We start from the raw sequence: 72089 nt of genomic DNA on the forward strand, positions 1-72089 counted from the left end.
TCAGCTTCCGTTTTTCGCCTCCAAATCCCAGATGCTGCCCAGTCAAGAAGCATTACAGCACGTGACAGTCGTGACAGTAGAGTTCCAGTAAACACCAAGAAGCCATTAAATACTGATATGGGATGCCGGGATGAGGTGCGAGGTTAAGGAAAGGTGAAATGTCACAACTGGCTGTTTGAAAATAACACACTGATAACACTGATGTAAACTATTTAGAAAACAAGTTGTCTTCATAGTGATGTACCATGTGAGAAATTGCATTGGTAATGATGACTATTCCAAGAAATATATGGTTTTTGTCGTCATCTGTGACAGCCGTAGGAAATGAGGCGTTAACATTGACCATATTGAGGTGGCGGCTATGTGGCGTAGTGGGCAAGGCGCTCGCCACGAATGACGGAGACGCTGGGCTTGCCTGTTCGAGCCCAGCGCTCCACATTGCTTTCAGTTTAGCTGGCCGTCCATACTAATACACATTGGCCGTATTAGGGGGTGGGAAACTGATGGGTGGGGATCGGGCGTTGTGGACAGCGACTCCTACAGGTCGGTTGGTGCGCCTGCGCAGTAGAATCAGGAAGTGTCGGGGGTAGCGTGAGCCTCCCACGCGTTACTCCTCGCCACTGAGAGATCGAGCTGCGCAGGTGAAAAGATGCGACTGCTGTTACCTCAAGTACCGGAGGGGACTTGTGCTATGTATGACTTAGTCCACATTGCAGCCGGCTTGTGGGAGGCAAGAAACAGCGTTCGTGACAGCCAGGGAGGGTTGAATTGGACGATACGAAATTGGGATGGGAGAAAATATAGAAAATGGGAGAAAAAGTGGATCAAAAAAAAAACATTGACCATATTGACATTAATATTTTCCTCTTATGTTGGGGTCAGCCCAAAAAATTAGGCCCTCCTATGGTCCCACAGCCCTATGTTCCCGGACGAACCCTCTACTACCAGAGGACAATTGGATAATATGTTGGGTGAAATTGGCTACCAAATTAAGAGAGAGGGGGATAAAATGAGATACAAATTTATGAAAAAAGGAAATGTGGTAACATAGGGCTGTGGGAACATAGGCACGCTCCCCTTATGTCATGCTCAAGTTGGGTGGAAATGAATCACAACCTGAGCATGACATGAGAGCAAAACGGCCACCGTGTGAATATGGTCAATGGATAACTAGAGGTGTAGTAGGGGGGTACTGATCCACTATAATTTGATGCTAGGGAGGTGGTTTTCAAACTTCGCTCCCCAGTAAGGGGGTGTATGTCATGAGACGAGGACAAAGAGTTTACCTTAGCACAATATGTTATTGAAAATAATATAGCATTACTTGTACAGTATATTCTGTTTACAACATGCTTGGATAAGGATGTTAGGCTACTTAGAACTGCTCTCATCCTATGACCCACCAACCCAGTCAAACAGCAACCTCTAGGCTAATGATGAAAACCAAAGCCCTATTTTCTGAAAATCCGCCTAAAATACATAGTCAAAAGTCAAAGATTTTATTTGCCATGTATGGACGAATCCACATTGGAATACAGGTACAGAGCAAACACTGTGTGTCTACGACTAATCCAATACAGGAGCAGAGTAGAGACAGTACAGGAAAAATATGTAAAAACACAGACAAAAGGACAAATGCTAAAATTGATATCAACATCCCCTAAAAGTGCATATCATAGTTAAGTGCATAGTGCATAGAGGCACAAATTTCAGTAAAAGTGCATATAGGTAATCAAAGTGTATGATGCACAGACACACAAAAACAGCACATTCCACAAACCTGCCTAATAACACTAATAAACACACAGAAACAAAATAGGATAAAATACAAAACTAGCCTTTGGAGTCATTCAGGCTGCGCACAGCACTGGGGAAGAGGCTCTTAGTAAACCGAGAGGTAGAGCATGTGATGGAGCGGTAACGTCTGCCCGAGGGGAGGGGGACAAAGAGGCCTGCGGCTGGGTGACCAGAGGGGTCATTGATAATGCCACGTTGCATTGCTGGCCACACGTGAGGCTCCACAGAGAGGTCTGGAGAAATTCACAGTAAAATAATAATACCCAAGTAAATGGAAGATTACTCCACGTCTACAAGGACCATTTGCATGTTCTTGGTATCTAGGGACATCTATGGATCTCAGGGAATGTATTCCCAGTGTCAGAAATATTGTGTCCGTTACTAGGCTTGAGTAAATTGTGATGAACCAAAGGAGAATATCAATTTTCTTTTTTCCATCTTTGACGGTGAATAACACCATGCTAAAAATGACCAGACATGAAGAATTGCCACTGAGCTCATTCAGCACCTTCTTGAGATTGCGTGTACAAAAGAATCTAAGCAAATAAATAAAGGGAAGATGATTAAACAGGAGATTTTGTAGAGACTGTACTGAATTCTGCCATCCGGACACATGCAATTTGAAATATGATTATAGAATATAGAATCAGGCCTATAAATTACCTTATTATGGTCAAGTCGCACATCTATGGATCGGGCCAAATCTCCCCTTTCCAATGGCAGAATTCAATCTGGATCTAGTATCACCAGGTGTAATTCACAAACCGTGAATGAAATCTACTGTAAGTACAGTTACTATTTTATAAAGTACATTTCTCCGCCATTCTTCATCAGATTGCAACGCTGTTTTCTGCTAGACGTTCACAGAAAGGTAGAGAAACTAACTGCATTGTTTTATGGCAATAACGTTCAGGTTTGTGAGATAATCCCAAAAAATAAGAATTTAAAAAGTAAATCCAGAAGTCAGATGATTGACGGGGGCTGGCATGAGCTAGGAAGTGTCTTTTTTTTTTATTCGAAAGTCCTGAGTCTCCTCTCCTCATAGGAGGGGGGAACGTATGTCATGAGACGAGGACAGAGTTCACCTTAGCACAACATTGTTATTGAAAATAATATAGCATTACTTGTACAGTATATTCTGTTTAAAACATGCTTGGATAAGGATGTTAGGCTACTTAGAACTGCTCTCATCCCATGACCCACCAACCCAGTCAAACAGCAACCTCTAGGCTAAAGATGACAACACGGTACTGCAATTTGTTGACAGTTTTCATTTTTGTGGATTGGATTTCAGTGGGTGTACTATGGAGGGGTCGCACGTTGCATTGCTGGCCACACGTGAGGCTCCACAGAGAGGTCTGGAGAAATTCACAGTAAAATAAGTTACTAAACTTCAACCCACACATCAGACCAAAACAAAAGGAAACAAATTGCAATACCAAGGCTTTTACCTAGAGGTCACCGTTTGACGGCATTACAGATTATACTCTAAACCTCTTAAACCCAAGCCCTATTTTCTGAAAATCCGCCTAAAAATACATACCCAAGTAAATAGAAGATTACTCCACATCTACAAGGACCATTTGCATGTTCTTGGTATCTAGGGGCATCTATGGATCTCAGTGAATGTATTCCCAGTGTCAGAAATATTGTGTCTGTTACTAGGCTTGAGTAAACTGTGATAAACCAAAGGAGAATATCAATTAACTTTTTTCCATCTTTGACGGTGAATAACACCATGCTAAAAATTACCACAGGAAGAATTGCCACTGAGCTCATGCAGCACCTTCTTGAGATCACGTGTACAAAAAAAATCTAAGCAAATGAATGAAGGGAAGATGATTAAACAGGAGATTTTGTAGAGACTACTGAATTCTGCCATCCGGACACATGCAATTTGAAATATTATTATAGAATATCAGGCCTATAAATTACCTTATTATGGTCAAGTCGCACATCTATGGATCGGGCCAAATCTCCCCTTTCCAATGGCAGAATTCAATCTGGATCTAGTATCACCAGGTGTAATTCACAAACAGTGAATGAAATCTACTGTAAGTAGTAAGTACAGTTACTATTTTATAAAGTACATTTCTCCGCCATTTTTCATCAGATTGCTACGCCGTTTTCTGCTAGACGTTCACAGAAAGGTAGAGAAACTAACGGCATTGTTTTATGGCAATAACGTTCAGGTTTGTAAGAGATAATCCCAAAAAATAAGAATTAAAAGTAAATCCAGAAGTCAGATGATTGACGGGGGCTGGCATGAGCTAGGAAGTGTCGTTTCTTTTTTTATTATTTCGAAAGCCCATCGAAAGTCCTGAGTCTCCTCTCCTCATAGGAGGGGGGAACATATGTCATGAGACGAGGACAACAAATTCACCTTAGCACAACATTGTTATTGAAAATAATATAGCATTACTTGTACAGTATATTCTGTTTACAACATGTTTGGATAAGGATGTTAGGCTACTTAGAACTGCTCTCATCCCATGACCCACCAACCCAGTCAAACAGCAACCTCTAGGCTAAAGATGACAACACTGTACTGCAATTTGTTGACAGTTTTCATTTTTGTGGATTGGATTTCAGTGGGTGTACTATGGAGGGGTCGCACGTTGCATTGCTGGCCAAACGTGAGGCTCCACTAAGAGGTCTGGAGAAATTCACACTTCACAGTATAATAAGTTACTAAACTCCAACCCACACATCAGACCAAAACAAAAAAAAGGAAACAAATTGCAATTCCAAGGCTTTTACCTAGAGGTCACCGTTTGACGGCATTACAATTATACTCTTAAGGCTAGTTGCAAGGATTCAGTCAACTAAATTGTAGTCAAAATGATAAATGCATCTTCCGAATCACACGTTTACAAATATGCTTTGATCTTTAATAATCATTCGATTTCAAGTGGTCCCTTTGGGCTACATTCAATTTCAAGAGTAGTTTTAAGATTTTTTGTTGAAGACGGCCTTCGTAAAGTGTAATATTTAGCATTTATTGAACAAATAAATAAATTCTACACATCAACTATGGTGTTTACAAATCATTGCTTAAATAAATAAAGTTGAACACAATTTCTTTTGTTTTGTTTATTTGGCCACCAAGTTTTCACTTTTCCACATCAAACTCAATGATGGAATGCTTTGTTTAAAGTTTCCCCCACCCCTGTACAGCTGTCAAAACCCCATCACCCTGCCCAAAATCCAACACAGAAAACACCACCACATTACATTCATAACCCTGTCCCTGGACTAGAAAAAAAACAAAGAACATCTAGGTAACCGTCATTCCAATCTTGCTCACATAGTTACGATCACACAACGGTCATTCACCACACACACACACAGTAGGTCACACACACACTCATCTCGCACACCTCCATGGGTTTAGGAGCGTTGGGTAGAGCCATGACGATGGGGTTTGTACAGTACCGGTGAGGGGCAAGGGCTGTTCCACTTGTTCCTTCCACTCTTCAGATGAATCTCTCAAACCCCGCCCTCCTTTCTTGATCCTCCAATAACAACTGCTGCTTCCCTTTTTATCCTGAGGGGAAGCAACCATTGTGATTGGAGGATCAAGAAAATAGGGCAGGGTTTGAGATAGGTAAATTTGGACACCCCTCTCTCAGACCCCTGTCCACAAAAAAAATAAAAATTATAAAAAAAAATTAAAAAACAGTTCCCTTTTAAGTAAGAACCTCTGCCTCCCTTCAGTAACCAAGCTGAATCTCTGACTGGCATGATCACAGTGCAACTTAAACAGACCTGTTCCAGTCTCCGGGTCTGAGAGAGATTGTCCAAAAGGCCAACACTGCCCCCAGCTAGGCCTGCTGACTTCCAGCTGGGCATACAGGTACATAACAATGACAGATGTGAAATAAAAACCCTTTATAGTGAACATAATACAATTAAATACAGTAAGTCCCCCCCATATCCCCCAAAATAGTTTGCCTTTTTCTCCTCTTTAAAAAGAAGTCAGTAGCCGTGCTCAAATGAGGGTTAACTTGGATCTGGGAAAGGAATGAAGGCAGAACGACGAAAAAACAAAGTCAACCCAGAAGAGGATCGGCCTCGGGCTACAGATGCATAATATTGCTTCCGGGGGGCTCGTTGTGCTACACGGAACACAACCAAGTTTGATTTATTTGAAGTGAACTCTTCATAAAAAACAACAACTATAGGATGGCCTCAAGTCCCCTGAGAGATCAAGCCGTACGAACCGCCATCCAAAGCCCTAGTCCTCAGAATGTCTACCCCCTTACCGGCAAATACAGGCCACACCGCCAAGTTACCTCGTACCCACACTAAGAATGGCATGGTTTTGTTTTTCTTTGTTTGGGGGGGGGGGGGGGGGGGGGGGTTATAGAAAATTACATAACAAAATAATTTTGCAAACTTAACTGTCAAGTATCTCAATGCCATTTTTTTTTTTTTTTTTTTTTTTTAACATTTGGTTCAAAATATACAAGGCAAATTCTTGATGTGGAACTTGATTGAGAAGGCATGGAGGCGTCACATAGCGGTGGTATGCTGCTGTTCCACTGAGTTCCCAGTTTTTTTTTTGTGGCGACAAGTTAAGTCCATCCTGGCCAGAAGATGTGAGGCTGGAGAGGTGGCTGGCCAAATGTCCTGCTGATGGACAGACTGAGGAGCGATATTAGAGGGGAGGCATTAGTGTCCACAAGGAGGTGAGGATGGTGATTGGTCGGAGGGTTTTGGGGGCGGGGCTCGTCTCTCCTTTGCAAGGTCTTATAACTCGTCATGTCCCTCCTCGCCGTCAGAGTCTTCATCATCCTGGTCCTCCATGTCTTCCATATCCTGGAGGGAAGATGGGAAAAGCACTTTAACACAAGGTCTTTAAAAAAGAAGTAACTTATACGTCAGGAGTTCTCAAACTATTCCAAAAAGGCCAGAACCCATGAGGTGAGGTGTTTAGAAGAAAGAATCCCAGTCAAGGAAGTGAACCCCAACACACAGGCAAGTCACAGGGTGGAAAGGAATCCCAACCTGAGCATGACTTAAGAGCAAAATGGGCACAGTGTGAATATGGTCAATGCCAGGATGAGGGATAGTGTGTATAAAAGGGAGGATGAGGGATAGTGTGTGTATAAAAGGGAGGATGAGGGATAGTGTGTATTTTTATTAACCTTTATTTACCCAGCGAGTAGTCAATGCCATTAACAAATTAACAGCAGTGAAATCCTTTTAGTTTGATTCTGTCTACCAAAGCAATCAAGAATAATTCATCCACAGTGGCTCTCTAGGGAGCAGCGGATTTCTTTTTTACATTTGCACGTAAAAAGGCAGCATCGTCATGGAAACCATCTCCCACAACTCAAGTGTCATACCAACCTGAGCATGACATATGGTCAATGAGCACTTGTTTTATCCCTTTAATGACGTTCTAATTAGAGAAGAGGCGGGAAAGGACAGGCCTCATGTTCCTCTCGCACCATCCACAAAACTCAGACCAAATTATTATAGCATAAGCTGGTCATTTGCACTGAAATTATTTTCCGACAGCCCTTGTATTTAAAAGGGAGGATGAGGGATAGTGTAAGGGAGGCTGAGGGATAGTGTGTGTATAGAAGGGAGGATGAGGTATAGTGTGTATAGAAGGGAGGATGAGGGATAGTGTGTATAGAAGGGAGGATGAGGGATAGTGTGTGTATAGAAGAGAGGATGAGAGATAGTGTGTGTATAAAAGAGAGGATGAGGGATAGTGTGTGTATAAAAGGGAGGATGAGGGATAGTGTGTAGGGATGTCCCGATCAATTTTTTTTTGCTCCCGATCCGATCCCGATCATGTGATTTTTTTTATTTTAAGATTTTTTTTTGCGTTTTATCGCTTTATTTCTACTGGGCAGGCCAGTAGGGAGAGACAGATGAGGAATGGGAGACAGAGTGGGGGGAAGACATTCGGCAAATAACGACGGGTTCGGGAGTCGAACCCGGGTCGGCCGTGCCGCGGCTGAGCGTGCTATGTGGTTCGCCACTGGGGTGCCACCGATCATGTGATTTTGAGTATATACCGATCTTTCCCGATCCGATACAATTATAAATTTTTTTTTCTCCCATCCCAATTTCTCACATTACATTCACCCTAAATGTTGACGTTATCCAGGTGAAAAGTTAACTTCATTCAAGCGAGGCATTGCAACCGGAGTAATCTAAAAACTCCGCCTCCAACCTGCTGCTTCATGAGAGCAATGGCGCCATCGTCTGTAAAAATCAGGTGACTGCAAGTTCTGCAACTAGTGGATGTATGGAAGCAAATGAGTGACAGAAGTATTTGAATTTGATCAGACACCGAATTTATAGCATTGAAAATAATTACTTTGAAAATCATGTATCTGAATTTGGTACATACGGTGGGGAGGAGACTGTACATTAGGAGGGGGTGGGTGGGTGGTAGAGAAATACACATATAATGTACAGTCTCCTCCCCACCGTATGTATATATTCTCTCCCAACCATATGTATATTTCTCTCCCACCCACCCCCTCCTAATGTACAGTCTCCTCCCCACCGTATGTATATTTCTCTCCCACCCACCCCCTCCTAATGTACAGTCTCCTCCCCACCGTATGTATATATTCTCTCCCCACCGTATGTATATATACCGCCATCTTTCTCCCGGGTTGGTGTGATCACATGACTGACAAAGCCGTGCAGTGATAGGCCAGAAGTCAGTTCGATTGCATCCAGGCCCGGATGATGGTTTTTTACATCGAATTCTATACACCGCAATTATGCATCGAATTTTTTACATTGAATTTTATACACCGCAATTATGCATCGAATTTTTTACATTGAATTTTATTATGCATTCGAATTTTTTACATTGCATTTTAAACACTGAATTTTTATTTCACATAGGAAATTCGGAAAAAAAAAATATTCAGATACATGATTTTCAAAGTAATTATTTTCAATGCTATAAATTTGGTGTCTGAAAAAATTCAGATACATCTGTCACTCATTTGCTTCCATATGGATGTCCCTCATCCTTGACATAAATCATTTGATGTATAATTAAATCAAAGGAAATGCGTTTGTTTTGGCAAAATTCTTCTGCTCTGTGTGACAAATAAATGAATGAATGATGATATGCAATTTAAAACCAAAACTAAGGTCTCAGTATGAGTTTAAGACGTGAACATGGTCATGTTTGTTGAATAAAAAAATTTATTTAAAAAGAAAAATCCTGTTATTTTTTTTTGATCCCGATCTTCTGAAAATCACGTGATCGGCCCCCGATCCCGACCACGTGATCGGATCGGGACATCCCTAATAGTGTGTATAAGGGGGACAATGAGGGATAGTGGTGGGCGTCTTGACAGGAGGGGAGCGGATGCTGCAACAAAATGCTGCACGTGCCACAGGCAGGCATCAACGTTTATCCGATCTTGGGTCTCCAGCGAGTGGCCGGTAACCGGCAAAGACAGCTGCAACAGGCATTAGTGGGCAGCAGTTGGCGAGTTCTGCAATTAGACTTCTGAGAACTGGGCATGGCAGTGGTAGTGATGGCAACAAGTAAAGGGATCACAGAGAGGCTCGTCTTGGATGCAGACCATGGTCTTGGGTGCCAGCAAGCTACACCAGATAATGTGTCAGACCACAGCATTTCTCCTCTACATCCAAAACACATGGGCCTTTGACAAGCAACCTTACATTCATTAGGCCGTTAACATGACTTAGTTTTGTGAAGTGAAGGAGTAGATAACTGCATTGCAGATTGAGATCTTGGAGAATGTCTTCATGGGCTACTGTGTGTGGAGAGACACAGAAGCGGGGCTGAGCTCAGCAGGGAAAAGAGTTAACCAGCTACACCAATTGAGTGAGTCAATGATTATTTCATATTTCCAATCAATATCCTAACAATGATGCCATCTCCTGGTTTTTTTTTAAATACATTTTCAAAGCTTGGTTGTACAATTGGTTGGACAATAGTTTTAAATTGTGGATATGGAGGCTTATTATACATTATGTGAAAAAGATTATGGCATATATATAATGTGCTGCCTCTGGTACACTGAAGCCCAACCCATATTCATTTGAAAGCTATTTAAATGCCGTTTTCAAAGCATCTCTATGTCGTTTTAACTAGGTTGTTGCACGTGGAGAGGGGGGGTGGAAGAGCCAATAAAGAGCCACTTCTCGTCAGCTGGCAGTCAGCTAGTTGGTTGGTGAGACAAGTGGCTCTCAATGTTAAGAGAGTTAACGAGGCATTGGCCACACCTGCTGCTTTCATGACCGGTGTAGCTGCCTTCATGACCGGTGTAGTTGCCTTCATGACCGGTGTAGCTGCCTTCATGACCGCTGTAGCTGCCTTCATGACCGCTGTAGCTGCCTTCATGACCGCTGTAGCTGCCTTCATGACCGCTGTAGCTGCCTTCATGACCGGTGTAGCTGCCTTCATGACCGGTGTAGTTGCCTTCATGACCGCTGTAGCTGCTTTCATTGGCGGTAATGGAAGCATTCTATAACTGCAGTCCCCAAGTAACATGCCGCAAGTAACATAAGGCTGCAGCTATTAGGTTGCGATTGCAGTGCAGTGCTTCCTATAAAGATGCAGAACCATGTCCCTCAAAAAGGTGAAGGTGACTTACGTCGAGTTCCTCATCCTCTTCCTCTCCTGCTGGAGCTCCGCCCTCCTTGCCGCCGCTCTCCAGGAACTTTGTGAAGCCTTCCAGTGTTCTCTCCCCGTTGTAGTCAATCACCTGGGTAAGATACATATTATTAACAAGGTGCTTCATGCAAAACCAAATTCACATGTCATACAAATAGATAACCACTCAAAAGTGTTTTATTTATCAAAACTATATATATAAAAAAGATCAGTTGGGGGCGTCTGGGTAGTGTAGAGGTCTAAGCACTGGCCTGCCATCGCTGAGACCCGGGTTTGATTCCCGACAGCGGTACCCCCCCCGGCTTGGTCAGTCATCCCTACGAACACAATTGGAAGTGTTTATGGGTTGGAAGCCGGTCAGGTATGAATCCTTGTTGTTGCAACAGCGACTCATACTGGTCGGTCGGGACGCTCGTTCAGCGGGGAGGGGGGATCTGGGGGAGATAGCTTGAACCTCCACACGCGTTACTCTCTCCAAGTGAAACTCCTACTAGCCACCAGGTGAAAAGAAGCGGCTGGCGACTTCACATGTATCGGAGGAGGCACGTGGTGGTAGTCTACACCCTCCCCAGACAGGTAGGGAAACGACCAGGAGGGAATTGGCATAATGACGAAATTAGGGGATTGGAGAAAAGATGAAAAGAGTAAAGAATAAATAAATAAATAAAATAAAATAAGGCTCTGGAGCTTTTGAATAGTCAATAACCTACCAGCAGTGGGATAGAAACAAGGCCCATGTGGCCATTTATGGGCCATGCTTATTAAAATGCTCCCGAGTTAAAAACAGGGTTGCCTTTGAGACGGTTGAAGGACACAGATCTGGCCTCCAGACTGGACTTGTTCAATCTTAGTAAGTCAACAAGCCACAACAAGCCGTCACAGCATCCCATGCACCGCATGCGGCACTGAAATCAAGAGTCATGGGCTCTATGACTTTTAGTTGGGACCAGTTCCAATACACAAGTCATAAAATAATTTACGACTTTCTATCACAGTAAATCAACTCACCAAGCAGGCACAATTTGCCTGGTGATTGATAAACGGCAACAAAGATTAAGTAACTTATTAGGCCAAAGGGCTCTGGTTTCGGTATATACCTACCGCTGCCAAATGTACTGCCCATAATGATACTATGCATTAAAACGGTGTGAAATGAATAGGAAGAGAAAGCGGATATCCAGGGGGCAGGGAGAGACTGATCGGACGCGTTGACGGACAGGTCATAGGCAATGCATGTGAAGATGTTTACCAGAAAAAGCCAAGGCCATCAGAATGCTAAATGACAATAACACTATGTAACAACCATCAAATGCACTCACAGCACACGCATCCACAAGCACACTCACTTTAAACAAACAACTCACTGCAGCGCCCACTTCTTTACCCACTTTAGAACACCTTATATTTATTGGTAAAGAATTTGCACTACAACCCATACCTCATTACACCTTACTGTAAATTGTATCTAAATTGTACCTCATCCCATTTCTGCTTTGTACTGTATAGTAGTATATTGTAACTCAGTTACTTCTACTCTGCATTGTATATACTGAACACTTTGTCTACGTACTTTACTTCCATTTTATTTTATACTTACTATAATTATTTTATACTCATCTATTTTTATCTAGCACAATCTCTGGAGCAAAACGGAAAGAAGCATTTTATATAAAAGTATTCTGTACTTCTGTATGACAACTAATAAAGAAACTTGAACCTCGATATAAGGGGTGATAATAACCCATGTGCTAAGGATTACAGCTCAACTCTCATTAAGGCTTGGCTTTCAAATAAAAAGGTAATGCTTAGATGCCGGGGCAACCTATAGCTATCGAAATGCTCCAGTATGTTCAAAATTCAGCTGCCAGGTTTCTAACCCGCACCTATGGAAGCAAATGAGTGACAGAAGTATTTGAATTTTATCAGACACCGAATTTATAGCATTGAAAATAATTACTTTGAAAACATGTATCTGAATTTTTTCAGACACCGAATTTATAGCATTGAAAATAATTACTTTGAAAATCATGTATCTGAATTTTTTTGCTCCGAATTGACCTATGTGAAATAAAAATAGTTTAAAATTCAATGTAAACAATTCGAATGCATAATAAAACTCAATGTAAAAAATTCGATTCATAATTGCGGTGGATAAAATTCAATGTAAAAAAATTCGATGCATAATTGCGGTGTATAGAATTCGATGTAAAAAACCATCATCCGGGCTACCCAGACAGGATAAGCAATCGAGCCTGGATGCAATCGAACTGACTTCTGGCCTATCACTGCACGGCTTTGTCAGTCATGTGATCACACCAACACGGGAGAAAGATGGCGGTATATATACATACGGTGGGGAGAGAATATATGCATACAGTGGGGAGGAGACTGTACATTAGGAGGGGGTGGGAGAGAAATAGACAGTCTCCTCCCCACCGTATGTATATATTCTCTCCCCACCATATGTATATTTCTCTCCCACCCACCCACCCCCTCCTAATGTACAGTCTCCTCCCCACCGTATGTATATATTCTCTCCCCACCATATGTATATTTCTCTCCCACCCACCCCCTCCTAATGTACAGTCTCCTCCCCACTGTATGCATATATTCTCTCCCCACCGTATGTATATATACCGCCATCTCTCAGTTCGATTGCATCCAGGCTCGATTGCTTATCCTGTCTGGGTAGCCCGGATGATGGTTTTTTTTTTACATAGAATTCTATACACCGCAATTATGCATCAATTTTTTTACATTGAAATTTATTATGCATTCGAATTTTTTTACATTGAATTTTAAACACTGAATTTGTATTTCACATAGGTAAATTTGGAGCAAAAAAATTCAGATACATGTTTTCAAAGTAATTATTTTCAATGCTATAAATTCGGTGTCTGATAAAATTCAAATACTTCTGTCACTCATTTGCTTCCATACCGCACCAAACCCTGGCAGCACATTACCCCCACCCTCATCCACCTCCACTGGCTCCCCATCAAATCCTGCATCACCTACAAAACCCTCCTGCTCACCTACAAATCCCTTCACGCTCTGGCACCTCAGTACCTCACTGACCTCCTCCACCCCTACACTCAGTCACGGTCCCTACGATCCACGGACACTGGTCAGCTCTCCATCCCCCGAACCAGACTGCGGACCTTCGGGGACAGAGCTTTCAGTGTGGCAGCTCCCACCCTCTGGAACTCCCTCCCGCAGAACTCTGCACCGCCCCAACTCTGGACTCATTCAAAAAATTGCTCAAAACCCACCTCTTCAACTTGGCCTTTAACCCCTAATCTCTCACTTTATGTATATGTTGTGTGTGTCCACTGTCTGTTACTTTGTTATCCCCCCCCCCCTATGTAAAGCGACCTTGGGTCCCTTGAAAGGCGCTATATAAAATGAAGTTATTATTATTATTATCAATGTGTCATTGTGAGAATATGCAGCCATCGTTTCCAAGGGAGGGAATCAGAACTATAGCAGATAATTATATAAGTCTATCATTTTAGATTTCTATTCCAGAAAATGTTTTCCAATAACTGGAATTTGTTTAAAAAAGGGGCCCTTCACCCAAAAAAACAATGCCGATTTATTTTGCACATAATCTCTTGCAAACACAGTTTTGCACACATCCCTTTAGTTTGACAAATGGGTTTGAATATGGCGGCCACTAGTGATGTCACCGGGGATGTTGAATCCTTGTGTTGTGTACATAATTTCATGGAACTGTAATTAACAAAAAGATTCAAAAGGCCCCCCCGATGACATCACTGGTTGCGATTTACTCTCAATAACTGTCAAAGTAAATTAATGTGTGTAAAAGTGTTTTGAGTTCTTAGATGCATGTAAGATTATGTGCAGCCCTCGTTTCCAAGGGGGAATCAGAACTCTAGAAACGAGGCGGGCAGACGGTAGCTCTACACTGGGGCGCTCACCTTGCGCTCATCTCCTGCTGGGAAGAACTTGAGCGTGGGGAAGCTGTGCACTTTGACCGTCTCTATCTCATTGGCTGTGGAGTCCATCATGGCCACCATGATGTCGGCACTGTCCATGTATTTCTCTCCCAGCTTGTCCCAGATGGGCGCCAGCTGCTTACAGTGTCCGCACCAGGGTGCATCTGGAGGGAGGCACAACAGAGTAAAGGATACGTGAGCAAAACAAAATAGTGGCTAGGGACCTATGCATTTACAAACATCTGCCAATACAATACATGGAGATACAGGGGTTACAATTCAATACAACGAGAAACTATAAAACACTGCAATATATTCTTTGCAATATACAATGGGGGAAATAAGTATTTAACATCAAAAAAAATTATTTTATCCACTTTCATTATTTTTTTTTCTATTTTTCTCCCATCCCAATTTCACCTCGCCAATTATCCCCTCCCCTGTCTCGAACGTTGCTAGACTATGCCTCCCACTGGTCGGCTGCATTGAGGACCAAGCCTTGCATCACGTGTCCCCTCCGGTACACGAGGAGGCAGCTGTCGCATCTTTCACCTGAACAGCGCGATCTCAGTGGCGAGGAGTAACACGTGGGAGGCTCACGCTGCCCCCGATACTTCCTGATTCTGCTGTACAGGCGCACCAACCGACCTGTAGGAGTCGCTGTCCACAACGTCCAATCCCCACCCACCGACTTTCAGACCCCTAACACTGCCAATTGTGTTAGTATGAACGACCAGCCAAGCCGGTAGCAACGCCGAGAGCTGGGCTCGAACCCAGCATCTCCTGTGTTAGTGGCGAGCGCCTTGCCCACTGCGCCACTTAGCCGCCCCAACACATCAACATTTTGTTCAGTAAATGTATTTCCAATGAGCGTATTCAAGCGAAATTTGCACCAGACGTTTGTATTAACTCAAGAAATCCAGGCAAGAAATCTAAACATTAAAGTCCATATGTAAATTAAAGTTATGTGTAATAAAGTGGAATGAAACAGGAAAAAAGTATTGGACACACTAAGAAAAAGCAGTACACCACAGCAAGGAAAGGCAAGGAACTAGCTGAAAACCAAAACTAATGAGGCAACTCTACCTCCTATCTGTGCTAATAATGTCAACTGGGTTAGAATATATTGATGGGCTATATAAAAAAAAAAAAAAAAAAAAAAAAAAAATTGTACATCAAATGATGGGTAAAAGCAAAGAAATCTATTTTCATGATTAGCAACAGATTGTTGCTAATCATGAAAATAGAATTGGCTAAAGACGTATTTCACAACTTCAGAATCTTCCAGTAAGCACTAAAGCACCATTGGGGGCATTATCCATAAGCGGAAGCAACATCACTACTCATCATCAACCGGCCATGCACAGGTGCTCCTCGCAACATTTCAGATCAGGGAGTCGGAAGGATACTTAGAAGAGTAGCCAGAGAGCCATGGACCACTAGGAAAGATCTCCAGAAAGACTTGGGAGGCAGCAGGTACAACTGTGACAGAAAGGACCATAGGCAATGCACTCAACCGCCATGGCCTCTATGCGCGCTCAGCCCGCAAGACTCCACTACTGAAAAAAGACATGTTGAAGCTTGTTTAAAGTTTGGACAAGCCAGTGAATTACTGGGAGCATGTACTCTGGTGAGATGAGACCAAAATGTTACTTTCTGGCTGTCACACAACACACCATGTTTGGAGGAGAAATGGCAGTGCACATTACCCGAATAACACTACCAACAGTGAAGTTTGGAGGTGGAAGTATCATGGTGTGGGGCTGCTTCTCCTCTCCTGGTACTGGCAGACTTCATATCATTGAAGGAACAATGAATGGAGCCATGTACAGAGAGATTCTTGAGATGAACCTGCTGCCATCCACCAGGATGCTGAGGATGACACGTGGGTGGACCTTCCACCATGACAACAATCCAAAGCATACAGCAAAGGAAACTTTCAGTTGATTTCAGAGAAAGAAAATCAACTTGTTTGGAATGGCCCAGTCAATCACCCGACTTAAACCCAATTGAACATTTTTGGAAGCATCTGAAGATCCAGATTCACAAGAGGCCCCTCCGCAATCTTCAAGATTTAAAGACAATCTGTGTAGAGGAATGGGCCAAAATCACACCTGAATACTGCGGGTGATTAGTTACATCATACAGAAAGCATCCTTGGAGCTGTCATTACAACCAAAGGCTTCTCCACTAAGTATTGAATTAATTTCAGTTAGTGTGTTCAATACTTTTTTCCTATGTCATTGCACTTTATTACACATAACTTTATTTATGTATGGACTTTAATGTTTAAATTTTTTGTCTGGATTCCCTGAGTTAATACCAAAGTCTGGTGAAAATTTCACTTGAATGGCGACATTGGAAATATTTATTACGGGGCAAAATGCTGATGTGTTCAATACTTATTTCCCCCATTGTATAACGCTAATATACTATTTTACTCAATTACTAGTTACTTTTTTCATGCTAACTGAATAGGGAGTAGACTCTCGAATGGTCTCTACGATGCCTTTTTAAGATGTAGATGGATTTTTTGTTATAGTGACGTATAGTGACCGCATTCAGAATGGGGAAAGTGGCACAACGACTAAATTGGGACGGGGAGAAAACAGAGAAAAATCTGAGAAATAAAAAAGGGGCACTTTACCAAAAAAAATTAAAATGCATAAATGTTGCACATAATCTCACACACGTATCCAAAACCTTTGTTTTGCTCACATTCATTTAGCTTGAGCAAATTAGTTTGAATATGGCCACCAGTGATGGCCAGCGTAAACGCAGACATTGAATCCTTGTGTCGTGTTAATTACAGCTCCATGAAATGATAGATGAAAGGATCGCAATACCTCGTCTCATAGGGAGACTGCTACCTTTTCATTTCATCGAGCTGTAAATCAACAACACAAGGATTCAACGTCCCCGATGACATCACCGGTGGCCAGAGTTGTTGGATGCGTGTGAGATCATGTGCAAAATAAATCTGCATTGTTTTTTCGCGAAGTGCCCCTTTATAATGCATTGCCCACACATACAAATGACAAATGTATACAATGGAAACTACTGTATAAAGCTGTACATCCGACTTGTTTAGCATCACCTGTACAGCAGTGGGACAGGGAGGATAGCTTTTACACAAGGCTGTAGTTGACTTGTTTAGCATCACCTGTACAGCAGTGGGACAGGGAGGATAGCTTTTACACAAGGCTGTAGTTGACTTGTTTAGCATCACCTGTACAGCAGTGGGACAGGGAGGATAGCTTTTACACAAGGCTGTAGTTGATGCGGGTAAATGGCTGCATTTATATAAATGGCTGCATTTACCACTTACACATAGACGGCGGAGGCAACCATGCAAGGTGCCAACCTGCTCATCGGATGCAGTTATGGGTTAAGTGTCTTGCTCAAGGACGCTTCGACAGGGAATCGAACCGGGAACCTCTGGATTACCAGAAGACCTCCTGAACCACTGTCGCCCCATGTGGGTCAGGTAGTTGGGTTTAAGACAGGTGAGCCCCAGCTCAGCCCCTCACTGGTTATCCCCCCCAGCGAGGCAGGCAAACCCCGCAGGGAGCACGGCACGTGCACCAGCTACCCTATGCCTTGCTGGGAAATGCCCCCACGAGCCATGCCAAACGGGTTCAACCCACTGCGAGTGACTAAGCCGTGAGCCATGTCAAGGCACAGCCATGGAAAATTCCAGCAGTGGTACAAATTTAGACGTGGAATGCTATATATAAAGAAATGACAATAAAAATTTAAAATTATAAAGAAAAATCACCCAGCAACTATTTATCCTGATATTTTCTTCCTCAAGTGTATCAAATGACACATTAATTAGAGCGGGGGCTGGCCAAGAAGATCAACTTGCTCACGGGATCCACTCTTGGGAATTTCGAAGAGGGCTTAACGCGAGGCCAAAGCGGGGAGGGAGACTTGAGTTGCTGAGCTAGAGAGAGCGCGCCACCCAGGAGCGATATATAAGACAGTCGTGTGCGTTGGCCCGCGAATAAATGACGCACGTGTGCCAACCTCGGGTCAAAGGGATGAACATTGTGGTTTTCATGCTATTCAAAATGTTGAGGCTTGCCGTGCCCCCCATAACCCTTTCACTACCACACTACAGAAGGTTAACCCTTCACTATCACCGCATGTAGTGTGATAGTAAAATGTGGTAGTGCGGTAGTGAACGGGTTAATAACAAGAGCGACAAATGGCAGTGCTTTGACAGGCGGAGTGGTGCCGTCTGAAGGTATGTGTTGATGAGGGTGGTGATGGGTAGGGATGAAGATGTGTCTGGAGGGGGGTGAGTATGTGGTAAAGGTGGCATGTTCAGAGTGAATAACAAGAGGTTTGAGAGCGAATAGATGTTGAATGTAAAGGTGGGGAGTGACGGGGAAGAAAATATACTGTCTATCGTTTTAGATTTCCATTCCAGAAATGTTTTCCCCCCAATAACTTAAAAAAGGGGCCCTTCACCAAAAGACAATGCCGATTTATTTTGCACATAATCTCTGGCAAACAGTTTCGCAACCTTCCATTTAATTTGACAACTGGGTTTGAATATGGCGGCCGGCCACTAGTGATGTCATCGGGGACGTGTTGTGCTCATTTTACAGCTCAATGAAATGATAAGGTATTGCTATTTTTTCATCACATAATTTCATGGAGCTGTAATTAACACAAAGATTCAAAAAGGCCCCCGATGACATCACTGGTTGTGATTTACTCTCAATAACTGTCAAAACTAAATTAATGTGTGTAAAAGTGTTTGAGTTCTTAGATGTGTGTAAGATTATGTGCAAAATAAAATCGGCATTGTTTTTTGGTAAAGGGCCCCATTAAAAGGAACATGCCAATCACAGGAAAATGTGCTTACCATCTTCTCCAGTCAGACAAGATGGATACCAGTTTCCTCTCTGTGCGTTCAGTACTAGTAGCTATCCCGCTGCACATTAGCCCAGCTTAGCGCAATGAGACTGGTTAGCCTAGGGCCCTAGGCGCTGGCCAACTAACACCTCTCCCGAAGTTTAAGCTAGGCTAACCGGTACAGTCTGCCTCCATTCATCGTGTTGTGTTAAGCTAGCCTGCAGCCGGATAGCTTTCTACTGAACGCACAGAGGAAACTGGTATCCATCTTCTTGTCTCTCTCTGGAGAGGACAGTGAACAGATTTCCCATAATGTTGAAGTGTTGCTTTAACTTTGTCCAATAAACGGGCGGCTACGTGGCGCAGTGGGCAAGGCGCTCGCAACGAATGCTGGAGACTAGGCTCGAACAGGATGCCTCCTGTTTGAGCCCCGCTCTCCACATTGCTTTCAGTTTAGCTGGTCGTCCACAGTAATACACATTGGCCGTATTACGGGGAGGGAAACTGAAGGGTGGGGATCGGGCGTTGTGGACAGCGACTCCTACAGGTCGGTTGGTGCGCCTGCGCAGTAGAATCAAGAAGCGACGGGGGCGGGGCCCCTCCAAAGCCCAGACCCCCAACGCTGAAATATCGAGCCGCGCAGGTGAAAAGATGAGACGGCTGTTAACTCGAGTATCGGAGGGGACTCGTGCTATGTATGACTTAGTCCACATTGCAGCCGGCTTGTGGGAGGCAAGAAACAACGTTCGAAGACAGGGGAGGGTTGAATTGGACGATATGAAAATTGGGATGGGAGAAATAGAAAATGGGAGAAAAAGTGGATAAAAAAAAAAACGTTGTCCAATAAACAAAAAAGACCGGAGAAGGCACTTACAAAACAAAAAAGACAGGAGGAACTTACAAAAGAAAAAAGACAGGAGGCACTTACAAAACTAAAAAGACAGGAGGCACTTACAAAACTAAAAAGACAGGAGGCACTTACAAAACTCAACAAAGACGTTCTTGGTGGGATCAAAGACAACCTCCTCGAAGTTCTTGCCAACCAGGACACTGACAGGTTTTTTGTTCCAGTCCTCTGGGATGTCCTGGCTCATGAGATGGGGCTGTGGGCAGAGGACACTAGTTAGCATGGAGAGAATCCCTAAACTAGACCCATAAAACAAGCCTCCCTTACACAAGAACAATAACACGAGGTAACATTATAAAGACATTATTCAGTAGTTTCAAAATGGGCACAGGTTTATCCTCCCGAAGCTTTGATTTCTGCAACTCTCTTAATGCATCTGGACATCAGGCCCTGAACAGGGAGTACAGTAAGGGAGCCGAGATTTCTCGTTAGTTCATGCCAACCGTTGAGTGCCAACGAGACGAGAGATCTCGTTTTAGATCGTTTTTTTTTTTTATTCGCGATTTCCATTCATATTTCATCAATCTAGCCTCCCGTTACCACTGGGACTCTGTCTGAGCTCCATTGGGAAAATACCACCCCCTATAGTCTCTCTGTGTGGTACTGCACCCCTTTGGATTGGATTGAATGAAACTCATGAAAAAAAATTTAAATCCTGCTTCCACATTTTACTTCTCAGGCATGTAACTCGAGCCGATCGGATTCATTGTGGACCATCAAAACAGCGTGGAATCGGTGTTTCGACCACCCAGCGTTGGATCAATAAACGCGATCGATATTTGTGAATGGCGATCAGGAATTGGAATAATCTTTTTGGAGAACATCTGATCTGAGGTAAGGAATCTATTTTACCAGTATTGGGTGAATCAGAGCTTTTTTCACCTATATATCAACGTGGGCCCTATGTGTGTGTGTGCTGATCAGGAAATGGATAATTGATTTTTCAGCCCGCTTCTATAGCGTGCATAAGTACACGTATACTATCGATAATCTAGCGTTTATTTGAAAACGATTAATAAATAGGCCGAAAAATGACAGTTTTTTGTGTATTCCAGTATATTCCAGTAAAGGGCGATTATCACAGAATCTTGAGACATTTTCTGGAACTTTCATAAAACGAGCGTTTTTCAAAATGGTATAAATCGGAAATGAACCGATTTAAAAAACAGTTTCGACAATGTTGACTGCAAACAAGTCATTGATAAGCGACAGCCATATTATACACATAGCCATAATTTAAGATATAGTTTATGCGTTCGCAAATATGAGCGCGGCTCGATCTTTCAGCGTTGGGGGTCTGGGCTTTGGAGGGGCCCCGCCCCCGTCGCTTCTTGATTCTACTGCGCAGGCGCACCAACCGACCTGTAGGAGTCGCTGTCCACAACGCCCAATCCCCACCCTTCAGTTTCCCTCCCCGTAATACGGCCAATGTGTATTACTGTGGACGACCAGCTAAACTGAAAGCAATGTGGAGAGCGGGGCTCGAACAGGAGGCATCCTGTTCGAGCCCAGTCTCCAGCATTCGTTGCGAGCGCCTTGCCCACTGCGCCACGCAGCCGCCCTGTGCAAATAAAATGTAAGACTTTTTAATACCCCACAGATACCCTGTCTAGTGACAAACATCTGTAGTGTCCACAACTGCTGCCGCACACACACAAACTACTCATGCATACCTTGAGTTTGCCGTCGAAGAAGCGCATGCAGAACTCGGTGATGCCCTCGGCCGTGATGGCATCACTCTCTGGCTTGTACTTGGTCATCTCGTCCTCCAGGGTGATGAGGCGGATGGCGGGGCACTCCTCCTTCTTCAGCCCGAAGAACTCCAGGATGCGCTGGTTGTCGTCCACCTCGCTGTCGATGAAGATGAACAGGATCTGGGTCGGAAAGAGGGAGGGGGGGTTAATGTTTGACTAATTTAGGCGGGTCAACTACACTGCCCTACACAGTATTTGGAAATGCTTGGAAACAGGGGCGTGCACAGACTATTTGGGGAGCAGGGGCTCAAGGGAGGGGGTATATTTTTTCATGGATAGTAGTATATTTAGATCCTTCGACATCAGCTAGTCACTTCTCTATGTATTCTATCAAGGTATACTGGCTAGTGTCCCGTTTAATGCTGTTCTCTGCTGGGGGGGCAGCATCACGGTTTCTGACAAAAAACGTATAAATAAAATCATTAAAAAGGCTGGCTCAATGATTGGCCTTCCTCCTGATTCCCTGGAGATCATCATAGCCAAGCGAACCAGAACTAAACTGAATACCATTTTATCTTTTGAAGGCCACCCACTGTTCAGTATTTTTGATGCTCTGCGAAGCTCATTTAGTGATAGATTGTTGATGCCTCAATGCTCTACTGAGCGATTGAGAAGGTCCTTTGTTCCTGCTTTGGTTACATTTTTTAATGAACACCGATAGCACTGTGTTGAGAGGCTCCCCTATTGTGTTGTGTATCCTGTAACTGTTTCTTTCATATTTGTATTTGCTCTGGTGGCAAACCATGTTTCCCCTTGGGGATTAAGAAATAAACCATACCATACATTTCTGTCTTCATAATTACATTTTTTTATTTAATTTGTTGCCACTTGGGGCAAAAGGGCAGGGGCTCAAGCCCTCCTTCTGTGCACACCACTGCTTGGAAATCTAAACTGTACAATGGTACATCAGACATGTTTAGCATCACCTGTACAGGACAGGGAGGATAGCTTACAAGGCTGTAGTTGATGCGGGTCAGGTTGTTAGGGTTATCCCCCCCACATGCACAGCGAGGCAGGCAAACTCTGCAGAGAGCCGACTCATTTAGGCAGGTCAACTACACACTGACCTACACAGTACTGGTGTGTACAATACGTAGTGTGTTATTTCCAACATTGCTCAGCTGCATCCGAGGTCCTGTCGTACCACTCGTGACGATCGAATGGGTCTGCGCTAAAGCCATGAATGCAACATCCTATAGCATTTACTGCATTCGGTGAATTAATTCATCCTAACGGTAAAACACAGGTTGAGCAGAGCCGAAGGAGTATGTGTAGTGTATAAAAAGGAATATATACACACACACAACAGATTTCCAATGGAACAGGATATGTAATTCAAAGTCCAGCTAGGAGGCTTTAGATAAAAGCATCACCAGAGCCTAGAATCAGCCTGTTGAAACAGTCTGCCCACCTTTCCTTTGAAGCCCTCTGCTGCCTTCTTGAATTGGTCCATTTTGCCCTGGAAGTCGGAAGCGGCCTTGGGCACAAACATCAGGATGTGGGACTTGATCTCTCCGCCGAAGATCTTAGGAGCGGTCTGCAGAGAACAAAGCAATAACATGTGTTATTTGGACAGCAAGCGCATTTGGACTGTACAGGATTTGTAGGTTTAGAAGTGGAGGTGAGACCACTGAATGCCCTAATGGAACCGTCGTTATGAAACTAGACGAAAATGAAGAGTAAGTAAGAGGTAATGGGGGGGGGGGGGGGGGGGTGTACTTTAACTGGCCTATTTCAAACCCGCCCTCTTTTCTTGATCCTCCAATCAAGGAGAGAGCATAGTGAAACAGAAGTGTTTGTGTATTTTGAGTGTTCCAAGGCGACCTGCATCTCTCCAACGACATGAATGGCAGAAGTGACGGTCATTACCTGCTCGGTGAACTCGATGACCAGGGGCAGCTGGTTGGCCTTGATGAACGTGAGGAGGTTCTCTTTGGTCAGCTCTCCATCAAAGGTATTGCGGCCTTCGTCAAACTGTGAAATACAAATGTGGAAACTTTTAGGCTGGGGGGCTTACTTACGTTCATCCACTATTAACTGATTCTCTGCCAGCAACAATTATATACGTGTTTGTCCGCAAATCGTTGAACGCCAACCACGTATATATATATATACACGTTATTTGATCATTTTGCCTTTTTTTTTTTATATATATTTTTGTTCATTATTCATCCAGGGACCTTGGTGTTACCATAGGGCAGTGTTTCTCAAAGTGGGGGGCGCGCCCCCCAGGGGGGGCGCAGAGGCATGACAGGGGGGGCCTTGAGATTTATTAAAAAAATAAATAAAAAATTTGGATTACAGAAAATTATCACTAAAGTGCTATCTGTTGCAGCTGCACTGTTCTCCATGAAAATACCATTTCTCAAAATCTGAAAATCATTATTTAATAAAACACAAAAGGATCACCAAGTTACTCTGGATAAAAAAAAACTTTACAGACAACATTGAGACAAAGCTTCCTGACACATCTCCATCCAAACTCTTGGAAGAACTCTTTGAAATCTCATCTGATACCACCTAGAGAGCTAGTTTCAGAGTGTGGTGCTGAGTACCAAGTATCTCATCTCATGGCCCACCAAGTATCTCATGATGCAGCAGTTAAGGTGTTGATACCATTCAGCACCACATACAGTATCTGTGTGAAGCTGGCTTTTCATCCATGACAGCTCTGAAAACAAAATATAGGGCCAATTTGAAAGGTCACGATATTGGTGTTATTTCAATAAATTTAAACATGGCCCATTTCATGACTATTTTGTTGGGGCGAGGGGGGGGGGCAAAATATTTTGGTCCGCCAAAGGGGGGCCTGACAGAAAAAGTTTGAGAAGCACTGCCATAGGGAATGAGTGAGATCGCAAAAGTCCAATACCGCTGCCTGGTGGGATGCGGCCGGTGTTGCACTTCCTTTGAGACTCTGTGCGGCAATGAAATGCCTCCGGGCGGACTTTTCTAGTAACCTGAACCAAGGGCTTCACATTGAATAGTTTCGGGACCACAGATTCATTATGCTGTGGTGGGTTATGGCGTGGGCCAAATGGACATACGATCTACCAGTTGGCAATCAAATAATTGGAATATTCTTTTTGGAATCCTACCGGCCACAGGTAATAATAATGACTTGGATTTATATAGCGCTCTTCACTGACCCAGAGCGCTTCACAGAGTTCATTATTCGTTCATACACAGTCATACCGGTGGTGGTAAGCTACAATTGCAGCCAGAGCTGCCCTGAGGCAGACTCACGGAAGCGTGGCGAATAATCATCCGACCACCACCAACATTCATTCACATGCATACACATTCATACGAGGCAAGTAGGTTAAGTGTCTTGCCCAAGGACACAACGGCAGTGGGATGGACATGGGCTTGAGCGGGATTCGAACCACCAACCCTTCGATCATTGGACGACCCGCTCTACCCCTGAGCCACGCCGCCCCACGTAAGAGCAATTTAACATCAATTTCAGCTTGATTGTGCCTTGTACATATCCATCGCCCTGATCAGCGTATGTTGTTGTACTAACGAATGCCGTTATTGACAATCAATTAATCAGAAACGACCCCCCCCCCCCCCTTATGCATTCATGATGGAACATAATACCGATCATATGCATTTAAATTTTTAAGTGTACCGTGTGTAGGGACTAAATGTCAATGGATTTAATATAACACGTATCGGGCTATTACTAGCCTCCCAGGAATGACCCTAAACCGCTCTAAAACCATACTTATATTCACCACGGTATAAAAAAATTATTTCTTTTTCACATCTTGAACGATAGATACTCAATGTCAAATGGGCCATAGTATTGCATCCATAGCTATAATAATTAATTTGGCACGGAGCCGGGCGAGGTGAGCGCTGGCTGCAGCAGAAGCAGCAGCAGCACTGCAGCCAGGTGCTAGTCAGTTTGTGTAAATGGCAAGCGCAATATAAATCAATCTTCATTACGACTTTAAAAACAGCCATTAACATTACATAGGCCTACACACATCTTGCCATAACGTTAGCAGTTTGTACAACACAACGCACGTTTTAACTATGGTAGCCCACCAGCTAATACAGTCATGTTATCGTAGCTACTAGCTAGCAGAGGAGAAAATGGGAGTCTGAGAGGCGGGGTGTTTAAAGACAATGATAGGCGTTTATTCAACATCCAAGAAGGCTAACATAAAACTGTGTTTTACTAACTCGAACCGGGACTATTGCCGCTTTTCCACTGCATGTTGATGTTATGAACTCCTCCTAACGTTACCGGAGCTGATAACGTTGACTGAGCTGAAGGTCCGTGACACTAAAATGTCCCTGCGGACCCGCCAACCCATAGATAGTTCCAACTCACAGAATTACGTAATCAACCACAGTTGCACTCAATATTTAAATAATGTTAGTCTAAATAAATGTAGACAGATAATGTACGTATTTTAAAAATAGAATGAACAGAGCAGTGTTGTTTTGAAACAGTACAGTGTGTGTGTGTGTTAGTTTGATGTATGCTGCAATTTATATTGATGGCCTTCTAATTTGTTTATTTATTTTAAATAACTGACACTTTTCCCTTTGATAAGAAATCCAGCCATATTCCTTTCATTGTATTTCAAATACTGCACTTTAATTTCAAGCGGAAAACCAATCTTTCCATTAAGAACCGACAATCAGGGAATTTAAACATTGTTGACATTGTTTTTTTGTGTTTATATTAAAGAAAGGAAAGTCTAGTGCTGGCTGAGCATATTGTTTGTTTGCACTAAGTTAATACTTTGACAAATGTAGCCTATATTTTTCAGTCAGTTCGGTCTTTGTGTGCCAAACATTATTTAAGGCTGTAAACTCTGTAAACCTATTTTTTTTTTATAAATGAGAAGCATGTTTAGATTTTTGAGTGTTACATTTTTTTTTAAATAAAAAACAACGTAGGTATATCGAACCGAACCGAAAACCGTGACCCCAAAACCATGATACGAACCGAACCGTCGATTTTGTGAACCGTTCCACCCCTAGTGGCAGCACATAGCCATATCCCGTTCCCACGTGGCAGAGAATGAGTTAACTGCCCCAGCTGGTGCTTGGTCTATTGAGTCGGTGAATTCTGCCCCAACTTAACATAGATTTACCAAACGTGCCAATAAAAATTCTGCTGTAACCCCCCCACCCCGGTAACCCACGGCTGAAGAAAAGACCCAGTGGGCTTAGCGGAGTGTTAATGGGCGTTAAGAATAGCAGTGGTGTTGCGCTGGCAGACAATCGTAAAGGGGGTGGGAGGGTGGTAATGAACCGACCTTTACAGACACCGACGAGGCTAGGAAACTCAAGCCCTCTGCGCTAATTGTAATGAACCTGGGCCGTCATTTATCAACGTTGCGTAGGAAAGTGTTATATTTCCGTTCCTACGCACGGAATTTAGAATGTGTGTACGCACAGAAATATCGGTATTTACCAACCGTGCGTACACGGGTCCTACGCACACTCCGTATTGATAAATACCATTTGTTATTACCGTCAATGCTTGTGCATGATTATCCATATATGGTAATGAAACACCCCCCATGGGATGTGAAATAATTGACTAACCCGAGCGAACTCTGAGAAACTCCACGAGCGAGATTGTTCACGGAGGCGCTGTCGAACCAAGAAGACACAACCAGTGTTATGGGATAAATAAAAGGCGGACTTGTGATGTCAGATATCAACGACTCCCTAAGACCATTGCTGCAATTCTGCCTGGACAGCTCAAAATACTAATAAAGACCGTTAACCACTGTTTGGCGTTGGTGTGTCATCATAACCATGCTGGAATATGAATGCCTTTATCAGTTTCGTTCGATTGGCTACTGGGTATAATATGATTTGTAGAGGCATACAATCTATTTTGTTGTCGGTATTAGGTAGCCTATATAAATTAGATATAATAGCAGCCATAGCCTACATTATGCAACAGTAACTTGCGCATATATAATAGCACATGGCACAGCCCTGCGAAGCCTGCACAGTAAACTAACTTGATCGTTCATCTAGCTGTATCTTTACGCTTATGAAAACATTAAATAATATGTATAGGCTATATCAGCGTTTCCGTTAGCCGGTAATTACCGGTACTTGACCGGCAAAATCTGTTGAAGTCCGACATATTTAATCTCTCCGGTCTTAATGTCCGGTGAAAATAATTCCCTGAGTCTAAGCACAATTTGAATTGTATTAAAATAGGCTAAAATTAAATAGCCTATGCGATGAATGAAACAATCATTACATGATTTGTTTCATCGTTGCTTCTAATAATGACAACGACGTTGTCAGCGAGAGCTTAGTACTGGGTGTGCGAACTTTTGTGAAGCTGCAGAGCCGGAGCAACAGCAGCACAATGCAGTACTCCAGCAGTACTCCAATTCAGCCATTTTCAATTCAATGTTGGGTGGGGGGCGCTGTTGTGCGGTTCCCAGAAAAGAGCCAATAACAGCTGAATCTGCTGCTCTGCAGCGCCATACTCTCGCAAATAAGTCATTGGGAGGTGGAGAGAGAGAGAGTCGTCACGCAGACCCACGATAATGTTGCCGTCTCTCTCTGCCAAATTTCTCAGTTCTTCGCTTGATATAATTAATACAAATGTCCAATATAACGGAATTCGTTAGCTCATAAAAATGTGATTATAACAGACTGTTGTTTATTAATGTCGGGCGACTGCCCACAGACACCTATTTGATTTAAAGACGGCAGCAGCATGAGTCTCGGGACTTATTTTATTTGGAATATAATGACTTTATACGCAAAAGTAGCCTAGTTTTAAGTAAAAATATTATAAATCTACATGCCTTGATGATGTCATTCTTTTGTTTTGTTGTCATTCTTTTGCCTATCAATTGTTTTTAAGCTCAATAAACTCTGACCGGAATGTCTCTCATTTGACCGGTAGATTGAAATCTACCGGACACTGAGGCCGGCAACAATTTTTTCTAACGGAAACCCTGGGCTATATAGGCCGTCGTTTTGCATTAACACTTTGGATGCCACACCCGAGATTTCTCGGGTTTACCCCCCGCGGGTTGAATGCCCATCACGAGAATACTCGTTTTAAAAAGAAGAAAAAAATGTATTAGCGATCTGAAATCATATTGCATCAAGCAAGCCTACCGTTGGAGATCCAGTCACCCCAGGCGCTCAGATGTGAAAAAAGCGCCCCCTATCGTCTCCCAGATGGTAAATCACCCTTTTGGATTGGACTCAATGAAAGTGAATGGGAGAAAGGATTTCTGACTCCACATTTTACTTCTCACCGATGTAACCGGGGTCTACCAGAGTTCATTCTGGAGCCTTGGTGCCGCGGCGAATATGTGTTTTACTGTATACACGATGGATCAATCAAACGAGCGATTTTTCCGAATGGCGATCGGAAATTGGAATAAACCATTTGGATATCATCTGATCTCAGGTAAGAAATCTATGTTATCAGTCTTAGGATAATCAGACTCGTTTTCACAGATATATAAGCGTTTCCCCTATATGCGATATGGCTGTAAAAGCCATCAGGAAATAAGAGCAGCGATTATCAGCGCGCGGCACAAGCGTGCGTGCGCACACATACTATCGATTATCTAGCGTTCATTTGAAAACGATTCATAAATAGGCCGACAAATGACAACGTTCTAGAATATTCCAGTAAAAGACGATTGTTATAGAATGTGTTGTTTTTTCACGAAAACGAGTGATTTTCAAAATGCTATCAAACTGAAATGAAGCGATAAAAAAACAATCTGCTTTGACAATGTTGACTGGAAAATGAGTCTTTGATAAGCGACGGGCAGATTAGACACATAGCCATAATTTAAAACATAGATTAGCGTTAACATTGGAGTGGATTTGGGCATTCAAGGGGGTAAAAAGGAAAACACGGCTGGCTCTCAAAGTGTTAATAGCCTATATTCTCAAATGGCATTTAATGGCTATCCGCTGTGGGCTAAATCTCCTCGCTGACGGACCAGTATACCTTATATCATATTCCTATATGTCTCCCAGGAATCGTGGGGCTCTGGGGAATAAAGGTTGGGAAGACCCTGCTATTATAGCCTATCCTTTATAATGTTATAGGCTATTTCATTTACAGTTTACTCTATCAGCCTACCCAGCATGTAATACGTTCTTTGTTAGAACTCAATTCGTTATTATTTTGCGCATAGATTGCAGAAATACGGGAACGTTTTGATTTATATTTAAAAGGCTTTGACATTGTAAAACGAAATAAGTGGAATTTTGAAGTTATGTAAGCAGAATACAAGTCATATCACCCACACGATATATGCTGCTACCTGTATATCCAGAGCATGTATGTTTTTCATCCATTTAAGACACATTTATTGCAAGGGTTTTGTAATACACAAACTCAACAAATAACCTCCGTTCTCGTTGGAATGCATTTTTTATTCTTTCTTATACAGTAGGAAGGGGGAAGAACACTATATTGTGCGTGTTCATATGACTTGTATTCTGCTTACACCTTCGAAATTCCACTTATTTCGTTTAACAATGGCAAAGCCTTTTAAATATAATCAAAACGTTCCCGTATTTCTGCAATCTATGCACAATAATAACGAGTTGAGTTACGCGGAGCGCAGTCAGTACACCCCGTATATTCCGATAACGCTATATATAAACCATGCTGCATTCATTCAGAAGGAAATACCTATTATTCCAAATGTTATTTATAGGGTTGACCATAATTACACTACTGTTGCTATTTTACAATTAACTATAATGAATTACGGGGGTCATACAGAACACGTCAGTCAAACTAATGAACAAAAGCTTATTTCCACATTGAAACTAATGCATGAAAGCATATGCCGTCCGTCTGCAGTATCCATATTCTACCGCCGGGCGCCAGGTACGCATGCCCTGAGCCGTGTGTAAATATACGCACAAAGTCAAGCACACGTTCAAATTGATAAGTCCCACACTTTGCTTAGAAATTATCGTACGCACAGGTTACGCACATATCTGTGCGTACGCAACGTTGATAAATGAGGGCCCTGGTGACCATACCCGGGACGCGTGAACACTTTAGGCAACCAACATGCGCTTCCGCGTTTCTCTGATTGGCCGAGCGCCTTCCGCGTTTCTCTGATTGGCCGAGCGCGGCTCCCCCTTAAGCTCCAGGAGAGAGGCTGAAAACCAGCAGTTCTTGCCCGACTGATGAGAGCCGAATCCCGGATCCGATTTTTCTGATGAATACCCCCAAAACATGGAGGTCCCGAACGCATGGAAGTATTGATTGCGCCGTAACGAATCATTAAAAAATATATACCGTTAACTGGAATATGTTGTGCCTTTACACATATGTTGGATTATGTAATTGGTTTGTCATGACAAACTAATAAAAAAAATCCCGATTTCCGTTCATTGTAAACAATGATGAATGTAGTCACTGTGTTGTTGTAGCCACCGGGTAAATCGCGATTTTTTTATTAGTTTGTCATGACAAACCAATTACATAATCAAACATATGTGTAAAGGCACAACATATTCCAGTTAACGGTATATATTTTTTAATGATTCGTTACGGCGCAATCAATACTTCCATGCGTTCGGGACCTCCATGTTTTGGGGGTATTCATCAGAAAAATCGGATCCGGGATTCGGCTCCCATCAGTCGGGCAAGAACTGCGGGTTTTCAGCCTCTCTCCTCTCTCCTCTCTCCTGGAGCTTAAGGGGGAGCTTAGTATTCCTGCCTCTGAGGAGCGCGTCGCGGCTCATGGGCATGCGCGCGCTCGGCCAATCAGAGCAATTCAGAGCAACGCGGAAGCGCATGTTGGTTGCCTAAAGTGTTCACGCACCCGGGACGGTCATTAACAAGGACACACGGCGTCGTAGATGCGAAGCAACCTTGCATAGATCGTTGCACGTGCCCTGGGCGAGCGAGAGGCTAAGCCCGTTCACTCCCTCGCCTCCAAAATCACCAAATTAACGTTGAAACGGTTAGCATTAGCTTTGCTATGCTACTGTGACAATGTGTTGATGTCAAACTAATGCTAGCGGGACGCCACTAGGGGGCAGAGCAGCTGTGTGCATGAATGAATGAATGAATGGCTGACTAGATCCGTCACGATAACGTTGTTGGACAATACATTGTCCCAGAAATAATTGCAATAAACCATTTTATGCCACTGATATAATGATATCATAATGTGAGCATCTCATTTAATTTTACAACCAAAGTTGGCATTTCAGGGCTCTAGATTGTAAGAGAAATGGTTTCATAATATGCAATTTTTTTTTAATGTTTACAGGGAAGTGCAGTTCATATTGGACTTAGTGGTACTTGTGTGGGTGGGGGTGAAATTGAATGGTTCATTAAAACAAAGATGCAGTCATGTAATCTATTTTAAGATGATATTTTGTCATATTGCACTGGTGTTGCTTATCTTTCCATTAGTTGAGCCTGCCAGGCATGTCTGACTACAGCCTGTAATAACATTCCTTGCCTCCTCGACTGGAATAGGCAACTGGTAACTTTGCGTAGTCTAATAATAAAAAAAAAACTCAATTGAGGAAACAACGTCGATCAGAGCTGAAACGGCTCATTCATTGTGAAGACTATTGCCTAATCAACCCATTCAAGCAAGCAAGTGCCTAAATTAAACCATCTACACCAGATTATTTTAAAATGCTAAATAAGGAGGAGGAGAGAAGAGAATGATGCAGAGCAAGGAGTCACTGGAAGCACCTACGTGACTTGTGCGTCATCCTACAAAACATCCCTTCCTAGGGGTGTCTGACAGAGGACAGTCTTCCTAGGGGTGTCTGGCAGAGAGGGCAGTCTTCCTAGGGGTGTCTGGTAGAGAGGGCAGTCTTCCTAGGGTGTCTGACAGAGAGGGCAGTCTTCCTAGGGGTGTCTGACAGAGGACAGTCTTCCTAGGGGTGTCTGACAGAGAGGGCAGTCTTCCTAGGGGTGTCTGACAGAGGACAGTCTTCCTAGGGGTGTCTGGCAGAGAGGGCAGTCTTCCTAGGGGTGTCTGGTAGAGAGGGCAGTCTTCCTAGGGTGTCTGACAGAGAGGACAGTCTTCCTAGGGGGGTCTGACAGAGGGCAGTCTTCCTAGGGGTGTCTGGTAGAGAGGGAAGTCTTCCTAGGGGGTCTGACAGAGGGCAGTCTTCCTAGGGGTGTCTGACAGGACAGTCTTCCTAGGGGTGTCTGACAGAGAGGGCAGTCTTCCTAGGGGTGTCTGACAGAGAGGGAAGTCTTCCTAGGTGTGTCTGACAGAGAGGACAGTCTTCCTAGGGGTGTCTGACAGAGGGCAGTCTTCCTAGGTTGTCTGACAGGGCAGTCTTCCTAGGGGTGTCTGGTAGAGAGGGCAGTCTTCCTAGGGTGTCTGGTAGAGAGGGAAGTCTTCCTAGGGTGTCTGGTAGAGAGGGAAGTCTTCCTAGGGTGTCTGACAGAGAGGGCAGTCTTCCTAGGGTGTCTGACAGAGAGGGCAGTCTTCCTAGGGTGTCTGACAGAGAGGGCAGTCTTCCTAGGGTGTCTGACAGAGAGGGCAGTCTTCCTAGGGGGTCTGACAGAGAGGAAAGTCTTCCTAGGGGTCTGACAGAGAGGGCAGTCTTCCTAGGGGTGTCTGGTAGAGAGGGCAGTCTTCCTAGGGGGTCTGACAGAGAGGGAAGTCTTCCTAGGGGGTCTGACAGAGAGGGAAGTCTTCCTAGGGTGTCTGACAGAGAGGGCAGTCTTCCTAGGGGTGTCTGACAGAGAGGGCAGTCTTCCTAGGGTGTCTGACAGAGAGGGAAGTCTTCCTAGGGTGTCTGACAGAGAGGGCAGTCTTCCTAGGGGTGTCTGACAGAGAGGGCTGTGTGGTACAAAGAAACTCAAAACACTCGACCGTAGAGCCTTTTAATAACTTGAGCCTCAAGGAAGCATGACGATAAATGTTTGGCCTATGAACGGATTACAGGAAACCCAAACCCGTTGCTCTACCGCCTCGAGTTGTCGGTGAGATTAGCGTTTTGGCTAGATTTGTGGACATGAACAAGTCTCTCCTGAATCTAAAAAGATCAGAGAAACTCAACGTCATCGAGAGCCTTGGAGTGACGGTGAGAGGGAGAGCAACTGTGGGACAATGACACAGCCAGGGAGATTTCCTGGAGTGACGGTGAGAGGGAGAGCAACTGTGGGATTTCCTGGGCATACGGACAACCTCATTTGGAGCCATTATAACTACAATAACATAAAGCTCATTTGACAAGAAAAGTTCAAAACAACATTTGACTCCTCAAGGTCCGTCTCCAACTGATGGTCAAATTAGTGAAGCCTGGCCTCTCTTGAGTTCTAGATTTGGAGGAGGGGAATTCTTCACATTCGCACATATTCGTCTAACTGTCCAAAAGGTCACAAATAATGTGTGAACTCCGTTTCAGGTCCTGTCACTTTAAGGATATAGCTGGGGCAATATTAAGTTGCTTAACACAGATGGATTGACCTGCAGGACTTTGACCAAAGCTATTGTTCACCCTTTGCAGGTGAACAGGGAGCCAAACCCCTGCGCTGATAGGGGATAAGATACTGTCATACGGGAAAACCTAAACGCCCTCTCCAAAGTACTTATTAGGTAATGGTGCAGTCGATAATGCAGGCCTATCTGGGGGGGGGGGGGGGGGGTGCACACAGTAACTGAGCAAAGAGAGGAAGGCAATGTTAAGTGAAGGGGAGCTTTAGTGAGGGAAGGCTGCCATCCGTCCACTCACTGCTGCAAGGCTGGCTAAAGGAAATACCATCAGCTAATATAGGTGGTAGCCATACTATACATTACATTTTACATCTTGCATCGTGACCTTACCCTCCCGCTAGATGCAGTCATGGGACCGAAATGTTGGCACAAGTCTACAGCATTCAAAGATCTCATTGCGCTAGAAGGGCTCAAATTAGTAACCGAGACCAGATCCTGTAGCAGATGTGAGGTCAACGGGATTGCGTTACCTGGTCGTGATGAGCGTCTGAGTCATAAATCACTGTGTTGCGTCTTCAGCAGCCATTGGATGGACACATTGCTAGTATTGTATTTAAGAATCCATTTACGCCTGAGGTGGCAAATATAAGAGCTTTTCAATGGAATTGTGTTGCTAGGGAACAGCTTTGATCCAAGTTGATTTCCCGCTACTATCGTATGGGCAGGAACTGTAATGGGGAATCTAATTGGACCAATCTAGAATGTTTAAAACGGTCTACATAAAAACCACCAGTGGCGCGTACTAGACATTCAAGAGGAGGTTATTAGAAATGTATATGGAAAACAAGTTGTTAAAATAACTCCTACAGCTAATCTAGGCTTTTAAAGCACAAGACATTACCTTCTTGAAGAGGACAACGCCATCCTTGGACACTTCGAACTTTGAGAACACTGCATCCTCGGAGGTGATGGCGAATGGAATCTCATCTACAGCTGCTGCCGCTTTCAGGAAGGCTTTGGCATCATCAGACTCAGCATCCTACAGCACAAGAGATGAACACTCAAGTTAGATTCAGTCTAGATCAGGGGTCTCAAACTCAATTTACCTGGGGGCCACTGGAGGTAGAGTCTGGGTGAGGCTGGGCCGCATCAAATATTATATATATGTTTTTTTGTTTGTTTTGCAAAATCAACTCTGCTTCTCTTTGTTAACTACAACAAGCAATGCCGTTTGTTATTTAAGATGAGGTCGGACTCGGCACGGACAGATTTGTGTTCATTGTGCTGCTTTTATAAAGCCTCAAATGACTGCTTACAATATTTCATAAAAGCAAAGTGTTTTGTTTGTCTAAGATTTAAAAAGGTTTAAACTTTACAGCACTAACAAAGTTGAACAAAGTGCTGTACAAGTCCCACAACATAAAAAAAAGATATATATATATAAATAAAATGTAAAAACATTTTTTTTTACTTTGATGTCAAGTAGGGGGCCGCAAAATATCATCCAGCGGGCCGCAATTGGCCCGCGAGTTTGAGACCCCTGGTCTAGATGAACACTCAAGCTAGATTCAATCTAGATAAACACTCAAGTTTAATACACTCTAGATATACACAAGTTCGATACGCTCTAGATAAACACAAGTTCGATACACTAGATAAACACAAGTTAGATACAGTCTAGAGATAAACACAAGTTCGATACACTCTAGCCACCTGGTCTACTGGGACTTAATGTTAACAAGTTCACTTCAAATAGATCATTTTCTCATTATATATATATATATATATATATATATATATATATATATATATATTAAATAATGAATAAATAAAAGCACATCTACAACATGTTGGAAACAATACAGCAAGATGTCATCACTCTGGGAGGGCAGTAAGTATCTCACCTTGAAGAAGCCGATGACAGACACCTCGTTGTCAGCGATCAGCGCCTCTGCCTCTGTGACTTCTCCCAGGGTGGCAGCAGCCGGACCGGTGCGCTTCTTCAGCCAGTTAACAATATCATCTGCCTGTCTGCCAGCTGCAGGACAACAGAAGAACAGTACTGCTCTTAAGACCCGGGTTACAGCTCTTAAGACCCTGGTAACTGCTCTTAAGACCCTGGTAACTGCTCTTAAGACCCTGGTAACTGGTCAAAACATCACCAGCTCAACACTGAACTGAAGACTACCACGAAATCACGCTGAACTTTGTGATTAGGCGCAATAACAACCCCTCCCACCCACTACACTACACACTGACTTGGCCGATAGGAGCACGTACAGTGTTAGACTAAGACTCCCAAGATGCAACACTATGGCACAGAAAGTCCTTCATTCAGACAGCCATCAGACTTCACTGTGCCTCACTGCATCACTGAGCACAGAGTGACAGTACAATCTGGCATAATCTTCCTGGACTTTTATTACTGTATATTTTTGGCTATATATTTTAGAATGTATACAGTATCAGAATATATATCCCAGACCGTATTTTATTCTTTATTCTTATTCTCATTTGTGACTTTTGTTTTTGACTACCTAAATGTTTACCGTTTACTGCGAGCGATCTGTAGTGCTGAATTTCACTCTGGATAAATAAAGTGTTTATATTCTATTCTATATAAGTGTGTAAGGCCAAATTTTTGTCAAGTGTTAGGTCTCGTTAAGTCAGTCAGAAACTGGGAGGTTATGGCCAACCAGAGCTCAATTATTGCCTCAGGGAACAACCGTAATGCAGATTGTAAACACAAAGAGAACAAACGCAGGGAACGCCTTTCAAAAAGGCGAATGGTGGGATATGTAGGTCTAATGGTGATTCGGATGGCTTCCTATAGTCAACACATTTCACTAGTATGCACTCTCCTACTAAGGAATCTACCATGCCTATATTATTGCCTAGTACCTACTATGCACTCAGGTCTGTAGCACTCAAGTTCAACACTGTTTGACGAACAACGCTGCCAGAGTTATACCCTTCCTGCTGACTTGTACAGAACTTGTTGGTCGCTTAGGATAAAGTTAAATGACTAAATGTAAACAAGGATAACTTTTGCACTTTCTTGATCAATGTTTGGATTGAAGGGTTTTTCTAGTCAAATAAACTGATATTACACACACAAATACTCTTTATAAAATACTTCATAATTTCTGCAGCCAAACCAATATGAAAAGAAAAGAAATTCCTAAAAGTCGGCAACCAAAAACTACTGTAGGAATTGCATTGGTGCACTCGAGTTGAACTTCTGACGTTATAAACAGGACCAATGATGCAACAAAGCAGCGCCAACTACACAGAGGAATTCAGCCCAGACACTCAGACAGCTGGTGAGGAATTCTGACTGTCGTCTTCAGCCCCTTTTAGCCACTCAGCCAGTAGCCAGTCTGTGAGGGAAGAGCAGAGCAGAGCTCAGCAGCAGGAGCTGGCTACAAGTCAGGGCGGTCCCCTGCACAAACCTTGACGCTCAAACCACAAAGCTTGGCCCAGGCAAGGGGGAGAAGAGACGTGAGGAACTGCACATCTCACTCGGCTGGGCCGGGCTGGAGGGAGAGAGCATGGGAGGAACTTGTGGAGGAGGAGGGGCCCTCTCTGTACAGTCTAGGGCTTTTTCCTCGACTCAAGATATCCTTAAAAAATATAGATATCCTATTTGTTGACTAATCGATTAGTCGATTTCATAGACAAATGTAAAATATGAGTTTTCCACATGCGATAATAATGCAAAAGGACGGTTTTAAATCCTGCGCTTAGCAGAGATGTCCTCATAATTTCCCGCACTAAATAACTCCTTCAGCATGATGCAAAATAATAAAGAAATCGACTGTGTGACTAACAAAGTTTTGACAGACTAAGACCAAACCGACTAAGACCAAACCAAAGGGAAGGGGTTAGCCCTACTACCAGTCAAGTCAAGAGTCATGGGACGCCTAAGGGAAGGGCTCGACTGTGAGGGGAGGTTAGCCCTAGCACCAGTCAGAGTCATGGGAGGAAGGGCTCATTGGACAACTCGCTCACTCTCCTGCTATAAGAGTCACATTACCAGCGACAGGGAAGTCATTACAGTCTGGCTGCAGAAAAAACTATTATCTCATCATCTCTAGCTGCTATGACGCCGGCTAAATCATATCCACTCACTTAACCATTATCTGATCATCTCTAGCTTCTATGAGGCCTGCTAAATCACATCCACTCACTTGACTGAAAGAGATTATCAAGGATTAGATCACTTTGTTCCGAGTCCCTTCTCCCATTCACAGAGGTGCTTATTAATGTGCCCTAATTATTTTATGTGGCGCGTAACAGATGGCTGAAGTAAGTGAGAATGACACCGGGTTATCACACTGGGGGGAAATATGACAGACTGAACATAATTACATTAAATGAGGTCACCAGCATGGTGATTAAAAACAGTCATTTGTAAGTCTAACAACTTGTGCATGAGAAGATTCTAAGCCCCTAAACCTGTGACCATAATATTCATAAAAAAAATACCAAGATTACTTAAATGGTTTGAAAGCTAAACAAAATCAATGAAGTAGGCTACAGTACACCACCCAACACCTAGATAGACTAGACAAACTGTGCCACAGACGCAACATATATGGCTGTTGTAAATGTCAACACCTAACATTCGACTTTTATCTAGGCCAGAGGTGGGCAACCACGTCTCTTCAATCTACCCATCAATCTCAACGGGCCCAAGTCGATCACACTCAGGCTTGCTGTTTAAAGGTTTAAAACTTGAATCTCAGCAAATCCACATCCTCCCGTGTGGCTCTACAACCCGCCCTCCTCCAGCGCCCGAGGACCAAACTCCGCACCATAGGAGATCGGGCTTTCTGCTCATCCGCTCCCAGTCTTGGAATGCTTTCCCTGGTCACCTGAGCGCACCACAAAAGGGCCTCAAAACACATTTTTAATAGAGCCTTTTGTTGATTTTTATCTATTTTTTTTTTTTACTTTATTTTTTAGCGTTTATCGCTTTCCTGGTCAAGCATGACCGACAGTTGTAGGGTGAAACGGGAGAGAGAGCAGGGGGAGACATTCGGCAAATGACGGCGAGTCCGGGAATCGAACTCGGAGTCAACCAGATCCGTGACGCAGCACGGAGTTCCGCGACGCAGCGCGGTAACATGGTGTGCTACTGGAGCACCCCGATTTTTATCTAGTTTTAGCTCCACATTCTATGTTCTTTACTCTTTTACTAGTTTTAGCCTTCACTATTTTATGTTCTTTTTACTCCTTTACTAGTTTTAGTCCTACTTATTTTACCCTCTTGCTAGTTTTATGTTCTTCTACACTGTAGTGCTTAGAGATTTGTTCCACAAATATAAAGCGCCCTTACAAATCAAATATATTATTATTATTAGGCTACAATGCAAGCATTCCTGTGCCAATGACGACACTGCAGCTCACCAGAGTACTCCTTGGGCGACTCCTTCTCTCCTCCCTTGAAGAACTTGATGGTGGGGTACCCTCGGACGCCGTACTCCTGGGCCAGTTCACCTTCCTCTGTGGCGTCCACTTTACCCAGGCGGATGTCCGAGCCCTCTGCCTTCAGCGTGCCAGCGGCCTTGGCGAACTCTGGGCCCAGGGCTTTGCAGTGACCACACCATGGGGCATCTGTGAGGAGGGAGGAGAGTGTATTTAACATGCTGGACTGGAGGTTCGCTTCAGTGCTGCTTAGTCACCTCGACCTAATGAGTCATTAATAACGCTGTTGTTACAGAAAATACATCATTACTGGAAAGCAAAGGAAAAGGTAAAAATACATATATAAACAGAACACAACCAAGCAGAAAACAAAGCAAGGCAAAATTATGTTCTCAGATTTCATGAATGCAGGTAGGCCACTTCACAGGTTACTTGGCAAACTACATTCTATAGTTTAAAAAAATATATAGCCTAGAACAACTTCAGGACTAGTGATAATGCTTCCTGAAGAACTGGATATTCCACTTAGTTTCAAGTTTCTTTAATAGTTGTCATACAGAAGTACAGAATACTTTCATACAAAATGCTTCTTACTGTTACGCTCCATGGTAAATGGTAAATAGACTATTTATATAGCAATTTTATCGAAAGCGCTTTACAATGTATGCCTCACATTCACACCGACGGCGGAGGCAAACATGCAAGGTGCCAACCTGCTCATCAGGAGCTGTTAGGGGTTAAGTGTCTTGCTCAAGGACACTTCGACACGCTGCCGGGGAGGAGTGGGAATCGAACCGGGAACCTTCTGATTAACAGACGACCGCTCTACCTCCTGAGCCACAAATTGTAGATATAATGGTCTCATACATGCGACTGGAAAAGGTGCCTTCCACCCTGCAGTTCCAAAATCTACAGGTAATTTCCCATACAAGTTGCTGTTTGTTGATGTAAACCATGCTACAACACAGACATCTGCCATTCTTCTAGAAAGACCACTAGTGAAGACAACATTACACCATCAGTGTTTCTGACACGTCACTGTTCAAACCAACACAAGTGTACTGATGAACTTCTGTGTGAAGTACACGTCACCCTAGCACCCCATTCAACCCCTTCCCTGTCCCGCCCCCAGCTGAAGAAGACGTGGTCAAACCAAAGTGACACAGCGTGTAACCCCGCCCATACACGGTGATTGGTCCACATACTTGTCTACAACTCCCGAACAGGTCAATAGTTTGACCAGATGAACGGCCCCCGGGCTGCAGGGACACGGGCCATTAATTCAATCTGATCACGTTGGGAAAAAAGGCTATGCTAAACGAATCACTTGTTGCAAGATTACAATTTACATTATAGACGCTATATTCCATCATGAACAAAAGTATTGGGAGGTGAAATTGAAACCAGAAAGCCACATAAGGGCAATTGAAACGCAAATAACTCCCAAAGAGCACAACACAGGCGAGGATAATACGTTACAACAACTAAACGTTAACGTTATAGATCCAACCAACCAGCACATGCAGATATACAACTAGATCTCTTGTTGTTCTGTGAGCTCCATCGTGTTTTGGTCGCATCATCCTCGCATGGATCACGAAATAACCCCAGAGCAGTGAGCTTCACAATGTAACCATCAGATACAAGTATGCCCGATAAATAGTTACAAAATATACAGACATTAGCTAGAAAAACAGTTCATCTGAACGGTGACTCGAGTTTTAAACTAATAAGAGTTGCTGCTCACCACGTCTCTAACGTTATTATATTAGTCTACAGTGTGGTGATGATCAGAATACACAGATGTAGTGTAACTACCGTTAGCTGTGACTTGGAAGAGCAGTTTACACGCTATGGTATAATAATAATAATACAACTTAGTTCCAGATGCTACTACTAGCTACGGAGTTAACCACATGGATGTACTGAACGATGCTGGGAGTTGATGGTGGTTTCTAACATTTTAACTTAATAAGCGTTAGCATGATCGCTTGCTAACTAAACGCCCGCGTCAGTGTGAAGAACATAACGATGTTACTAACGGCAACAGAGTTTGTCAGTCAGATGTCAAAGTTTACACAGCAGCCAGTCAGGCTACACGAGCTAACGTTAGCTAGCGAGCCGGTCAGTCACAGTGTGGTCAACTGCACAGAAAGCTCGTGTTAATAACGCTGATCTCTTACAGGATTAACGTGCATTACTCACAGAACTCAACCAGTATGTTCGGATATGCTTTCAGCGCCTCGTCGAAGTTGCTCTTCTTCAGCACCAGCACGTCCTCCTCCTCGGGCACGTCAGCCCGCACGGCCGCCGCCAGCGTCCAGCAGTACAGGAGAAACTTCAGCATCATTGTTGCGGTCGAGGAGTATCTTTTCTTGGCAGAGAGACAGAATAGCCGTAGTAGACACACAACTGTTGATGCCTTCTTTTATGCGAAAATTCTGCTTGGTGTCGTTTCCTCTTGTTCCTTGTTTGAGTTGCAACAGAAGCTGGTATTTATTGTGTCTCTAGCTACTAACTAACGTGGCATTACGCGCAGGAACCGGAGGGGTCAGGCGCTGTGCGCATGCGCATTTATCAGGTCTGAAGCTGTTCGTGTTGAATTGTGACTGGACCACAGCTGAGCTACCTGGAAGTGAATCAGCCACACACTGCTCTGTCTGCTGCAGCGGGCATTCCTGCCTCCTGTAGGTTTAGCATGCTGACTTCATTCTGAAATATCTAGCCATGGTTTCAAGCACACACATGACAAGGAAGTTGTATCTTGTATTTAATTGTAATGTTTTATTGGTAGCTGGGGAGGCTACATTTGAAATTGGTGAAGCAGTTTTTCCTCCTATTCCTTCCCATGCAATTTTACCATGGTGTACCAGCCATTGTATACATAATTGACCATGGTAGAAATCATGTATACATTTTGTACTTAAATACTACCATGGTATAATCAAATTTAAACCATGATACTGATGGTAATATCATGGTACCCCCTCCCTGAAATACCATGCTACTTTTTGTGAGGGTTAATTAGAAGCAAAAAAAACAGGTTGTACATCCATTTTAAGTAACATAATATGTTATACATATATTACATACACAAACGTTCTAGAACATTGGTCATGACATCATACGGTGACATCACCCATGTTCTAGAACGTTCAGCTATGACATCACAACAAATGTTCCAGAATGTTCGATGTTCTAGAATGTTCAGCTATGACATCACAACAAATGGTCCAGAATGTTCGATGTTCTAGAATGTTCAGCTATGACATCACAACAAATGTTCCAGAATGTTCGATGTTCTAGAATGTCCATCTATGACATCATCACAAATGTTCTAGAATGTTCGGGCGGAACTAATGTTCCTAACAATAGTTCCTAACAATAGTTCCGTGGATGAATTATGTACCATTACAATCACTACAAGCCTCTATTATTGTAACCTATAGGTCACTATGTCACAAAGTGCACTAGACAGACTTCATACTTGGCGTGTACAGGTAAACTGGAACATTGGAAGCTGCACAAGTTGAATCCACCATTCAACTTGCTGAGTGGTGAGTGAAAAAAAAGGGTGCTCCAATATCACATACATACAATATCTGTTGATAGCTAGTTGATGGCCTAGAGGGGAGGCAGGATGGCCTAGAGCCGGCCAGAAACCGAAAGGCGCTGGTTCGATCCCTGCTACTGACAGGATTGTATGTTATTCTGTATGTATTCTGTCTGTGAGCTGGTGGCTGGTATTACATCTACAGTGCCCACCATCCTGCTTAAGTAACCTTGAGCAAGGCACTGAACCCCAAAACTGCTCCAGGGGGCGCTGCACTGCTTGTCAACGCTGCGCTCTTATGAAATGCGTATGTGTGGGGGACTGTGTATGTGTGACTAGGAGGAATATGCAAAAAGACAAATTTCAATTGCCTTGTCTACATTGACAATAAACTAATCTTCTTCTTCTTTGTGGTGAAGAAACAGCTCTTTCACCGTAGGTAGCTGACGAAATTCAGTTTGGGGCCTATAATGGGCCTTCTATAGAGGCACAACCAGAGCATCCTGACTGGCCTTCTACAGAGGAACAACCAGAGCATCCTGACTGGCCTTCTATAGAGGCACAACCAGAGCATCCTGACTGGCCTTCTATAGAGGCACAACCAGAGCATCCTGACTGGCCTTCTACAGAGGAACAACCAGAGCATCCTGACTGGCCTTCTATAGAGGCACAACCAGAGCATCCTGACTGGCCTTCTATAGAGGCACAACCAGAGCATCCTGACTGGCCTTCTACAGAGGAACAACCAGAGCATCCTGACTGCCTGTAGCTGTTCCGCAACCGTTCCTATTTCCGGGGTAGGCCTGATTGGCCCCGACAGGCACGTGACCCGCCGCGGCCACGCCCCGTGGCAGCCGCGGCAACGAGGCTGCTGTGGTTCACCTCACCGCCGCTTTCCGCCTTCAACGCCGCCCGCAGCATTAGGAAGGAGTTCGCGGCGCCTTTCACATCGCGGTCATCAGTCATAATAATATCATCAGTCATCTCTAATAATATTAATCACTGTTCAATGTACTAATATACAATACGGCTCACTTTTCCCACCGGAGCTCCGTCGCGGCAGCATTATGTAGCAGTAATCCCCCCATTTTTACCATCGACAAACTAGCTCAATTGGTAACGCTGCTTGGCTGTGGATCCTATCGTCCGTTAGGTGGTACAATTTACAGTAAGGTGTATGCGTTGCAGTGCAGAACATACAATATACAATATACAATACGCTATAGTGCAATGCACGTTAAAAAAAAAAAAAAGAAAACTTAAGGGAATCGAACTTGTTACAAACAGACCATAGGATCTACAGCCAAGCAGCGTTACCAATTGAGCTAGTTTGTCGATGGTAAAAAAGGGGGGATTACTGCTACATAATGCTGCCGCGACGGAGCTCCGCCGCGACAATATTATTAAACAGCGGCTCTGTCATTGAAGTGGGAAAAGTGAGCCGTATTGTATATTAGTACATTGAACAGTGATTAATATTATTAGAGATGACTGATGATATTATTATGACTGATGACTGCGATGTGAAAGGCGCCGCAAACTCCTTCCTAATGCTGCGGGCGGCGTTGAAGGCGGAAAGCGGCGGTGAGGTGAACCACAGCAGCCTCGTTGCCGCGTCGCGTCCTGGGGCTGCCGCGGGGCGTGGCCGCGGCGGGTCACGTGCCTGTCGGGGCCAATCAGGCCTACCCCGGAAATAGGAACGGTTGCGGAACAGCTACAGGCATCCTGACTGGCCTTCTACAGAGGCACAACCAGAGCATCCTGACTGGCCTTCTTTTTTTTATCCACTTTTTCTCCTCTTTTAAAATTTTTCTCCCATCCCAATTTAGCCGTGCCAATTCTCCCCTCCCCTGTCTTGAATGTTGCTCGCATATGCCCCCCACTGGTCGGTTGTAGGGAGGATAGAAGCCTTGCATCACATGTCCCCTCCGATACATGTGGAGGCAGCCTGTCACATCTTTTCACCTGCCAGCGCGGACTCATTTGGCGAGGTGTAACGTGTGGGAGGCTCACACTACCCGCCATTTTCCTGTCTCTGCTGTGCAGGCGTCCCCCAACCGACCTGTAGGAGTCACTGTCCACAACGTCCAGATTACCACCCATCGACTTCCACCCGCTAACTGCCAATTGAGTTAGTATGACGAACCCGGTGTCTCTTGCGTTGGTGATGAGCGCAATGTCCGCTGCGCCACCCAGCCGCCTTCTATAGAGGCACAACGAGAGCATCCTGACTGGCTGCATCACCGCCTGGTATGGAAACTGCTCTGCCCTCAACCGCAAAGCGCTACAGAGTTTGTGAGTGGGAACGGCCCAGAACATAATGATTGTGAGCTTCCTTCCATCAAGGATATATACAATGTTGTGGAATATTTTTAAATTACCGGTTAACAGGCGCCCCCAAAATTGGCCATTTTAGTTTTCGTTTTTTTTAGGACTGCATACTTTTTTTGCAAACCAAAATACTATACTTTATACTTATACCACATGCATGAGCCTGGTCTTTGAAAGATGATTCAAGATTCAAGATTCAAAGATCATTCAAGGGTACTACGACTATGCGTGCACCTCATGGTACCAAAGCACCTCAAAGGCGCTTAAAACAAAATTACAAACATCACAAAACAAACTGGTCAGACTACTGCTTGACCCGACTCCTAGAACCCACCTCACCCCTACCCACTTTGACAACCTAGGATGGCTTAGAGTAGACGACAGAGTACAGCAACTTGCAATGGGCCTGGTCTACAAGATACACTATACGACTAAGGTACCCATGTACATGTCAAAATACTTCCCAAAGGTCAGTGAATACCACAATCACTACACCAGAGGAAGCTCAACAAATCATGTTAAACCCAGATTCGGCTCAAACAAGGGACTAAACACGTTTCGCAAATTATGCCACATCAATGTGGAACGCCCTACCCAAAGCTGTAAAGGAATGTGAATCCCTACCCACATTCAAAACCGCTCTTAAAGAGCACCTACGGGAGGCTGCAATTCGAAACTGGCCACCGTAAATGCCCAAAACCCCCACCACCTCCTAACAGACAGTCTCCTCCCCACCGCATGTATATATTCCCTCCCCGCCGTATGTATATTTCTATCCCACCCACCCACCCCCTCCTAATGTACAGTCCCCTCCCCATCATATGTATATACTCTGTCAGGATCTAGGGGTAACTACTGTATATTTGAATACCGTTTATGTCACAAATGTATCAGTACTAAATACCTATATGTCCCTATGCCATAAATGTCATGTATGTTGTGTATGTCATAATGTCTATATGAATTGAAAATGGGGGACCCTGATGGAAACAAGACAAACGTCTTTCTCAGGTCTGCATCCCCTTAACAATTGTGTGTATTGAGCCGTACTGTATTGTACCCATTCTGCAATCTGTTAAATAAAGTTTTCATTCATTCATTCATGACATTCTGAAGTTTCTGATACAATAAGGAAGACTCACCTTTAGTGCTAATGAAATAGAGTAACATAGGTCTGAACTTGAGTTGTAGAAAAACTGGTTATTTACGTTTTTCTGTAGTAGTTAGTAGTCCAGAAGTAGTATTTCCCCAGAATGGCTGGAGGCTGAAAAAACACAAAATTTCATAAAGATCTGTTCAGAAATGAGTGATTAGGAGTGATTTTGGTAAACTGTGTACAAAAGAAAAGCTCAGTTTTCTCATAGACTTCAATTCATTCTGCGGTTTTTCTCTTCCTGTTTTCACTCGTGACCTTTCACCTAGATCCCTGATTCGTACATCCCCAGTTGGGGTATCATTGGAAAGCCACACACTCATTGGCTACAACCCTGTCCAATCATTTTCGAGATCGCCAAATGATTGACGGAACTAGAGCCCCAAGAGTCGGGAGTAGTATTGGCGCAATACCGTGTACTTCGCGCAAGCCTCACATATCGGCATGTAACTCGAGAACCGCTGAACGGATTTTGTCACTTGAAAGGGCTATCGACAGGCAACAAATGGGGCTTTAATTCGATATATAGATTGTATTAAAGAATATGCACACCGAGCCACTAGAGGTCGCCAAAGTGCAGGTGGGCAAATCATCCTCAAGAGGGCCCACATGTGGGCCCCCACCTGCTAAGAGAAGCCAAGATAGTGAACTGTAGACATTCAGATTATTCAAATTCTATCAAAACAACATCGTTTTATTTCTGTGGCCACAGAAAAGTATCCTAAGTTTACAATCAGAGACAAGTGAAACACAAGCATCTGACCAGAAAGTGAGAAAGAGCTCTGGTCAGACTTACAATTAAATACCAGCTGGGAATGACAAATGAAAACAAAGATGAAAAATTAAAACAAAGATGGGAAAATGACAAAAGATGGGTTTAGGGTTTTGTTGTGTCTCACACAAGACTGATATGAAGACTAACAAGAAAAGAACAAGATGTGATTTTTCTTGGACGTGTCATATCTAAGTCAAGCTGTCCTGGGCCTGTTGCCCTAGTGTCTGATACTAGATAACTATATTAACTAGTCAAGGCTGTACAGAGAATATGTATTTAAACAGAGCTATGAACTAATAAGCCCAGTAAGCTGTACAAATTATGTAATAGGATGAAACATATAATAATTACCATAACAACAACGAACGGTATAATACTAATAATAATAATAATTTCTTTAATTTATATAGCACCTTTCAGGAAACCCAAGTGTAGCAGCCTGAAAATATTGTCTATTATTCAGAACTGCTGACTTGTGTTTTATATCCCCTTTGTACACAAAGACATCATTGATATTCCCACGAGCAATGATATGAGTTTCTCTTCCTTCTATCGGCTGAAGTATGGACCATACACAGTATCGCTGGACCATAATCAACATCCTTCCCTGTGTGACTAGTAGGCGGGACCAGCAGGGGGCGGTGTCTGGCAGAGAGTGTCGGAGAGAGATGGAACGTGATATAGGGAGCGGAAGATGGAAAGAGATCCTCTTCGGCAGTGAACTTGAACACGAACAGTCGCAACGGACGGGGGCTCGGGAGAGCCCTGTTGCAGAAGTTATGTTGGAGGGCCCAGTGGGATAGCGACGGGTGATAGGAAGTACTTGCTAGTGGACACGATATCCTAGCAGTACCAGCGATAGTGTGTGAGCAAACAGTGCAGAGCCAAGCACTAACAATCGGGTTATAATAGTTACTTTATGCGGTATAAGTAACGTGTGGCTAACAACATATCAAAGTCCTTAACAATCGGGTTATAATAGTTACTGTGTGCGGTATAGAGTGTGAGCCCCGAGACGCGCGTGGGCCTACAACCGGTCTGCTCCGGCTGCCTTCAACCGGGCTGCTCCGGCTGCCTTCAATCAGTCTGCTCCCGCTGCCTGCAATCAGTCTGCCCCGGTTACCTGCGACCAGATCTGCACCCGGCTGCCTGCAGCCTACGGGAGTTCGTCCCGTCCAGCAGGGGTCGTCATCACTCAGCACACGCTCTCAGCCGGCGCTGCCTCTCTGCCCCAGCTCCGCCTGCTAGCATCCTCACCGAGAGCGTTCAACGCCATCTTGCTTTCCGGACAACAGTGGCGCGGCGAGGCGGCCATTTCGGATGAGTACAAATGGGCATTGATGCTCCCGAGCTATTATACAGTATACAGTGTGGTGCAGCCTGCGGGCGAAAGTAACGTTGCTACTACCGTTCCATAGGGGTACCCCAAACAATACATGCCGGCATTAAGATAGGACTTTTACTGGTATTTTGTGGGCCCACTCTTTTACTTTCTGTTTATTTCTTTTGAGTGTGATACCGTGTTGGTGTAATAATATTTTCCCATTCAGTGAACCCTTCTATTCCTCCCCTATGTCCTCCCTTCTTTCCCCATATTACGGAGTACTAGAGCAGTATATGTAAACCCTTAGGGAAGGTATTGATACTGTGTCTAGCCCAGACGTGGGCAGCACTTAGTCTGGGTACAGCGAGAGCACTTGGTGCCTAGGGCGTAATTACATAATTACCAGACTGTAACTATCGTGTAATGATGACCATGGTGCAATAATTACCAGACTGTAACTATTGTGTAACGATAACCATGGTGCAATAATCACCAGACCGTAACTATTGTGTAACGAGAACAATGGTGCAATAATAATCAGACTGAATGGGAGCACGGTGTGTGTGTCTTTTATTGAGCCTAATCTTAACCCTTTTGATGCGGGTAACATATATATTATTAACCCCTTCCTATTTAACCTTCCCTTTCCCACTGTAAGGTTTCTGGTGTTAATGAGGGAGGGTACTGCTTGCGGGGGGAACCAAGTTATTTATTTACCATCCAGTCACTAGGTGTGGGGGGGTGCTAAGGGGACAATTGGGGAGAGTGAGGGCGTGTTGGGGAGTACTGCTGACTGCCCTGGACGAGAGAGGAAGACCAGAGTACCGGACTAGGTTTGTAAATCCTGGGCCCCATACACTCCCACTGCCAGCCTCCAGTTGACGCTCCTGACCCCAAAGACGGAGGTGCAGCTAGCCAGAGTTCTACTGTGTCTCGCTACCTAGTGACCGTGCACCACAGTTCCCACGAAGCAGGGATAATCCACCCTGCTACACAAGTATGAAACCCAGGTATGTCAGCAAAGCCTGCAGGATTATTAAGGACCCCAGCCACCCCAACCACAAACTGTTTGTTGCCATCCGGAAAATGGTACCGCAGGCTCAAGGCCCAGACCAGCAGACTCCGGGACAGTTTTCCCTCCAAGCAGTCAGACTCGTGAACAAATAACACCACCGGCCAGCTACCTGTCTGCGACTGAGGAAATACAATGCCATTTTATCGCTACCGATTTGCACACACTACACCCATGCAGTGTTTGTTATGTAGACACCTAGAGTTTCTTTATCACTGATTCTACTGCCACTTTGCACCACACCCACACTGTGATTATTAAACTGTCATTATTGTATTTTAAAATAGTGCTGCAAATTTTAGAAAATGTATTCTAAACTTTAAGTTGATGCTACTGCTGGACCGAGAAGCCAAGAACAAAGTCATTTCACTCTTCTATGCTGTAACAGGAATAGAAGATGTGACAATAAAACTGATTCTGAGTCTGATTATGTTACCCAAACTCCAGATGGTCAGACCCCTTCTGTCAGCTCAACGCATGGTTATAGGAGTAGGACCACGGTATAGGAGTTCCCGTGACACTTTCACATGTGTGTTTTTTGGAATGTTTTCTAAGACATCGTGACATCATCATCATAATGTTCAGTTCTGAAAATTCTAATCTAACATGCCGGTGTTCGGGACGTGTTTGCGAGAGGGCAAAGTCTCTAATGAGATAACTCATTTAACTGATAGCTCAAGCCAGGGTTAACATCACGATGGCGGGCTCCCTTTAAAAAGGAAATTATCCCCCATTTAGCATTTTGAAGAACTTTTGAAGTCCAAACTTGTATAGATACTTTGTATCCATTTATCTTAAAAGGTCACGGCAGTGGCGTGACAAATCGTTTCTAAAAGCGTATGCCGCGACCCCTCCACAAAGCAGGTGGCTCTGTACATCTCAGATCCCTTAATGAGGATACGATTGGCATGTGTAAAAGAACACTAGTGATCATTTAATAAAGTGTAGCCTAGTTACCACAGAATCAGTTGGATGATGCATCTGTAAAGCTGTCACCAATGTCATGTTTACCCACAGTAGGACTCTGTACACATGGAATCCAGGAAGATGTTGTTTGCCTTGTTTTAAAGTATTAATTCATACCTGTCAATATACACACACACCATATTTAATTTAATAAACAAGATCATGTTTATTTTAGCTTCACAACTTTATGGAGATATAAATATTGTGTATTTGGTGTCCATGATCCTTGGCCCATAAAAGTGCTTGTATTCCCTTGCTTTAAAAGATGCAACCAATATATGTTTCCTCAATACCTTATAGCAGCCCTAACAGATATTTCCTTCCAAACCTTCATACTAAGTGCCCAGAAATACATACACATATGGCCAGGGACTCCCAAATATGCATTTGTTTGGCAGGGAACCTGATCTGTGAGCATTTTCCTATTGTGAATTGAATTTAGCACACTCCATATTTAATTTAATAAACAAGATTATATTTATTTTAGCGTCACTCACAACTTTATGGAGATATAAATATTGTGTATTTGGTGTCCGTGATCCTTGGCCCACAACAGTGCTGTGTATTCTCTTGCTTCCAAATAAAGCCAAATGAGCCCAAACATTTCTTCATACTGTATATTAAAAACACATGATGTAACATGATGACACATGTTGACTGCTGGCTCTGTTACTCTATTGGCTGAGATCATTTGTCAGTTTCTCGGTCTCACAATTGGTTTTACCATGTCACCCACACCCCAAAAACTGACATTTTTTACTACCTCATTTTTGGTCAGTTCAACTGCACATTCTCTTACACCTCATTCTAAGTGTCTCTCCACACCCCACTAGTACACCAGGGGTTGTAACATGCACAGCTCTTGCAGGCTATGAAATAATAAAGTTATAATTATGGGTAAAGGTTATTTGTTTATTTTTTAATCAAGGGCAAGAGTTTTACATTTTCTACTAAAAAATTCATAGGTGCTGACAAACATTCATACCAAGTGCCCATAAATACATACACATGGCCAGGGACTCCCAAATAGGCATTTGTTTGGCAGGGACCCTGATCTGTGACTGTGAGCATTTTCCTATTGTGAATAGAATTGAGCACAGAATCGTACTAGTAGCATTGTGTCTAGTAGTGGGTAGATGAGAAAAGAGCAGCATAGAGAGAAGCTTTCGACCTCAATACAAATTCTGACAATATTCTATTGCTGTGCCACCGTATCCGCTAAAAAGAACAGTGAAAATACTTCGACACTCCTATTGTTGTCACATTACATTAGCTGAAATGAGGAATTCCTCTGCATATCCTTCTGAGAAACGTACAGTACTTGTACACGTTTCACCAGGGTGGGGACATTTGACATTTTGACATTGATGGGAACACTGGCCATCGCAGGTGATCCAACCCTTGACCCTTTATGGAACGGTCTTCCCATGAACCAGTCCAACCTGCCAGTGCCATCCCAAAATATCTAGGTCTATCTAGAATATTTCGATTCCCAAAATACTTTATTATTGCTTATAAACAATTGTTTATTTTTCTGGGAATCCAATTCTAGATAGACCCCACTTTGTGAACCACTCAGCTAGGCTCACCCTTTTAATTTCAGATTGTAAAATGGTAATATCAGGAAGTTCACAAATCAGCCGCATGTATTCACGGAGGAGGGTAGAGCCATGGATGTAGACACACAGGTCAGCCTATACTGTATACAACACTTGAGCCAAAGTTATGACCATTCTGGTAATGTCAGGTCATTAGTCCTAAATGGGATTCTAACAAGGATGTTGGCAGTTAGTGAGAGAGAAATGACGTACATCCACCCATCAAAACATTACAGTGGAGAAAGGGTCCACGTGTGGTTGCTATGCCAACACCACTCATATTCAGGTCTCAGTCGTCCTTGAGGACATTCAATTACTTGAAATTCAGAATTTGACATGTGTTCATTGTCAAGACCACAGCAGCTGACGTCATAGCTCTATATAGTCTGTACCGTTAATGCTCATAAACGGAATAGGACAAATAATATATACTGCCATTAAAATCATGAGGAACGCTTGCTGGTCCACAGCTCCAAAGAACACCCTGTTACCAATAGCATCTCAGGGTCATGCTCTCTCTGAATCTGTAGAGGCTATACATCCCTCTCTATCTGTGACCCTAATGCAAGGCTATTTACTGTGTTTTGTATGCATACTTGTACTAGAAATACACCACTTAAAACAATATCTGATATTTAAAAAAAATAAACGTACTGAATTTTACTATCATGTACCTTACTACTATGCTAGATAATGCTACCATAATTATACTACTACCTATCATTCTAATATTCTATACTACTATGCAGTCAGAGTGTAACACTCAAGTTCGGCTCTATTTGACAAATAATGCCACTGAGCTGCCAGAGATGTACCCTTCCTGCTGACTTGTTGTTCACAATCTGTAAGTCGCTTTGGATAAAAGTGTCAGCTAAATTACTCAATGTAAATGTAAACGTGAAAATGTAATGAGAGGACAAAAGGGGGCTGGAACACACAGCTTATTGACAGCTTTTAATTGTGCAAACAGACTAACGTTTCAACACTACAGAGTCTGATGAATCGAAGGGTGGGACTGGCATTAGTCAGTGTACAAGTGCCACACCCCTAAAACCCATGACCGAAACAAAAGGAACATCTAAAAAATAAAGGTTCACTCAGTTGAGTTCACTCCCAAAATGTTTATTAATTAATTACAATTAAAATTAATTCCAAAAAGATGGAATGGATTTCATGCGCATATTTGGTGGTGGTTTTTGTTCTTGATCTATTGTGATGTTTCTTCTTGACTTATACAGCCCATGGGGGAAATTCCATGTAATCTCGGGCTATACAAATACATTCGATTTGATTTGATGTTGCAATGGTGTTGGTATACTGTATACATAAAGTGGCTTATGCATAAATGTTTTTTTGAGGCCATGTGAGAGTGGGAAGTGAATCTTCAGGAAATTCTACCACAAGATGGCACAACACACCAGCTAGACCAGGGGTTCCCAAACTTTTCAGGCCGCGACCCCCGAAATAACAGTGTCAGAGAGCCGCGACCCCCACTATTATAGGAGGGGGGGAAATGTAATTTTTTATTTTTTATTATTATTATTATTATTATTATTTTTTATAAATGGGAATGTAGTTTAGTTTAGTTTATTCGGATCCCCATTAGCCATAGCCACATGGTATGGTTGAAACATGCAAACGTTCAAACGCACACACACTAATAAGCATTGGAGGCTTTTAACCAGGGCCAGACTGGGGAAATCATTCAGGCCAGGAAATATAGTGCGAAATATAGCCCCAGTCAGGCCACTTTTTAAGCGTGGGTCTGTGGGTCCCCACCAGGACATTTTGTTACAAAGACTTAATTTCCTGCATTCTGGTGTAGGAATCTTTTTATGTGTACCCTTTAAATGCTGCAGTGTTTTTGATGGCATCACAAATTATTGTTAAAAAACAGGCTAGCATATGTATGATTAGCAACAACATTTAGATGGATTTTCAGTTTTTTGTAAGGGTCCCGCCTCCACCAATCACATGCGGCTCCCTTTGTGTGTGTGTGTGTGTGTGTGAGCAAGAGAGAGATAGAGAGAGATAGTTCTCCAACTTGTGTGAGTTGCAGTGATCTCCTGGTTGTTCCCCACCTAGGTTATCTAACTATTGGCCTGGCCTGCTTCTAAGTTCAGTGGCTTGACCGCCGTGGGGTGGCCCCCCACTTTTGGAACCCCTGAGCTAGACCACAAGATGCACAACACACCAGCTAGACCACAAGATGGCACAACACCAGCTAGAACATACAAATGTTGTATTTCTAGGGGCATGACGCTCTCTAGTGGTGGCTACTTGGAAAATCACATTATCAACAATCCATTGAAAGTATCTCAAGTGACACTCCAATACCACAAATGTATTTTATTCTAATGGTATTACATGCTTGAATTTTTTTTTTAATAATAATAATAACTATATATTATATTATAATATAATATATATTATATATATTCAAGCATTTTAAAGAATTAAAGGGGCACTTCACCCAAAAACAATGCTGATTTATCTCACAACTTATTTTTGGTTGTTGCACACACATTAATTTAGTTTGACAGTTATTGAGAGTAAATGGGTTTGAATGTGGCCACCAGTGAATCCTTGTGTTGTGTTAATTCCAGCTCGATGAAATGATAAGGTTGCAGTCCCTATAAGAAGGTATTGCTATCCTTTCATCTACATAATTTTATGCAGCTGTAATTAAAAGATCCACAAGGATTCAGTGACATCACTGGTGACTATATTCCAACAAATTTACTCTCAATAACTGTCAAACTAAAGGAACGTGTGCAGAACTGTTTTGAGAGCTTCTGGATGTGTGTGATATTATGTGCAAAATAAATCAGCATTGGTTGTTTTGGTGAAGTGCCCCTTTAACAACATGATAATGACTATTTCCAAAGACTGACAAGACTTTCTTCAACATTCGACACACTTGGATTCAGTTGGGACAGGATGTGACATCATGGAAGAGGTATCTCACCAGCAGCGCGCTGAGCAGATGGAGCTGGGAGGCTGGGAGATTTGAAACATGCCGTCATCCCTTTTTCATGCATATTTCCATTGTGGGACGCTCCTGGAAAGTGTGTTCTGGGTCAGATGGGGGGCTTGTCCCCTCTCTGAAAACGAGTGTGTGGCGGGCTGGGATGTGGGGAAGTGTGTGTGTGTGTCTCTGTGTGTCTGTCTGCCTGTGTGTGTGTGTGTGTGTGAACCACTAGTCTACCCGAACTATGAAAAAATAAATGTTGTTGTCGTTGAGGGGACATTGGTCAGAACCTACAAGGTAAATTAGCTATTTTCAGGTTAGAGGTTATGGTTTGGATCAGGTAGTGGTTATGATTAGGATAGGATAAATTAGATTGTTAGATGTAGTCATGTAGTCATTATAGAGAAGAGAGTCGATCCAGGCACTCAAAAAGATGTAAAATCCAGAGGGAAGATGGTTAAAAGGCCTTTATTAAAGGTGGCTAAGTCATTTAAAATCTAATCAACATGTTTCGACCATAGCGGTCTTCATCTTCCCTCTGGATTTTACATCTTTTTGAGTGCCTGGATCGACTCTCTTCTCTGAACTCTGCATTCCCGGTGATCCAAGAGCACCTTAACCTATATTGAACTGAGCTAACCAAGTTCTCCCTTTTGAGCACCTGGTTGTTTTTTCTCCTGCTTGCTGCATGTAGTCATTATAGTTAAGGTTATGGTAAGAAGTTAGGGATTGTGTGTGTGTGTGTGTGTGTGTGTGTGTGTGTGTGTGTGTGTGTGTATCTCTTCAGCTCAACCAAGTGTTACAGTTATGCTGTCCATTTTGGTTTTATTTTTTGTGGTTACACTGCACTATGAAAAGTAAATAAAACCCACGGTCCAAGATCCATGGGAAATCATGGAAATACACAAATTATGATTCGGGAATCACCTTTATTAGGAAAACAAATATGTACAGCAAACCTAACAGTTAATAATCCTACTGACTGACACATACAATGTGGGAAACAATTAGTGGACAAAGTCCATGTGTGGATAAGATAAGACGGGGGAGAAGGAAGTAGGAAGTGAGAAGGGACGACTGTAAAGAGCCTAATTAACCACGTCCCCTCGACTGACCTAGGAAGTATACTGAGACAATGGGACTGGTGCATAGGAGGGGACACGATATTTCACATCTGTTTTTATATCGACACACTCATCCTTGCTCCTCATATATATCACAAGAGAAGAATATTACTCCAGATTTCTGTTTGACAATTTTCAAAAACCTTTAATCGTGTATTTCTGCAACTGGTGAATGATTGTGTCAAAAAAATAAATAAAAATAAATAAAAACAATCCCATTGTCTCAACATACTTCCTAGGTCCAGCCTAGGTCTTCAGAAAAATAAAGTGAGTAAATTCCACGCCCACCGGACATCTCTGGAATCAGGATCATATTGATCATATTGATCGAGCAACAAAGTTTAGAATGCTGGTCCCAGTCAGCACTCGGGTAGTCGTTTACTTCCACAACGGCGACCAAACTGTCCTTATAATATAGGAACCTTTGGTCTGGCTGTGGAAAGGGGCGTGGTTAACTTAGACACTCTTGTTACTCCACAGGCACTGGAAAGTCATGGGGGTTGTTGACCTCTGGAAGGGCATGGTTGACCTCTGGCAGGGAGTGGTTGACCTCAGGTTGGTCACCACTGAGCTCAACATACTCCACTGAACCCTGCTGAGACACAAAAGAGATCCTATTGAAGATCCCATTGAAGATCCTATTAAAGAGGTCACAGAGTGGCAAGCAAGAGGTTCAAATCCATAATATGAATACCACCTAAACATTTTAATAAGAATACAACCACAAAACATGTCAACCCTGTCAGAGCACGTGTTTATACCACACTGATTCTTGAGAGTCGGGACAAAACACTTTTTAAATATTATATTTTGAGAATGCACACTATATTAATTAGAGTTATATATTCATGTAGAGAAAGGTCTGAGCTATTTAACCATGTAAAGGTGCGGGCTCTACATAGAAAAACATTTTCAACAAATTCACATGTTTCCCTTTGAAACTTGATTTGTGTTAACTCCGTCAGACACACAAAAAAGTATATAATTCTAATTATTCCAGTCCAACAAGAATCTAAAGTTCTGAAGTATGTTGTAATAGTGTTTAGTTACTCTGGTATGCAATAAAATATAATATATAAACCTCAGGTGTAATTTCACACTATTCTGAAAACCCAGAGTTAGAAATATTAGCATTTTCAAACTTTGTTTTTAATTTTGATATGATAAAAAAAGATCATTAAGTAAATAAGACACAAGAGGATGAAGATCTAATGCTCCTTTATTACTTAAACAACATAAACTGAAGAAGGAATTTGTATTTTCCCCAAGATTAACAAAAATAAATATCTGACGGTGTTGACAATGATCTGACGGTGTTGACGAGAAACTGACGGAGTTGACAAAATTGGATTTGCATCTCTGCTCAATTTTTTAAACAGATGGAAGTGACAATAATAAGAACTAATAACTCCTTGTCTTATACTGAACATTTTGTTAACTCAATTGTAATAAACAACAAACTTTACATACTGTTTCCAACTATTACAAAATGCACCGTTTCCAACAACAAAAACAGTAATGGAGAACAGGACCCCTTCTTTTCGTCCCTGTTTTCATCTACCTCCTCTCTACACCACTTCCTGATCTCTACTTTCTCACCCACTTCTCCTCTTCCTTTCCTTCTGCATTTCTGATTAGTTTCACTATGATGTCTTGAACTGGGCAGAAACAGACATCCTTCTTGCCACATTTGGGCTGAACCACATTTCTGTTGGACCATGGGGATGCAGAAATTCCACTTTCACATCTTGTTGCTCATTATCCACATCGATGGTCTTGGCTAGCCACCAGTGGTCATATACTACTGCTAACCAGTCTCCATTACTAAGGCTGCTAACAGTCGTTACTGTCACCGCACCCTCAGGACCTTTCAAAGGTTCTTCGTCCAACTCCTCCATTACATCTTCCATCTCATCTTCCATCTCATTTTCCATCTCCTCCCACAACATGGCCAGAGGTCTCTTCTTCCTTGCCCTCCATGTATCACTCTGCTGTTCTCCTGGGTTGCCATGGTAATAGGAGGTAGCTGGGCAGAAGCACTGGCAATCCAACATCTCGCTGCAAAAGCAGGATAGTTGTCTGTTGTGGATCCTGTCCTTATGTGCGATGATCTGGTGTATTTGTCTTGTTGAGGGAACCGGTTTGAGAGGATTCATGAGAAGTGTGTCGTATCTTTGCATGTCTTCTTCCACAATATGATACAGCTGAACACCATTCAGACTGTTTGAGACCTTTTTGAAGAATATGTGTCCATCCGTCACATAATTTCCTCTCAGGACCAGGTTGTCAGCTGTTCTTTTTACTGTTCCGCCAATGCCGTCTGGTGCGCCCTTACCATGAGAAGTGGGGAAGAAGTTCCACGTTGTCCTTTCAAACCCCAGTGTAGGTGGGATACCAGACAGAAGAAAAAAGTTGTTCTTGTTTGCTTGGACCATCAGACCAAAAGTGCACGGTGGTAACCTGTGGATATTTTGTCTTGATATCTTTTAGGACTGGATCCATTTGTGTCCAGATTGCTGCAGCATCCTGTCTCTTTGACTCTGACAGTGTGCAAAACCCTGCCTTTCCACCCTTAGTGTAATACATTCTGGTATGGAGTGTTATCTGTGTTATCTGTACCTTTGTTTAGACATTGTGAGCAGGCGCGAAGAAGGCAGGCCTCACTTGCTGGAGAGCAACAAACTAATTGAAAACTGTCATCCAGTTTGTTTGACTTCACAACACCAGACATTTTAAGGACCTCGAGCATTAAGCATGCATTTTCATGTATTTGACACAGACATGTCTTCCGATCAGATGCTTTTGGTGCTGTGACATAGAAGGGCCTCAGAGCACAGAATGAAGAATAGCTCAGCTTTACAGTGGGGTTCTTAATCTGGAATTCAGTGTGGAGGTTGAGCATGGAGTCTAGCAGGATCATTATGTGCCGCTTGATCTTGTTCCTGGTGATTGTGTCAGTCTTATCCGTTGTCACACGTGTAGAGTTCAGGAAGAAATCCTGAACAGTCTGTGTTATACCCTGTATTAATGTTGGCTTTTTCTGAGGCTGCTCCTTTTCTCTCATTAACTTGTAGGTTAACCCAAACTCTTTCATTTGTTGAAGAAGACGATACTTTTTAAGAATCATGCCTGATGACACACTCAGTGCTGGTTTTTGGCGCCGTGGGCCAGGAGTTTGTTTGTCTTCAGCTCTCTTCTGGGGATGTTGTGGAATAGAAGGGTCTTTTGGATTTTCGGATTCCTTACTTTGCTTCCTGATAGCATCTTCTTTGTTTCTGTGCCTGGAGAGTCCAGTTGTGATGTATTTGTAGCCTTTTTTCTGCGCATTATTGTTTTTATCAGGTTGTTTCGTTGCTTTGTTACATTTGTAATATTCTCTTTCATAGTTTTTATTTCTCTTGAATGCCTTTTTCGCATTTTACTTCGTTGCTTTTCCTGTCTGAGAGACTCCCTGCACTGTCTGGCATTGTTATCTAGAATATCCTGATCTGATTTTTATCTGATCCTGATTTTTCTTGAACTCTACACTTGTGACAACTGATAAGATTGAGACAACTGACTAGCAAAATATTATCCTGTTGATCACTCCATACCATAATGTATTACACTATGGATGGAAAGAGTCAGATAAAGGATGATGTAGCAATCTACAGTAGACACACATGGACCAGTCCTATATTAAGAATTATTATAAAGATATTAAGATGAAATATCCACAGTTTACCACCGTTCACCTTTGCTCTGATGATCTAAGTAAACAGTATAAGAACAAGAATAACTGTTTTCTTCTGTCTTGTATCCCTACTGGGTTATGAAATTTTACATCAATCAATCAACCACGTAGACAAGTGATATATTTATATTTATGTATTAACACATGTGCTGGGAAAGTAAGACAATTATTCAATAAGCAGACCACCGCCTGCCCATGCTCTAAAAGTCAGAAGTGTATTGTAATGCATGCTATTATATGCACACTTCTGTGCAGATACAACTCTGAAATAACATTTAAATCCTTTACCATGTTCAAAAATAGTATAATAATAGCATATTATGAGGTTATTGATGGATTTGTCAACTCCGTCAGCTTACACGTCAACTCCGTCAGACACAAAATCTGACAGAGTTGATGTCTGACGGAGTTGACAAAAAGGCACACATTTTCCCTCCAAGCCTGTATTGTGCACTGCAGCTAGCTAGTTTTTTGGCAGTTGCTAGCTGTCTTAATAATCTCACTGAAACACTTGCATTCAATCCACTATTGTTTTTTAAAAGTATAATAACGGAGAGATGGTGTTGACATGTTCCAGCTGTGACCATAGGAATATTGACATTGTTTGTCTAAAATATCAAAACGTATCAAATTTACCAGACCATGTGTGGTAGTGTTGCATTCACCACAGGCAGGGAAAGGAAAAGGGGTCCTCAGGGATAGAGCTGGCCATGCTATTGGCTGATTTAATTAGGTTTATGAAAAAGTCTGACAGAGTTGACATAAACTGAGGACACAACTTTGATAGGCAGATTTCTATGGAAAATATTATTTGAGTTTCATGGCATGCATTGTTTTATACATTTATAACCCTTATCCTTGATTTGATATGTATGTTTTCACAAGTGGAGAGGTTTTTCAAGCTTTTTTGGGCTGGTCAATAATGTGACCCTTGCTGAGGACAAGGAAATTAACATGGGAGCTTCTAACCACAGATTATACATTTAAACAAATATCCCCCAAAAAACAAATATATGTGCTAAAACATAACATCAGTATACACAATACCTTTAGATTGAACTTTGTGAGTATGTCAATCATTATTAATTTCTTTATTTTTTTATATAAATTAGACTTTTCTATGTAGGACATGTTTTGTCCCGACTCTCAAGAATCAGTGACCACTGAGTGGAAATTAATGAATTCTCTCACACGCTGAAGCCTGTGCTTAAGATGCTCTGTCGCATCACACTGTGCTGTGTATCTCAATGTTAAAGGAAGATTTAACTTTCACAGCAGCAGAGGGTTTAGGCTCCTCACCCGCTGCACAATCAGCCATGTGTGTGTGAGGTTTGATTTGATTTTTTTTTATTTGAAATCTTTATTTCAAACATGCAATGAATACAAACAAACAATAACAAAAGCAAAACACAACTCAATCTACATGTTCGAAAAGGAGTAGGAAGAAGTATACACTTATTTAATCCTACCCATTTTCCACTACTCAAATGAGTGTACTATTTAAAAATATATATATATATGCAAAACAAAAAAAACAAAAACTATATATGTAAAACATGAAAGAAATAAAATAAAAATGTAAACACCCGTGAATATCAAGTCCCTTCCTCATCCCTGTACCTTGTGAACATCATTTCCTTATACATCAGTTTGAATTGTCTCATGTTTGGACATTGCTTTAGCACCACATTTAGACTGTTCCATAGTTTCACTCCACATATCGAGATGCAGTGTCTTCTCATGGTAGTGCGTACATTTAGCACTTTTAAATTGTGTTCTCCCCTCAGATTATACCCCCCTCCCTATCAAAGAACAATTCTTGAATGTTTCTTGGAAGTGCATGACTTTTTGCTTTATACATTAATTGTGCCGTTTTAAATTCCACAAGATCATTTAACTTCAATGTCTTTGACTCCAAAAACAATATGTTAGTGTGATCACGATAACCTGCAATGTGAACTATCCTTATGGCCCTTTTTTGGAGTATAAAAAGTGGTTGTAGTGTAGACTTATAATTGTTTCCCCAGACTTCAGCACAGTAATTTAAATATGGTAAAACTAGTGAACAGTAGAGAATGTAGAGTGATTTTCTATCCAGAATGTGCTTTACTTTACTCATGACTGAAATGCTTCGTGAGAGTTTAGATTGGACATGTTTTATGTGAGGTTTCCAACAGATTTTATGGTCTATTATTACACCTAGGAATTTATTTTCATAAACTCTTTCAATAATCACATCATTTATTTTAACTTGTACCTGAGTATCCAATCTACAGTTTCCAAACAACATAATTTTAGTTTTGCTCAAGTTCAATGATAATTTGTTTCTATCAAACCATTCCTTCAATTTCTTCATTTCAGATGTGATGACCTCTAAAAGCTGCTGGACATTCTCACCAGAAAAGAAAAAGATTAGCGTCATCCGCAAATAAAATACATTTAAATATATTGGATACTTTACATATCTCGTTAATGTACAAGATGAACAGTTTTGGACCCAACGCTGACCCCTGGGGGACACCACAAGCAATGTGATTGTGGGTACTTCTAGTATTGCTATATACTGCTATACTACAGGGGACACTGGCCTGTTTACACACTCATGCAATGGGTACCAAAAACATTATGGGGACAAATATGGGTGTCCCCATAACACAAATTAGGTTATGGTTATGATTAGGTTATGGTTATGATTAGGTTATGGTTAGGGTTAGTTACAGAAGGCATGTAAGTCTATGTAATGTCCCCATATTTCACATAAACAAACATGCGTGTGCATGTGTGTGTGTTTGTGTATATGTAGGGTTGCAACATTTTAGGAATATTCAACATTTTATTATATATTGTATTGGAGTGCTCTACACGTGTGATGGGAGAATGCACGCAATGCAATGCAGAAGGGTTGTACTTCTGCTGAATTCACATTAGATGGGAGGCTGCAAAGTCTGTCTACTCTAAAGGGTTCACTCAGCTGCAATATTCTCAAATTAGATTAATTATTTATACAATTTATATCAGTAAAAACACCCATGGAAATTCCTTAAGGCACTATCACTGGTTTGAAATACAAGTGTAGTCTTAATTTATGGCAAAGCATCTTAATTTTGCCCAGAGACAGTGGATGTATCCTAATTTAGTAATACCACACACACACACACACACACACACACACACACACACACACACACACACACACACACACACACACACACACACACACACACACACACACACACACACACACACACACACACACACACACACACACACACACACACACACACACACACACACACACACACACACACACACACACACACACACACACACACACACACACACACACACAGGCATTATGTGTTGCAGAACATTCTCAGTCAAGTATATTTATATTTCACAGATCTTGAGCTAAAAAGGGGAAAAAATGTGGTGCGACAGTTTTAACAGATATAGCCTGACATTACTGGAAGATAAGAAATGCAGAAGTCATTAACAGAAGTACATTAAAACGATAGATAGAGCTTTTGCATGGACTCAGTAATTTCCCACTGCAAGATATGTTTAAGAAACACAATTTAAAATGTTCACTTCAGTTATCAATTGAACTTTAATTAAATTAGTTGACTCTTTACCTTGTATTATTGTATTGGAGTGCTCTACACATGTGATGGGAGAATGCACTGCAGAGGGTTGTAATTTGGCTGAATTCACATTAGATGGAGTGGTAGGTGTCCTGCCTTAACACCCCCCCCCCACCTGGGATGGTGTGAAGTCTGTCCAAAGAGTATTTTTCACAGATCTTGGGTTAAAAAGGATGTAAGTGTTTTGACAGTTTAAACAGATATAGCCTGACATAAGATAAGAAATGCAGAAGTTATTAACAGAAGTACAGAAAGGCTATTTAGAGTTTTTGCATAAACTCAGTACTTTTCCACTGCAAGAGATGTTTAAGAAACACAAGTACAATTTTTCACTTCAACTATCTAACAGTTTCTGTCCTTAGTCCTAAATTATAATTTTCCTAAACATAAAACATATCACATTTAATTATTTTCTTAGAATATGTTTAATTTGCAGTACGTAGTTTTGTCGTTGCCACCATCTTTAGTGTTATGGATTTCCCCATTAAAAACTACTACAGTGATCTGTTGCCTCATAGACTGTCTCTGGTTACTACACGTGATGGAGGAGTGCACTGAATGCAAACTGCAGAGTTGCAATTCAACTGAATTACCATTAAATGGGGATATTTTACCCAAACATGCCACAATACCTAGTATTACCTTAATATGTGTATTTCCCCCCAAAATAAGATCCCTATTATAAGATAAAGATAAGATGATCCTTTATTAATCCCCTTGGGGAAATTCAGGTGTCAAAGCAGCATGGGGGTGGGGGGGGGGATACAGAGCTTCACAGTCCGATACATACTATAGATACAATATAAAAAGTACAAAATACAAGATAGTACAATGAGTGCACAATCCTATCCTATCCTAACCACTACCTGATCCAAACCATAACCTCCAACCTGAAAATAGCAAATTTACCTTGTGGGGTCTGACCAAAGAAAATATTTTCATAGTTCCTGTGGTTCTCAAACCTTTTCTGTCCACAAGACAGAAAAGCAAAACATTTTGAGGCCCCCTCACCCAACAAAATAGTAATGAAATGGGCCAAGTTTAAATGTATTGAGATAACATCAATACATCATCCTGTCGCCAAGTAGTAGTGGTTTCCAAGAGCTGCTCAATATCTGTTCCGATTATGGAGTAAGGTCTATGACGTGACATACAATGCTAAGAAGAGTGTCATTCTGATTTGCAGGACTAAAAGCGATAAGGATATTTCTTCTGTCTGGGCTGGTGCTGGCCATCTGCTGTAGTACAAAATATTTGGGTCACATTATTACTGATCAAATGAGTGATGATGATGATGACATGTACCGACAGCGGCGTGTACTGTGTGCTCAAGCTAACATGCTGAGGAAGAAGTTCCATTTCTGCTCTGCTGGGGTGAAAGTTAACCTGTTTAGGGCATACTGCACTCCTCTCTATACTGCCCCCTGTGGGTGAAAGTGAACCTGTTTAGGGCCTACTGCACTCCTCTCTATACTGCCCCCCTGTGGGTCAGGGTGAAAGTTAACCTGTTTAGGGCATACTGCACTCCTCTCTATGCTGCCCCCCTGTGGGTGAAAGTTAACCTGTTTAGGGCATACTGCACTCCTCTCTATACTGCCCCCTGTGGGTGAAAGTTAACCTGTTTAGGGCATACTGCACTCCTCTCTATGCTGCCCCCCTGTGGGTGAAAGTTAACCTGTTTAGGGCATACTGCACTCCTCTCTATGCTGCCCCCCTGTGGGTGAAAGTTAACCTGTTTAGGGCATACTGCACTCCTCTCTATACTGCCCCCCTGTGGCTCAGGGTGAAAGTTAACCTGTTTAGGGCATACTGCACTCCTCTCTATACTGCCCCCCTGTGGCTCAGGGTGAAAGTTAACCTGTTTAGGGCATACTGCACTCCTCTCTATACTGCCCCCCTGTGGGTGAAAGTTAACCTGTTTAGGGCATACTGCACTCCTCTCTATACTGCCCCCCTGTGGGTGAAAGTTAACCTGTTTAGGGCATACTGCACTCCTCTCTATACTGCCCCCCTGTGGGTCAGGGTGAAAGTTAACCTGTTTAGGGCATACTGCACTCCTCTCTATACTGCCCCCTGTGGGTCAGGGTGAAAGTGAACCTGTTTAGGGCATACTTATAATTATGAAATGTTGCAATCCCTTTGCTAGAACAATAACATACATAACAATGCAGTTCACTCACACTCAGACAGTGTGCTTCTTCAAAAATAGTGAGAAATCTCACCAAGAGCGAGATAAGCTTTGTCTAATTTTCTTGACTTGGTTTTTGGTTGATTGATGTTACCGTCACACTTCTTTCACTTGTTTGTTTCTTTTTTTTAACAATTTTTTTTTATTTTTTTTGACAAGAGAAGCATTAACAGTAAATATCTCAATAAATCACAGGAATATACATTAGTGTATTTGAATCAATAAATGTAGGTTATGAGATATATACATAATCCCCATTATACAATACAGTACATACATATGCTCTTGCTCGTTCTTCTTCCCCCCCTCAGGACCCCCCTTGGATAATCCATCCATTATTCGTTTCTAACCAGAGATTACAATTCATATGATTCACTTGTTTGTTTCTGAAGCATTGTGATTAATTTACCAGAGAAAACAACAACAATTGATTCAATTTGCAATTGAACATTTCTAAATTATTGACATGTTGACTACTATCCTTAGGTCACATGGGTAGTTGCCTCTCTGACACCACCTACTGAATACCCAGAGTAGGAGATGAGCCTTGAAGTTTATTTATGTCAGTCAATTCTGTGTAGTGTGGAGGATGCCTACTGTACATGGTGTAACCTACATGATTATTGCTTTTTATCTATTGACTCATTATAGCTACTTTATTATCTTGAGTGAAATAATAACTATCCAGTTTTTATAGTGTAACGTTAAATCATTGAATGTAGAGAGAGAGAGAGAGGAGAGAGAGAGAGAGAGAGAGAGAGAGAGAGAGAGAGAGAGAGAGAGAGAGAGAGAGAGAGAGAGAGAGAGAGAGAGACTAACTATCGGGCTCAGCCCCTTCCAATTCCTCACTGTTGCAGCTGGAGTTGACGTCAATAACGAAAGTTATCAAATGCGAGAGAAACGCACAGCTGATTGATTGATTGATTGATTGATTGAAAATGTTATTAACAGATTGCAGAATGGGTACAATACAGTACAGCTCAATACACACAATTGTTAAGGGGATGCAGACTTTCGTCTTGTTTACATCAGGGTCCCCCATTTTCAATTCATCTTAACATATATGACATACATGACATACAGATTGTCATAATCACGGCGAGAGCCTTCTTCAGTCCTCATCCTCCCCCACTTTCACGACGGAAGCCTCACTCACCCCTTATCCTCTCACACCCATATATGGGCAGCATCCATTCCCCGGATTCACACGCTGCCAAGCTCATCAATCAACGCGGCTGTTTCTCATCCCCTGATTCACACGCTGCCAGCTCTTCACTCAACACGGCTGTCACTCATCCCCTCAACAACAAGATGGTACATCAACTGGCAAATCCTGTTCCATCTTCGTGGGAGTGTTAAACTACCTTCCTAGGTACGAAGACTGAACCTAAGCCTTGCAAACCTGTACTTGTTGATATTCCTTGACCTAACCTTTGTTCTCCATGTGCCCAGGACCTCCGCTCCAGTACACCTCCTACCTGCACATCCCATGCTGCACAAGGAGTGCTCCTGCTCTCACCCACGACACAGCCCTGTGTCTACCTGCCTCGTGCTGCACAAGGAGTACACCTGTCCTAACCTCAAGAACATTCTCCCGTACTGCACAAGGAGTGCACCTGTACTAACCCCAAGAACATTCCTGTACCTGTCTGTCACACATTCCAAATGGTCAAACTGTCTGCTTGGGGAAACTATATTAAAACACCCTAAAACGCTCCATTCTCTCTCCTCCTGTGTTCTGCTATTAGGCTCCGCCAAATCCCATCCTCACACAGATAGACAGTACGGCTACATCTAGACATTTATGACATACCAGATTTACAAATACAGTACTGTTTGTGATACAAAAATAGTCTAAAAAAGAGAGTATATACATTTGACGAAGCTGTTGAGTCCTGGCTTTAGGCAGAGATTTTAGATTTAAGATAATTTATTTTGAACGTGATTCATTCATTGCACTAATTAGATGACATGTTGCGCATGAATGACTTTGAATGTCGGCACATAAGTAACAATAAGATGTTAATTGTTGGCCCCCCAAACCACAGAGGCCTGTTTGAGGACATCTCCCTCAACTTTGATACTTGTCATGTATTCCAGAGCTCCACCATAAAAAACCTCGGAGTAATTTTTTATTCCTCCCTCTCATTTAATGCACATATAAAAAATGTCACCAAAATTGCCTTCTTCCATCTTCGTAATATCGCCAAAATTCGCCCCATTTTAACTCTGGCTGATGCTGAAACCCTAATTCATGCTTTTGTCTCATCACGTCTAGACTAGTGTAATGCACTTTTGTCAGGCCTACCCAATTCAAGCATAACATTTTTTCAACTCGTGTAAAATGCGGCTGCATCACACCAGTTTTGTCTGCCTTACACTGGCTTCCTATTCAAGCCCGATCTGACTTTAAAGTGCTATTCCTCACCTACAAAATTTTAAATGGGCTTGCACCGCTCTATCTATCCGATCTCATCTCTCGATACTCGCCCACTCGTGCTCTGCTCTCACAAAATGCGGGGCTTCTATCGATTCCTAGGGTTAAAAAGAAATCCGCCGGCCACAGAGCCTTTGTCTACCTCACTCCCTACCTGTGGAACAAATTACCTGCCGTTGTCAGGGGCGCCTGCTCTGTCGAAGCTTTTAAATCCCTGCTTAAGACCCATCTTTTCTCTCTCTCCTTCAACCTACCCTGATCTCACCTGGTCAGGGACTCACCCTTAGATTAATCTGTCTAGTTTAGTTAGGATGTCTATTTGCTCCCATGTCTGCTTTTCTGCAGACATGGGAGAACTTTTTTAACCTCCGTCTCTGTCTCAACCTGTCCCATGGAACAGCGTCATACCGCCTTCTGTCTGGCCTGCAGTGCTGAACCTTCTGAGTGGCTTCTCCTGCCCCCCGGGGCATTCGGCCCTGAGCTATTGTCTTGTATCTCATCCTGTATCCATACGCTTGCAGTAGTTCTATCTATTACTCAATTTCACAATTTGCTTATACTATGATTCTACTGTCACCATGTATGCATATGCTCACTACATGTATTTATTGCTCCATCTCCGCCCACTACAAACATGGGAACTCTCTAACCCCCCCCCCCATCTCTATGAGTGGTTGTCTCGTAGTGCTGACCAAGGTGGTGGATGTCTCGGGGTCTTGGCCAAGATTGCAGTGACTGTTCTACGTGCACCACCGAGGCCATGGATCAGCTTCTTACCGTCTTCTGTCCGTGGTCTGTTAACGTGGTTTAGACGTGGAGTTCATTGCTGGGTTAAGTACTTCTATTCTATTCACATAATATGCTTACTACATATATCTATTCTATTCACATATATGCTTACCACTTGTATCTGTTGCTATGTCCGCCCATCACAACTGTCTAACGCCTGTCCCGTCTCCCTGTGAGTGGCTGTCTCGGAGTGATGACCGGAGTGTTGGACATCCCGTGATGATGACCGGGAGGATGCAACCCTCTCTGCACCGCCCCATTGCCTCAAATAGATCCGCTATCAGCTGCTCTATCTTTAATCTTTCAAAATGTTCAGTTGCTATCGCATGCACTTATCTGTGTTTCACTACACACATGAGTGCATGCTTACCAACTGTTTGCCTGTTTTACTGCAACCCTACTATCACCGACATCTAAGAAGGGAGATCCCCCCTTGAATGGCCCTTCTAAGGTTTCTCCCCTCCACAGTTTTTCCTTACCTTCGCGTGGGGTATGTCTGGGAGTGTTGCATTCATTTAAATTTTTTTTGACTTTATGGTGTTTTTGTTTTGTTCTTGACTTATTGTGATGTTTCTTCTTGACTTGTTTAAAGAAGACGTGTCCGGCCCATGGGGACATTAACGTGTGTTGTCGGGCCTTACAAATAAATTTGATTTGATGCGTCGGTCATGAATATTCAAATCGATAACATTTCATGGTTGATGTCATCGACGACGTCGACTCATCGTTGCAGCCCTGGCAGCCATAGCCGGGAGAAACACTCCGACGTCAAAACGTGGTCAGCCCTATGTTCCCACAGCCCTATGTTCCCGGACGAACCCTCTACTACCAGAGGACAATTGGATAGGTTGGGGGTAATTGGCTACCAAATTAAGAGACAGGGGGATAAAATCAGATACAAATTTGTGAAAAAAGGAAATGTGGGAACATAGGGCTGTGGGACCATTGGGCTGTGGGCACATAGGCCTGCTCCCACAAAACAATAGTTCAGCCCGTTGGTTCCCCCTGGTATGCCTCTGTACCCCCCGGCCCCCGCACCCCACACTACAGCAGAAACACTGCTATAGACTCATGGTTTGGTTGATTGATGTTACCGTCACACTTCTTTCACTTGTTTGTTTCTTTTTTTTTTTAACAATTTTAGCAAACATAATAGCTTGTCGGGCAACGTGTAGGACTACTGTGACTTCTGTGGTTGGACTTGTTTAGGCTATTTAACTATTTAATTTAAGTTACATGAAAACATTGACAGCATTGTCCCCCAGCATTGGGGGCAGGGTCGGGCGAGTGGACGTGCTGTATTGGCTGCCCTTCACATGGGAAAACATAGCAAGTAAATGCAATAATGTGTCCTAATGAGTGCTCTGTTAGTGGATAACATGTGATGCAGTGCCCTTCCAATGGTTTAAACTTGACATTCCCTATGGGTGCCCTTCCAATGGTCTAAACCTGACATTCCCTATGGGTGCCCTTCCAATGGTTTAAACTTGACATTCCCTATGGGTGCCCTTCCAATGGTCTACTCTAAACCTGACATTCCCTATGGGTGCCCTTCCAATGGTCTAAACCTGACATTCCCTATGGGTGCCCTTCCAATGGTCTACTCTAAACCTGACATTCCCTATGGGTGCCCTTCCAATGGTCTAAACCTGACATTCCCTATGGGTGCCCTTCCAATGGTTTAAACCTGACATTCCCTATGGGTGCCCTTCCAATGGTTTAAACCTGACATTCCCTATGGGTGCCCTTACAATGGTAAACGGTGCAGTGATACAGTGCCATCTATGCTGCTACTACATGACAGTGTTCCAAATGGTGCCTTTCCAGTAGAGAAATGGGATGCAGTGCTATAAAACTTTAAAAATGTGTTCTGTACATAGAAACCTTTTCTGTTCAGGGTCAAAATCAAGGAATAATAATAATAATGGATTGGATTTATATAGCGCTCTTCTCTGACTCAGAGCGCTTCACAGAGTCCATTATTCGTTCATACACAGTCATACCGGTGGTGGTAAGCTACAATTGCAGCCAGAGCTGCCCTGAGACAGACTCACGGAAGCGTGGCGAATAATCATCGCCTACGGCCCCTCCGACCACCACCAACATTCATTCACATGCATACACATTCATACGAGGCAAGTAGGTTAAGTGTCTTGCCCAAGGACACAACGGCAATGGGATGGACATGGGCTTGAGCGGGATTCGAACCACCAACCCTTCGATCATTGGACGCCCGCTCTACCCCTGAGCCATAGCCGCCCCACAAGAAGATTTAAGGAATTCTATTGAAGATTAGTGTGTGTGTGTGTGTGTGTGTGTGGGGGGGGGGGGGGGGGGTGTAGTCGATTCTACCCTATTATGTAGTCTATCTAATTGTAGTCTTATCAATGAAATATGAATAATGAATTATTCTTGCACTGACCATCTTGACGTCAATAAGACTAATTCATTACCACACAGGATATGGCCCCTTAATCCATCAATCAAATTAATCAATAACCCTATAATAATCAATGATACGCCACACAAAATCGCTCTTTATGCGGATGACTTACACATTTTTATGAAAGACCCCTCCCAATTAGCCTCAAAGTTACTTAGTATAATTGATGATTTCGGTAAACTATCGGGCTTCAAAATTAACTGGTCCAAATCAGCTTGTTTACC

The 72089-nt window shown here is 42.8% G+C and overlaps 2 protein-coding genes across 7 annotated transcripts in view; both read right to left on the bottom strand.

Annotated features, from left to right (window-relative positions):
- Nucleotides 1–4875: 4875 nt before the first annotated feature.
- p4hb (prolyl 4-hydroxylase, beta polypeptide) lies at nt 4876–42322 on the bottom strand. Its single transcript, XM_084319418.1, has 11 exons — nt 41973–42322; nt 39750–39956; nt 36242–36375; nt 35239–35376; nt 23788–23892; nt 23330–23455; nt 21838–22038; nt 20240–20360; nt 14374–14555; nt 10413–10523; nt 4876–6618 (listed from the first exon to the last, which is right to left on the bottom strand). The coding sequence occupies exons 1-11, from the start codon at nt 42115–42117 to the stop codon at nt 6550–6552; spliced, it is 1539 nt and encodes a 512-aa protein (XP_084175544.1). The 5' UTR covers nt 42118–42322; the 3' UTR covers nt 4876–6549.
- Nucleotides 42323–56425: 14103 nt separating this feature from the next.
- The window catches only part of pecam1b (platelet and endothelial cell adhesion molecule 1b), a 49604-nt gene continuing 33940 nt past the window's right edge, over nt 56426–72089 (bottom strand). For 4 of the 6 annotated variants that reach the window (XM_084318044.1, XM_084318049.1, XM_084318051.1 and 1 more), the window contains one exon: nt 56426–57229. In XM_084318044.1, coding sequence (XP_084174170.1) covers nt 57104–57229 — 126 coding nt within the window. In that variant the 3' untranslated portion in view covers nt 56426–57103. Of the gene's footprint in view, nt 57249–72089 lie in introns of all 6 variants that reach the window. The other 2 variants (XM_084318047.1, XM_084318048.1) reach the window with 2 other exon arrangements.

The sequence above is a fragment of the Notolepis coatsorum genome, assembly GCF_963971535.1.
Source record: "Notolepis coatsorum genome assembly, chromosome: 7".
Taxonomy (NCBI): Eukaryota; Metazoa; Chordata; class Actinopteri; order Aulopiformes; family Paralepididae; genus Notolepis; species Notolepis coatsorum.

Coding starts and splice junctions, on each gene's coding strand:
- p4hb (XM_084319418.1), bottom strand. CDS start 42,117: ATGATGCTGAAGTTTCTCCTGTACTGCTGGACGCTGGCGGCGGCCGTG. Junction 23,893..35,238: donor GCGTTGTCCTCTTCAAGAAG/GTAATGTCTTGT, acceptor TGTATTTCACAG/TTTGACGAAGGCCGCAATAC. Junction 10,524..14,373: donor CAGCAGGAGATGAGCGCAAG/GTGAGCGCCCCA, acceptor TATCTTACCCAG/GTGATTGACTACAACGGGGA.